General features: G+C 40.0%; 2 protein-coding genes across 4 annotated transcripts; one reads left to right on the top strand and one right to left on the bottom strand.

Annotated features, from left to right (window-relative positions):
* The first annotated feature begins 3,396 nt into the window (after positions 1 to 3,396).
* Positions 3,397 to 24,540, top strand: NIM1K (NIM1 serine/threonine protein kinase). The gene is made up of 3 exons (XM_036750448.1): positions 3,397 to 3,697; positions 19,413 to 19,681; positions 23,627 to 24,540. Exons 1-3 carry the CDS (start codon positions 3,409 to 3,411, stop codon positions 24,374 to 24,376), a joined length of 1,308 nt encoding a protein of 435 aa, XP_036606343.1. The 5' UTR covers positions 3,397 to 3,408; the 3' UTR covers positions 24,377 to 24,540.
* A 4,595-nt stretch (positions 24,541 to 29,135) lies between these two features.
* Positions 29,136 to 57,599, bottom strand: HMGCS1 (3-hydroxy-3-methylglutaryl-CoA synthase 1). 3 transcript variants are annotated; one of them, XM_036759610.1, is made up of 11 exons: positions 57,418 to 57,599; positions 47,676 to 47,736; positions 38,141 to 38,598; positions 37,673 to 37,798; positions 36,964 to 37,128; positions 36,253 to 36,418; positions 34,516 to 34,686; positions 33,481 to 33,587; positions 32,250 to 32,375; positions 31,905 to 32,068; positions 29,136 to 30,940 (listed from the first exon to the last, which is right to left on the bottom strand). In XM_036759610.1, the coding sequence occupies exons 3-11, from the start codon at positions 38,586 to 38,588 to the stop codon at positions 30,851 to 30,853; spliced, it is 1,563 nt and encodes a 520-aa protein (XP_036615505.1). In that variant the 5' UTR covers positions 38,589 to 38,598; positions 47,676 to 47,736; positions 57,418 to 57,599; the 3' UTR covers positions 29,136 to 30,850. The 3 variants fall into 3 exon arrangements, with proteins under 3 accessions (XP_036615505.1, XP_036615514.1, XP_036615522.1); XM_036759619.1 differs by lacking the exon at positions 57,418 to 57,599 and adding an exon at positions 55,531 to 55,651; XM_036759627.1 differs by lacking the exon at positions 47,676 to 47,736 and having other exon boundaries at positions 57,418 to 57,485.
* Positions 57,600 to 72,089: the final 14,490 nt, after the last annotated feature.

Raw genomic sequence — 72,089 nt, forward strand, 5'->3', positions numbered from 1 at the left:
AATTGATAGGCACCCCCTCAGTTTCCAATTTTTTGTCATCACAATAAGACCTGCTATAAATATTTTTGTACATATGTGTCCTTTTCCTCTTTCTTTGATCTCTTTGGGGCATAGCCCTGTTGGTGGTATTGCTGGGTGAAAGGATATGGACAGTTTAAAAGATTTTTGGGCATAGTTCCAAATTGCTATCTGGAAAGGCTGGACCAGTTCACGGTTCACCAGCTGTGCGTTAATGTACATTTTCCCACAGCCTTTCTAGCATTTATCATTTTCCTTCATTGTCAACTTTGCTAATCTGATGGGTACGAGGTGCTACCTCAGAGTTATTTTAATTGGCATTTCTCTAATAGTGATTTAGTGCATTTTTCCATACGGCTATTGATAGCTTGGATTTCTTCCTTTGAAAACTGCTTATTCAGATTCTTTGATCATTTATCAATTGAAGAATGGTTCTTATTCTTATAAATTTGAATCAATTCCCTATATAATTTAGAAATGAGACCTTTATTAGAGAAATGATGCAAATTTTGTTTCCCAAATTCCTTCTTCTCTTTTAATTTTAGCTGAGTTGTTTTTGCTTGTAACAAACATTTTTTATTTCATATAATCAGAATTGTCCATTTTACCTCCTGCAAGCCTCTCTATTTCTTGTTTGGTCTTTAATTCTTCCCTTCTCTATATTTCTGGCAGGTATTTTCTTCCACATTCATCTAATTTGATTATGATGTCATCCTTTACATCTAAATGTCTTGGTATATGATGTAAGATTTCAGTCTATACCTAGCTTCTGCCACAGTGGTTTGATTTATTTTAAAATTGAGTGTTTGCACTGAGTTTAAGTAGTAATATATTTGAGCTGGAGAGGCAGCCTAGTACAGTGGGAAGATTATTGGATCTGGAATTGGAAGATGTAAATTATATAGCCTCCACTCTATATTACCCAAATAGCCTTAGGCAAGTCACCCACTCTGGGCCCTTGTTTCTTCATCTGTACCATAAGGGGCTAGGTGATTTCTCAGGTCTCTTCCATCCATCTAAGTTCTATGGTCTGTTGAGCCAAGAAGCCCTGAGATTGTCCTAATAAGCTTAATAAATGTTTGTTCAAACGAACTGACAAAGAATTCAGTTGCAAATACTTATTTGGCACGTACTGCTATAAACTGTGGTATCGAATGTTACTAAGTCATTATCATAGTACAGGAACAGCTAGGTGGCACAGTGGATAGAGAGTTGGGCTTAGAATCAGGAAGACAGACTCATCTTCTTGAGTTCAAATCCAGCCTCAGACACTTACTAGCTATGTGATCCTAGGCAAGTCACTTAGCCCTGTTTGCCTCAGTTTCCTCATTCATAAAATGAGCTAGAGAAAAAAAAATGGCAAACCACTCTATCTTTGCCAAGAAAACTCCAGATGGGATCACAAAGAGTCGAACACTACTGAACAAGAACAACAATCAATGTATCTAACTGAATTGATTAGAGTGTGTTGCTAATAAAGGCCGGGTCTCCATCTGCTATTGCCAAACTCTGCTAGCTCTCTTTCCTGACTGGGAGACTTAGTCCTTATCTCTGATTGGGCAGGAATGTGCGACTTGAATCTGCATTGGTATAGATGGCAGCTCCACAGATTCTTCTCTGTGGGTGGAAGACAGCAACATCTCTCACAATATTTAGGAGCGTTTTACGTGGCATATTTGTTATCCGAGAACTGGGTTTCCTAGAACTTCTAATATGAATAAAAGATAAGACATTGTATATACCACAGTAAAAGGGTGTCATTCTCAGGCAGACATCTTGGAAATTGCTGATATTTCATGGTTTGAGTAAACAGAAAATGAAACATGTCCCCAGTCATTGGATATAGGCTAGATGGTTGGTTTGGTGTCATTTTATCAGAAGTTCATTTTGCCTTTGCTGGATCCCAAGCTAACACTTCCAAGAGATAGTCTACGGCCTATTCATCCAAGCTTTCCTTCAGGATTCGAATCAGGCTCCTTCATTCCTACTGGGAAACTTTGGTTTAGAATCCTAGCAAGGAGTATTGCAACTCCTAAGAGTAGTTGAGACCGCTAAGAACAGAAAAGTGACTTTTTTGTATGCTATTCAGCCAATACAGAGGCCTCCTGAGTTGGGACTGCTTAGACCAATTTCATTCTTACCTTGGATCTGCTCGTGTGTTGTTTAAACCGGAGGTGTCAAACACACAGCCCATATTGCAGTTCCCAAGACTCCTTGAACGTGGTCTGAACCATATTAAAAATGTAATTGCGAAATAGTTAGCAAAATAAATAAAAATACAATAAAATATAGATAATGTTAATATGTGGTTTACAAAGTCAATATGAACCTGCAGGGATCCTTATGTATGATTTAGTGGCCCCCCATTTCTAATTACAGGGTACCCTAAAAGAGAAGACAATATACATTTCCCCCTAAACTTTAAGAAGTGGGATTTGTACTTGACTAGAACATAACGATTACAAATTGTTATATGAATGAGTGTGTGTGTGTGAGAGCCCTTCTTCCTTGAACAGACACATAATATATATTAAATATGCAATAAAATATAATTCGATAATGATATAAACAAGCTAATGACTTCCTTCATTTCTGCTCTTAGGATGAACAGGCATCTGCCAAATTTTTGAGAAGGCTCAAGGTTTAGAAGAAGGATCATATAAATAAAGGCATGTTAAAATGACATTGTAGTGCTTGAACCCTTCTCTGCTCTCCCATGTGACTAAAGCAAGACCTATTTGCAAGCTTCCTCTTTCACTGGAGCCCAGATTATAGGCTCTGGAATGAATGGGCAGTTATTCAACTGACGATAATTAGTAATGGAGAGAGCCAAAGAGATATCCAAGGAACCAGGGCTTCAAGGCTCAGAAGGAGCCTTTTATATGCTGGAATGAAAATTTCACTGAGGCTGGAAGATGAATCAGAGGAAATAGCATTTTGGGGTCCTTGATCTGCAGCCTGATAAGAAGATGCTCTGGTTTACTCAGTGGGATCTAAAAGTGGCCAGAGTCTGAGCAGAGCTGTCCCTATGTGGGCAGCTGGTTGTGGTCCTGGACCCCACAGTCGATGTTAACTTATACATCATACCTATAGGAAAATGTTTGGAACTTCCCACACGAAATGAGCAGCCTTCTGTTTTACCACATACGCTATGCCATGATAGCTTTGGCAGTCTTCAGAGTGAAACTGAGAAATTGAAACTGCTCATATTGAATGACCATCTTCCGGGCTGAGCAGCAGCTCTGAGCCCAAAGTCAAGTTATTTTCTGGGTAGAACATTGCTGGAGCAGCTGAGCTACAACTGGCTTCACCTTGCCCAGCCCACCGAACTCTAAACGCTGGCTGACACCCCTTGGGTACCGCAATGGAGACGTGAGCCTCCCATGGACGATGACCACGGTGTATGTGAATGGAGGCCTGGGGAACCCCCGCTATGCCAGATGGAATCGCCGGGAGAGCATTGAGGACTGTGGCCAGATTGAACGCTACCAGGGAGATGTGGAAGGGCAGCAGCACAGGCTGACACCATTTGAGAAGCTCATGCGGGACATGTCGAAGGATGAGAAGGTGGTGAGAGAAATCACACTCGGGAAAAGGATTGGGTTTTACCGTGTCCGAGGGGAGATTGGGAGTGGAAACTTCTCCCAGGTGAAGCTTGGAATTCACTCCCTAACCAAAGGTAGGGTTTGACTTCTCAGGGTGAAACCCTCATGGCATTTAGGAACCAAACACATTCATAGTAACATAGTAATTTTGGATCTTTTCAAAATGACTAGTTGGAGTTTGTATATTGCTGTCTCAAAGCAACTGATTTCTGAAGTACGTATCAATCAATGCCTTATATTTAATACAACACAATACAGTATATTTAATACGATAGAATATAATGTAATGCCTTGTACTAGCAATGGCACGAAAGAGCCTTGGACAGTTAGATAATCCAGAAATGGTTTATATTTGAAAATTTGCTATGGACCATGAGCTTGGGTTTTTTTTTCCCTTACTGTAGATTAAACTTATAAAGCTGATTTTGCTCATGATGCTACCCATTCATTCATTAAATCCATCGAATACTATTTATTTGGTATCTGCTACTACCAAGGATTCTATTATATATTGTGGGAATACAGAGGCAATCAAGAAAAAGGCCCAGTTCATGTCCTCAAGCAACTCACAGTATGTTGAAGTGGACAAAACATAGATTTTTTTTTAATTCTGCAAAATCAGGTTGTGCAGAGGGCACTGAACTCAAGTCAAAAGACCTTTGTTGGCCCATTGATCTTAAAGTCACAGATTCCTTTTAGATTTGTAAAGTGCCGATCCAAGGCACTTTGCTCATTTCCATCACAGTGATGAAGTGGGAGAAGCATTTTGTAACTAGTTAAATGCCTTGGAAATGTGAACCTCGCTAAAGGCGTGGTACAAAGTGCTATGGTCACTCAGAAGAGGAAGGGGTCAAAATCAGGGAAACTCATAGAAAATATAATTTGAATGGTCTCTTAGTGGATGGGTAAAATCTGGAAAGGTGGAGATGGAGAGAAAGGGCATTTTAGGTGGAGGAAAGTGCAGCAGCAAGAAAATGTGGGGTTACCAGTAGTCCATTTCCTCTGGAGTTCAGAGTAAATGAAGGCAAGTACTATGAGATGAGGTCAAACTCTATTTTGATGCCACATCATAGGAAGCTTTGAATTAATCCACCAACAAACATTTATTAAGCACTTATTTATTCTGGATGCTGGGGATACTATGACAAAAATAACCTTCCTTGTTCTCAAGGAGTTTTTGAGGCCCTTACATTGTAATAAGGGAAACAATATATCCATAGATAGCAGTACACTAAATAGGTACAAGGTGATGGGGGAGGGGACACTCATAACTGGGGGATCAGGAAAGGCCTAATGTAGAAGGTGGTTCTTAAGCTCAGTCTTTAAGGAGACCAGGGATTCTAAGAGATGAAAGTGGAAAGGAAATATTTTCCAGCATGGGATATGTGTGCCTAGAACCAAGAGATGTCAGAGTAATCAGAGCCTAGAGAGGAGAGAATATTGTAGTAGTCATTAGCAATATCTGTTTGGTATTTAAAACTCTTTTTAACTTGACCCCTTCCTACCTTTCTGGTGTTCTTACACCTTATTCTCTTCTATACTCTCTATAGTTTAGCTAAACTGGCCAACTTTCATTTCCTTGTCCCTCTCTGTGCCATTGGGAGATTGTCTGTCCTCTGTGCCTGAAATGCCCTGAGCTGCCACCTCCTCTTGGTTTTCCCGGTTTACTTGAAGACCCAGGCCAAGCGCCATCTTCTACAAAAGGCCTGTCCCACCACCAACACCGCCAATCACTTACTGCCTTCCCCTCTCAGAATACCTTCCATTTACTCTGTATAAAGCTCATTTATATGTAGTTATTTGTCATGTTGTCTCTCTCTTCAGACTGTGAATTCCTTGAGAGCAGAGACTGTTGTTTGCCTTTCTTTTTATCCCTAGCACTTAGCTCATTGCCTGATACATGGTGCTTAACAAATGCTTGCAGACTGACTAAATGATTGATATAGTGGATATTGTAACCTCCTTAGAGTCAAGAGGACCCCGCCCCAACCACATGCTGGTTCTGTGACCCTGCGCAGGCTAATGAACCTCTCAGTGTAACTCTAAGACCCTAAGTTATGAAGCAGTTGCTGGTCTGTATTGGTTGAGGGACTTAGTACTGGAAGAGACTTTCTATGTTATCTAGTCTAATCCTCCTCATTTTAAAACTAAGAAATATGAGACCAAGGAAAGCTAATTGACTTCCTCAGGCTCACATGGATGGTAAGTAGAGGAGGGAGAATTTGAACTCAGATTCTTTGACTCCTGAACCAGTGGTTTTTTCCCACTGCTCCATCCTGACTCCGATTGTAACCTTTATATCAGAAATTGTCATGACATAAAAGACTTTCTTCTTTCCTTTCTTCCTCCCTCACTCCTTCCCTCCCTCCATCTTTCCCTTCCTCCCTTCCTTCCTTTCTTCCTTCCTTCCTTCCTTCCTTCCTTCCTTCCTTCCTTCCTTCCTTCCCTTCCCTTCCTTCCTTCTTTTCTTTCTTCTTCTTCTTGAAAGGAATCAATGTTAAGTGACTTACCCAGGGTCAGACAAGTAGTCTGAGGACAAATTTGAACTCAGGTCCTCATGACTCTAGAATTGGTGCTCTATCTACTGTGCCACCTAGCTGCCCTTACCATAAAAAGACTTGAGTACACTTTGGGAGACTTTTTTTTCATTTTTTCTTTTTTTTTGGCTCATGACTACTTCCCAGAAAACTTGAGAAAATGTATGACAATTCTCTCTCTGACCCCACTCCCTAGGTATAGAGCCTAACTTAGCATTTGAAAGTATGTGCTGCCATTATTACAGAACATTGTATTAAAAATAGAAAAAAGAACCACTTGAGTGAGCAACTATTAGTCCCCAAAATGTATAGAACGCCTATCACTAATAGTCCCAACTATGAATATCCCTTTGGCTTTCACCCTAAAATATGGTATCCAGACCTGAAATCAACATCCCAGCTGTAGTTTACCCAGGGCAGAGCACAGGTAGACTGTTTTGTTCTTCTTCCTGTATACTCTATTTCTTTATGTCTTTGAAAAACAATCCAAGATCACATTAGTTTTTGGCTGCTGTGTCATTTGTTGACCCATTTTTTTCCACGAAAACCACTATTTAACTGCACTTCATCCATCTTGCTTTTGTGAAGTTGACTTTTCTGACCCCAAGTATAGGATTTTACATTTATCATTATTAAATTTAATTTTATGAGACTTGGCCTATCATTCTAGCCTATCAAGCTCTCTTTGGATGTTAACTTTGTCTTCAAGGGGTATATAGAACATATAGAGATGGTATTAGCTATTCCTCCAAGCTTTGTGTCTTCCGTAAATCTGACAAGCAAGACATCTATGCTTTCGGCCAAGTCTTTAATAGAAACATTAAACAGTACAAAGCCAAAGACTGATTCCTGAGGTACCCCATGGAGACCTACCTCCAACCTGACATAAGGCCATTCATGACTGCACTTTGGGTCTGGTCTTTTAACTGGTACCACATCCCTCTAATTGTACTATCCTCTAGCCCACATCTTTGCAATGTGTTTGTGGTGATAACATCACATGCTTTCCTAAGAACTAGATAAATGACTTCTGATCTACCAATCTAGTTGTTTGTGGTCCAGTAGTTTTTTAGTTGTGTTTGATTCTTGGTGTTTCTTGGCAAAGATACTGGGGTGGTTTGCCATTTCCTTCTCCAGCTCATTTTACAGATGAGGAAACTGAGGCAAACAGGGTTAAGTGACTTGCCCACTCATCTATTAATGCTTTCTAAAAAGGAAATGAGATTAGTCTTTCATGACCATTTCTTGAAGAAATCATGGCGGCCCTTAGTGATCACTACTCCCTCTTCTAATTGCTTACAAATATGCACTTTTTATGTTCAAGAATTTTGCCAAGAATTGGAGTCAAGCTCACTATTCACAGCTTGTAGTTTTCACCTGTTAACAAATTGGAGGAAATGGCATTGTTTTTGACAAGTGGTCAGTAAGGCAAAGTTTGTTTTTGATAACTTCACCTTTGTTAATTTATGATGAAAGCAAACACAGAGACACTATTAAACACTCTGTGATGAAGCAAGGAACTTACTATCTCTGCCTTCATTTTTGCTTCTTTTGCCACTACCTGAAGATTTGGGGTTTATTCCTAGATCTACAGCATTGTACGGCAGCTAAGTAGGGTGGTGGATAGAGTGCTGGACCTGGAGTCAAGAAGACCTGAGTTCAAATCTGGTGTCAGACTCTGTGATTCTGAGCAAGTCACAACCTCTGTTGGTTTGTTTCCTCTCCTTTAAAATGGGAGTAGCATCTATCTCCCAGGGTTGTTGTAAGGATCAAATGAGATAATATTTACAAAGTACTTTGTAAACCTTAAAGCCCTATATAAATGCCAGCTGGCTATTATTATTAGCTATTATTGACAACTTTAGTTGGATAACCTCAGGTATTGGCAACCAAGACCACGGAGGATATGAATTCTCCCCCAAGGATGCTCTGCTTTTTAGGAAAACTCATGCATCATGAAAAGGGTGACAAAAGGTGAAGGGAAGAGAAAGAGGAGTGGAGAGGAATTTCCCTTATTTCTGGGGAAAAGAGAATTGTTGCCAAGGGATTGGAAATGGGTTGTAGGAGGTAGGAGGCAGGGTAAATATAACAGGGAATATGTTTGTGGAAAGAAGAGCCGAAGAGAAGGGAACAGAATGAGAAGAATGGTCTCCAAAGCTCTAAACTCTACCTTTGTTAGGCTAAAGAGGGTCTACTTCAACTGTTTACAAACTTTGTATGCCTTTTCTTTTTCTCTGCTGCCATATCCCAAGGGGATTGGCAAGAAAAGAGATGGAAACTCACAGGAAAGCTGACTATACCAGTCCTTGCACCAGCAGCACCCGGGGGCCAAGCTGGACGAAAATCATGCCTAGACCTCCTGAGGTCACTCAGGAACTCCCAGCTTCCAGTGGAAATGCAGATGACCGTAGCTGATTTCCATATTAAAAGGGGTATATTTCCTTGGCCCTCAGTGGAGACACCTGACAGTTTTGGAGCCTCTTCAAAGAGAGGCTTCTGAATATTTATGTATGCTCCATCTAGTGTCTGCAAATATGAATAAATGAGGCCACTAAGGATACAGGTCCTTGCCATGTTGTGGCTCTCTCTATCTTCTTCCTTTCATGTCCCAGATCCTCCCCGATGTTCCTCTCCCATTGCTTAGACCTCTTGTATGCCCTTTTATCTCCTGCAGTTCAATTCACCTCAACAGAATTTATTCTGTAACTATTATGTTCAAGGTGCACTTTCCCCTCACTTCCCATATTGAGGTGACAGCCTCACTTGAAACTCCTGTAATGTTAGGAAGCAGACACCAGGGAAGAGAGGGCAAGGCCTCCTAGGGAAACGGTTCCCTGCCAATGGACACCTAAAAATCTAATTGATTGGAAACAGCACACAGGATAAAGAGTGTGAGAGGGAGGGCAGAAACATTGATTTACTTTGCTGTGAACTTTTTAGCTGGAAAGGTGTGTGTGTGTGTGTGTGTGTGTGTGTGTGTGTGTACATGCACATGCCCTTGGACTAAAGGGGCTGTGTACTAAGAAGTTACTGGAATATTGGATGAAAATAGCCAGTTCAGTTTATTCTGAAGGACTTCACAGAAATTATGCTTCTTGATCAGACCTTTGAAGGTCCTAGTTTAATTCAAGATAACGATAAAAACAGCTGACATTTATATAGCACTTACTATGTGCCAAACACTGTGCTAAGCACGTCACAATTATTATCTCATGTGATCCTCACAATAACCCTGGAAGGTAGGCCCCGTTATTATTCCTGTTTTTACAGATGAGGAAACTGAGGCCAAATGAAGTTAAGTGACTTACCCAGGGGCACACAGCATGTGTCTGAGGTCAAATTTGAACTCAGGTCTTCTTGACTCCAGGTCTACTGAGCCACCTCTATCCACTGTCGCTGACAAGACAAAGGATTGACACGTGCAGGTGATTCTAGGTATCCAAGGGGATGATGAGTCTGGTTTGCCTGACAGGAGTGAAATGTATAACCCAGATATAGTGCAATATGAGCCAATAGTCAAGCAGGGAGAAGTCAGTTGGTGGAAGGTCCATGATTAGAAGCTTGAACTTTGACTTATGGGATGAAGGGGATCTGTTATTTGATTTAGAGGAACACATAGCTCATCAATGTCCTACTAATTCATCTTACAAATCATATAACTGATTTCAGGAAGTCCTTGAGGCAATCTAGAGTGAAAGAATCTGGATTCATGGCCAACCTCTGAGGCTTAACTACCGGTGCAATCTTGGGCAAACAACTTCATCTCCCGGGGCTGCGGTTTCCTCATCTGTACAGTGGTGAAGAAGGTCTCTGCAGTCCCTTCCAGCTCTAGCTGCTATGGTGAAGCTAGACCACTGTCACCTACCCTGAGGTGACCTCTTAAGGGCCTCTGGAACACAGAGTATATTGACTGAATCTCAAACTTGCTCATAACATCCTGGCTTCCTAGACCTGGGTTTGCTCTGCCCAGATATATCTTCCTCCCTCCCTCTTCTCTAATTGTGGATTGCCCCAGTTGGCTACAACTCAAGGCTTATTTGTCAAATTCTACTTGGCTTGGCCTCTGACCAGGGCCTGAAAGTACCTCATATTTGAAATAATAATAATAATAATAAATAGCTAATGCTTATATAGCACTTACTATGTGCCAGGCACTGTGCTAAGCACTTTACAATTATCATCTCATTTGATCCTCACAACAACCCTGGGAGGTATCATTACCCCCATTTTACAGATGAGGAAACTGAGGCAAACAGGTTAAGTGATTTGCCCAGGGTCACACAGCTAGGAAGTGTCTGAGGCTGGATCTGAACTCAGGTCTTCCACTTCTAGGCTCAGTGCTTTACCTACTGTGGAATTGTGTTCCCTGGATTATCAAAATAGCCTCTTAATTAGCTTCCCTGTCATTGGTCTTTCCCTTTTCCAATCCGTCTCCACTCAGCTGAAGAATTGACATTCCTAAAGCACAGTTCTGGACATGTCATCCCCTGCTCAGAAACTTCAATAGGTCCCTTTATTGCTTCTAGGATAAAATAGAAACTCTTTCATTTGGCATTTAAAACCCTTCACGATCTGGCTCCAGTCCACTTTTCTAAGTCTGTTGTACATTATTTCTGAATTGTTAATTAATTCATGAAAATATGAAGTGGGGGAGGCATGTTGGATTCTTTGGGTCTTCGGTGGGAAAGACCATGATGGCATCGAGAAATGAGGCTGTAATGGCACTTTAATAAGGCACGGGGGTGCAGGGATGAACAGGCAGAGAAAGGACAGATTCAAGGGGAGAAAGGGGCAAAGAAGCAGATGGCATGAGGACAGAGCTAGGCTGGTGAAGGGAGGAAGGCAGCATGAGGAAGAAGATGGATGTGGGGAGAGGCACAGATGATCACTCGTGTACCTGCGGATCAGAGTTGGAAACACAGGGTAGCAATGTGGATGGAAGAGTACGGGGTGCTGGGGAGAGGAGGTAGGACCTTGAGGTCTCATTTTTATAGGATTTTATGGGGGACAGACCAACTCTTATCTGTGCCACCTTGGGGTTAGTTCATTAACATATCCAGATCATCTTAAAGCTGTCAGTAAAACTTAGAAGTTAACACATCTGGGGCATCTCAAAGTTACCAGCGCTGTGGTGTTCTGCTGGTCTTACTGCAGATGCCTGGAGCTTATCCTTTTCCCCTTCTTTTCCCCTCAGCTCCCCCATTCCTCCTTCCTCCCCCTTTCTCCCCCCTTTCCCCTTCTCCCTTCCTATGGATTTCTTTGGCTCCCATGAGCGCTTCTCTGTCCCTTTTCCTAGATAGTATATAAGCTCCTTGAGATTGTTTCTTTTTTTGTATTTTTACACCTAGTGCCCATCACATAGTAGGTCTTAATAAATGCTAATTGAGTGATCAGTATACTATCTTCCCCCCCCCCCGCCCCCGCACCAGCCCCACCAATCTCCTAGTGGCACCAATGTACTGCTTCCTGTTCTGGATCACTCTCTCTCCAGTTAGCCGAGAGTCAATACCAATGAGGAAGCAGGTTAGGGCACCTGGTCCACCACTTCACTTCCTCCTCTCTCACCTCTCCTCATAGGAGACTTGGAAGAGCCTCCAGCTTCCTAAGCCTTCAAGACCATATTCAGGCTCAGGACCCAATATGCAATGTCCCCAAGGAGTACACGTTGATTTAAGTCAGTCGGTCACACAAAAATGTTTGCTGAGCACCCACGGGTGGGGAACACTTTTCAGCATCCTGAGGAGAAGCAACAGAAATTGGTCTCTGCTCTCCAGGATTTTACTCAGCAAGTCAGATAGCACTGAAGCTGACCGAATCATAATTGCTGGCCTTTTGCAGTATCTTTATTTCAGTTTGGTGCCCAGAAAGACTGTTAGAAGCTATACATTTTTTTCCATATATTTCAATGTTGGTAAATGCATACTTATTAGGCAGTCTTTTGATCAATCCTATTTAATTTTAAATTTGACCTATGAGAAACAGAGGTGATTGAAATCTGAGGTTAAATTGTGTTTATACTTCCTATCTCTAGCTTCCTTCCCTGGCTCTCTTCTCCCTTAGCTGGTCCCTCTCTGACCATTCCTTGTGGACAAACAAAAAGCCTTTCTCTGCTGTTACTTCCAGGCTAGAGGATTTGCCTTCTTTTCTCCCTCCTGCAAACAATGAGATCCCCTAACATATTCACTCTATCTGAACAGATGATGTGGGATGCACCTCAGCTCATTTGTCTTTTAGAGAGGATTCAAAGTGACTCTCTTCACAGAATGTTAGACCTGAAAGGAACCTTAGAGATCTAAACTCCCACTTTACAGAGGAGGAAATTGAGGCTTAGAAATGGGGAATGATTTGTCTCGCGTCACATTCCATATGATACATATTGTATCCTTCCAAAGGACTCCAAACCCTTTAGAGATTTTTATTACACTTAGATTTCTTGCATTCTACTTGTCGCTGAAAAAATGGGAAATAATATTTCCCTGGTGATGGTCTTTCTCAAAGGAAAACCAGCCTGAATACAAAGTAATATAACCAATACATGTAACTCTTTAGGGTTTGCAAGTACTTTGCACGGATTACCTCATAGAAGCCTCACAGCAGCTTTGATAGGTATTATTATTTAGGTGATAGCTTCAGGCATTATTATATTTAGATATTATATATTATTTAGGTATTCCCACTTTACAGGGAAAACAGGACACTACCGCATTTCCCCATGTGTAAGACGCACCTTAATTTTGGGGCCCGAAATTTGAAAAAAATGTATTACATAAAGTTACTGAACTCAAGTTTTATTCATCTGCTCATAGCTTTCAGGCATCTTTTGGGCAAGTCTGGTGCATGTACGCATGCTTAGTCCTTTCCATTTCATGAACCGGAAGCACCAATTGTGTCTTCTTTTGAAATCAGTAACTTCTTTTTCATCAGCAATTCTTCTTGCCTCTTGCTGAACCATCTTTGTGGACACAGGAATTGCCCTTTGCTCTTCAATTCATATCTTCAGTTCCCTCTCTAAATCAGGCCATTTTGCTGACTTGCCTCTCATGGCCTTCTCCTGCTGTGGTGTTTTCAGTAGCGCTTCTTCTTCCTGTAGCCAGTCTCAGATTGTTTTCTCAGTTGGAGGAGGACCAAACTTACGTTCAGCAGCACAATTTCCATTCACTTTTGCACTTTTAACTTGAATTCAGCAGTGTATGAAAATCTTTTCTGAGCCATTTCTGGGCAGAATCTGGCAAAATGTAACCTAATATACGGGCCACAAATGCGAAACAACGAGCGCAAAGACAAGCATGAAAAAGCAGGAAATGCAAGTAAAAAAAATCTACAACAATGAGCACAAAAACAAGCGCAAAAAAGCGGGAAATGAAAGTAAAAAAATCTACAACCACTGTATAAGATGCATCCACTTTCTAGACCCCAAATTTTTCGGGAAAAGGTGCATCTTATACATGGGGAAATATGGTATTCTTGATCCTAAAGGCAGTAGGGATCCATCCACCAAGGCTTCTTGAGAAGGGGAGCAATGTGGTTAGATCTATGCTTTAGAAATATCAAAGAACTGGAAATTTCAGGGATGCCCATCAATTGGGGAATGGCTGAACAAGCTGTGGTATATGATTGTGGTGGAATACCACTGTGCTATAAGAAAGCTTGATCACTTAGAAAAACATGGGTAGACGTGAAATCATGAAAAGTGAAATGAGCAGAACCAAAAGAATGTTGTATACAGTAACAGCTATATTATTTTAAGAACAACTTTGAGTAACTAAGCCATTGTCACTATTATAAATACCTAAATTAACTACAGAGGACATATGAAAAAAGATATTATCTGTATCCAGAGAAAGAACTGATAAATAGATGTAAAGAATGGTTTTACATATGTATACATATATTCCTGTCTAATGGTAGCCATCTCTAGGATGGGGGAGGGAAGAAAAAAGGGGAAAAAAGAAAATTACATGATAACTTTAGTACATAAAAGATTTGCAGTTTCATGTACAACCATCTTTTTTTCTATTCTACTGTGTTATAGAAATGCTTGTTTTATTTCTTAAGTTCAGAATAAAATAAATAAAATTTTTGAAAAAGAAATATCACTTTGGCAGCTGTGTGGAAGACAGATTAGACTACGGAGAAAGGAGGAAGCTGTTGAAATAGTGCAGGCAAGAAGTGATGAGGACCCGAAATAACTAAGGTGATGACCGTGTGAGAGCAAAGGGAAGGGTAGGCTATGAGATGCTGTGGAGATAGGAACAACAAGGTTAGGCAACTTATTGGATATGTAGGGTTAGGGACAATGAGATTTTGAAACAAGGTAAAAGGAAGAACAACAGTGTCTTAATGGACATAGGAAAGTTCAGAAGAGGGGTAAGTTTTTTGAGGGGGAAATTAGTTCTGCTTTGGACATGTTGAGTTGAGATGTCTATAGGACATTCACTTTGAAATGTCCAATAGAGAGTTGGAAATGTGGGACTGGAGCTCAGGAGTTTGATTGGAGCTGGTTATGTAGATTGAAATTGTACTGATAGTAGCATTGAGTATTGAACTTCTCCGAAACTGAAACTTTCTGAGTCCTAAGCCTTCCTGAAGCCTGAGCCCTAAGGCAGGGAGTGGGATCAAGCTAATAGGCAGGATAGTTTCCAAGCCAGTACAAGGGGAAGATTCCAGCACCAACAAGATGGACAGCAGCTGTTTGGGGGAGCACCCCATAACATCAAGGTGTGACTTTGGGGAGAAGCTCCTTTCTAGATCTCTTAAGTCTGATTCTGTGAGAAGAGACATCAAAGTCAGGGGAAGGCTCAGGACTTCGTAGCAGATTGATAAAGGAATGGCTATTCATGTGTGTAGATCATTCTTAAATTGACAATAACTGAAGGATTGCCCAGATGAATAGCAATGTCCAACTAAGCCTTGGAAATCATTAACCATTGCTTAATGTTCCATGTAGATAACCATTGTTTCATGGATTCACTGTTGTCCCTGAAAGAGCCAGCAATCACTTTCCCTCCCTCCCTCCCTCCCTTCCTCCACCCTTCATTAGTAGCTGCTTTTTGGCTACAGCTCACCCACGTCAGCCCACACAGCAAATCCTAGAGTGACTCCAGAAGTTCAGGGCAGCCCCATTGACTTGGGAATGGCTAAACAAATTGTGGTGCACGGATGAATTGAAATATTGCTGAATATGAAGAATTCAGAAAGGCATGGGAAGACTCCCATGAAGTGAATCAGAGTGAAATAAATGGAACCAAGGCAATAATATACACGACTACAACAATGTAAATAGAAAAAAAACAAAAATGAAAATAAAAAAGGCAACTGAAAATTGTTATCATATCTATAATGACCAAGTTTATTCCCAAGGAGGAGATGAGAAAATGCATTTCTCTTCTTTGCCTGTGTGATCAGACTTGGTGGATGTGTTGGCTAGTTTTGCTCAATTAATTTTTCTTTCTCTCTTTTCTTCTTCTTTACAAGGGATAGCTTCCTGGGTTTGGAGGGTGGGGATTATGTTCAGAAATAAACTTGATGCTAAAAAAAGAGACATTATCTGTCTATCCATCTATCTACCTGTTTTTTTAAAAAAAGTTTCAGCTTGTTCTTGTGTGTCCTAGAGGCAGTGCAGACCCAGAATTCCAGAGGAGTGAGAAGTACAGCTGGTTGGGGAGCAGATCAGTCTCAGGGCCCATCTGAGCCCATCTGGGGTTTATAACTGACTCACCTCCTGGGGCATCTTCTATACTAGGCATTATCCTGGACTCAAAGCAGATCGTTAAAGTTAACTTTGACCTTTCAATTCCCTTCCAATCCTAACCAAATAGCCAGGGTGGCCCTGGATCCATTCTGGTGTCTGGCATGCACTCTGGGAGCCTTGTTCAACATGGAAGCCAGGAAAAGACTCAAGAATTGGTTGTTTCATAAAAATAAACAAAAAATACACACCACAAAACCCTACTATACAAACATTCCTTGTGAAGAATGATTCATGTTGGACAAGTCTGGTCTGTAGGCGTCAGCTTGGTTGTTGGTTAATGATGGTTAAGATCACAGGACCAATCTTCACATGAGCCAGTCAGCTTAGCTCTAGTTCATGGCCTTGGGGGCTAGGGTCTCTTAGAGAACTGAGACATGAATTGTGGAAAAATAGTCATAGATGAATACCTACTACTGAGAAAACAGCTTCAAGCTGATGCTCCACCTTTCTGTGCAGAATTGGGGAGTGGAGAGAGAAGGGGGAGGAGAGGGGAGGTGAGAAGGAGAGAGAGACAGAGACAGAGAGGGGGGGGGAGGAGAAGGGAGGTGAGAGAGAGAGAGAGAGAGAGAGAGAGAGAGAGAGAGAGAGAGAGAGACAGGGAGAAGAGGGAGAGAGAGTGTGGTGAGGGAGAGAGGGAGGGAGGAGAGGGGAGGTGAGAGAGAGAGGGAGAGAGAGGGAGAGGAGGGAGAGAGGAAGTGAGAGAGAGAGAGGAGGGGGGGAGGGAGAGAGGGAGAGAGAGAGAGAGAATTTATAAAGTTTGTTCCAGATTTAGATGAATAGCTGCTTTCCAGACCACCTAGTGGCAGCTCAGAACATTGTGACTTTCCTTTCCTTATCTTTGTTTTTTCTTTTCAAAAGATATAAATCAGTCATGCTTTTTTTGCTAAGTAGAAAGTCCTCAGATGCCCTGCCTCCTGGGGCTCAAACCGGAATTCTGCTAGAGGACATCCTTCCTAGCCCACCCTCTCCTTTCCTATTCCGAATTTAACTAACCTCCTCTTTAGTCTCAGGCAGATTAAAGATTTCTATACTATCTAGGGGTGATTTTATTTTCCCTTTCCTTGTGTAAAACCAGAAGCTTCTCTAGTTTAAGTAAAGGAAGAAGCCTTTGAAAGAACTTGAGAATTTGGGACTTAAAGAGAAAAGAATGTAAAAATTTCTTGAATATTTTAAGTCAGCTTTTGATTCTTCAGCATGTGATTATCAGCATGGTAATTATCCAAGGCCCTGGCTTCTCTCCTTTTACTTTTTATACCCAGGTGGCATTTTATTAGTCATTGGTATCTGAGTTAGCTGAACCTCAAATGTTTAATTATTGTTATGTTATTTGCTAAAGCAGAGACAGCTAAGTAGCACAGCGGATAGAGCACGAGGCCTGTACTCAGGAAGCTCTGAGTTCAAATTCAGGGACCCCGACAAGTTACAACTTCTGTCTGTCTTGGTTTCCTCACCTGTAACAAAGGGAATGTAATAGCAACTCCTTTACAATGAATCTCAACTGAGATAATATCTGTACTGTGCTTGGCACATAGGTGCGTAATAAATGCTTATTCCCTTCCTTCGAGGTCTTTAGGACAAGTTTTAATGAAATAGGTTAAGTGCACGAATAATTAGCAGCAGCGATTTGTATGTAAATAATCATAACACCAAAGTTCTTAAAATGCGGTCTCCTAAGTAGGCTAAATGCCTCCATGATATCCTTAGCACAATTTGCCTGCCAACTTATTTCCTTTTTTAAATGTTTTAAATCACTGTCACAATATATTAGTTCATCATCATCATATTCTGCATTATTATTAATATTATTAACATTATGTAATCTTTTAAAATAGAAAACCTCTGAAACTTTTCATATAACCCTATTGCAGAAAAGTTATTCAGTTTATCATTACGGCCACTTATTTTTACTTAAAAACATATTAGTAAAATATTGTGAAAGATACAGAACAACTTATGATTTGGGGAATTTCTAAGATTGTGATTTTTTATTCTTGAATCCCAGAGATTGATATCTAGGAATAATAAACCAAGTCCTGTTAAAAAAATGTTTCACCTTCACATTCCATCAGAGGAATAGAATAGATATTGTAGATGACCTTTGACCCTTCAACTCATTTTTTTTTTAAAGCAAAGACATAAATATTATCTGGTACAGGTAAGCCTACTTTTACCTTAATTTTGAAAACTTTGAGGGGATCACTATGGAGCTATTCGAGTCAGAGAACAGGAATTAAGGAGACAGTAAAGAAGACAGAGGAAAAGCTGGATTTATGTTCAGGTGTTGCTTCTCAGGCTGGCTTCTTCTAAAATTCTTCCCTCTCCTTCACAAGAAGGTCCTCAAAGACTCCTCTATTTCCAGAGATTTATAGAATCTACGTGCTGCAAATGCCTAGGGGTCCTGTACTTTACCAGCCATTACATTTGAAATACATAAATACATATAAATTTATAGTAACTGATTATTTTTGTTAGAGTGTAAGCTACCAATAGGAGTTTTAAGAGTAATTTACAAAAGGGATTGTTATAGGAAAAGTAGAATTTAGGAACTCCCTGCCATCAATTAGGAAAGGGGAGACATTTGGAACTTCAGCCTGAGCCAATTTACTTGTTCTTCATAAATAAAATCCCAGTTAATGTGGAACCAGGGGATCTGAATTAATGAAGCTTTACTGTGTACAGAGTTGAAGAAGAATGGAGTAATCACAGGAGCTAGCATTTCTATAGCATTTGAAGGTTTGCAAACTACTTTACAACTCTTATCTCATTTAATCCTTACAACAACCCTGGGAGGTTGGTGATGTTATCATCTCCATTTTACAGATGGGGAAACCAAAGCTGAGAGATATTAAGTGATTGGCCCAAGGTGACACAGCTAGTAAGTGTGTGTGTGTGGGGGGGGGGGGGTAGAATTTGAACTCAGATCTTTCTGACTCCAGGCCCAGCACTCTCCCCACTGCACCACCCAGCACTGGAAAGAGCCTTAGACCAGGGCAGTTAGGACCTGGAATCAGATTCTGGCTTTTTAATTTACTACCAGTATGACTTGGGCACGTAGATGGCACAGCAGATAGAGCACCAGGCCTGGAGTCAGGAAGACTTGAGTTCAAATCCTGCCTTAAACACACACTAATTGTGTGACCCTGGGCAAGTCACTTAACCCTGCTTGCCTCAATTTCCTTATTTGTAAAATGAGCTAGAGGAGGAAATGGCAAAGCACTCCAGTATTTCAGCCCCCAAATCCCCAAATGGGATCACAAAGTCAGACACAACTGAACAGCAGCAATAACAACCTGTATGACTTTGGGAGTATCATCTGAGCCCCAGTTTCCTTCATCTGCAAATGAAGAGAAGTTCAAATGATCTTAAGGCCTTTATTAACTCTAAAGTTTTTGCTCCTAAACCTTCCTGAGACAGAATTTTACACAGCTACTTGTAACTCAGTGAGATTGGCCAGGAATTACTGAAGCTCTCATTAATCTTGTGTCCCTTTTTCATTTTCAGAAAAGGTAGCTATTAAGATCCTGGACAAGACCAAGTTAGACCAGAAAACCCAAAGGCTGCTGTCGCGTGAGATCTCCAGCATGGAAAAACTGCACCACCCCAACATCATCCGCCTTTATGAAGTCGTAGAGACCCTGTCTAAGCTCCACCTGGTGATGGAATACGCCGGAGGGGGAGAGCTCTTTGGGAAGATCAGCACTGAGGGGAAGCTCTCAGAAACCGAAAGCAAGCTCATTTTCTCCCAGATTGTGTCAGCGGTGAAGCACATGGTGAGCTCGATGTTATCGAGTATCCACGGTACCAGTCTGGCTAGAGTTGTTTGATCGATGGGCAGTCATTGCTCACCCAGTCTGTAGGTTCCGGGTCTAGAGCAAAGAATTGGACACGAGTGAAAAAAGACTGAATGACAATAACCACTAACTCCAAAACTGGTGCTCTTCCCACTGGACTATGCTGCTGATGTGATATGCCAGATTTTATAATCTTCAAACTCTACTCCTCTCTCATCTCTCCTTATTCCTTCGTTGCTGTTCAGTCGTTTTTCTGTTGTGTCCAATTCTTCCTGACCTCATCTGGGGTTTTCTTGGCAAAGATATTGGGGTAGTTTGCCATTTCCTCCTCCAGCTCATTTTTCAAATGAGGACACCGAGGCAAACAGGGCTAAGTGACTTTCCCAGGGTCACACGGCCAGTAAGGTCTAAGGCCACATTTGAACTCAGGAAGATGAGTCTTCCTGACTCCAGGCCCAGCACTCTATCCGCTGCACCACCCAGCTGCCCTAGGAAAGTGCTATTTGGGGCATTTGTTAAATGCCGCTTTCCTGATAACTCACTGTCTAGCCTTCTTGTGGAAGTTAGCAAGAGGATTTAGGATTATGGGCCCAGTTTTTCAGGCAGTTTTGTAAACAGGAATCCCCCAGAGAGAATAGAATCTGTCCATGCATTGTCTCACCAAGTCTATTACTTGTATTCTACGCTCAGGCTGTTCTCATTTTCCCTCTGGTGCCTAGAACATCCTTCTTTTCCTTCTTCTCCACCAGCCAAAATCTGACCCTTCCATCAGGATCTCTCTCAAGCCCCTCTCCTCCATGGAACTTGTCCAAACTCTTCCAGCCAACGTTAAATGTTCCTTACTCTGAATTCCTTCTACCGTGATGTCCAGCGCTCTATCATTTAGTGGATCTAAACTTTCATTGTACGGTTCTATACTCTCTTGTTTTGGCTTCTAGTTTATACATGTGTGTAAATTCTGTCTCCAAAACCGTAACATAAATTTCAGGTCCATCTTTGCTCTTTCGTGTGGGGCATTCAGTAAGCACTTAATGCCTTTTGCTTTTCCTTATTCTTTCATGGCTCTCTTATCCCAAACACGTTCACCATTTTCTTACCTAAACCACGTTTACTGGTCTAACCAGCCAGCAAAAAGTGTGTGATGTAGCACAAAGAATAATGGATTTGGGGTCAGAGAATCTGGGCCTGAATCCTAGTCTTACTACTTACTAGCCATGTGATTTTGGTCAAGTCACTTTCTTCTCTGTAAAATGGGGACAAAGCAGGTAGACCAGTGATTTTTAAACTTTCTTCTGGGCCTAAAGCCTATATGATGGTTGCTTGGTGCTTACCTCAGATCAGCCAGCGAAAGGTTTGGGAGTGAACACTGGTTATCTTTCCTCCATAGACAGAGGGAAGAGGTTATGCTAAAGGGTCAGTAACCTCTTTAGCCCATATTGCCATCAGTGGGCTAAGCAGTTACTGGTAGGCCTTTTTATTGGGAATGGAAATTTGGCATCAGATAGATAAAAAGGAAACCATAAGGAAGATGTGTGTGTGTGTGTGGTGGGGGGAGGTCTGGGGGGCAGGATTGGTAAAGTTATCACTTAGTAGCAGTGGTTGCCTACCCTTGCTAGGGAATGAATCAGCCCCACCAAGGGCGTCATGGCTGTGCTATCTGGCTCATTATGTCAACAAGGCAGAAACCTTTCCATGTACTGGTTTGAATAAAGCACCATCCCCTCACTGGGACACCCGCAGAAAGAAGAGGAAAAACGGAGTGGAAGCAGCAGGCACAAGAGTGATAGAGGTTAGGGGACAGCTGGGGAAGGGCCCATTGTAGAACACTGGAAAGTTGTACTCCCTACTCTTGTCTTTACACCACTCTCTAAAGAGGAAGGGCAAAGAAAAAGAACATTGAACTACTTTCCAACAGTCCCTGTGGACAAAACAAATAATGGCCATAGGTCACATTTGGTACCTTTAAAGTATGGGTGGTCCTTGCAGGTTCTCTAAGGCAGAGGTGTCAAACACACTGGCCCATTCAGCTCTGCATCACTCCACAGTGCAACCCAACCAGATTAAAATATAATTGGAAAATATTTAACAAAATAAAGAAAAACAGAATGTGATATTAATTAATATGCAGTTTTCTGAGTCATTATGCAGCCTGCAGGGATCCTTATATATATTTCAGTGGCCCCTGATTCTATGTGAGTTTGACACCTTTGACCTAAGGTACAGATATGAAGTCAGGGGGCTTTGGAATTCGAGCTAGAAAGGATTTCTGGATATCATTTAGATCAGAAATTCTTCATCTTTTTTTGTGTGTGTTTAGCTTTGGAAGTCTGCAAAGCCTTCTCAGAATGATGTTTTTAAATGCATAAAACAAAAGACACCAGGATTACAAGAGGATTACAAAGGAAATCAATTATGTTTAAATACAATTTTAAATATAATTTTCAAAATATTGGAAAAAAGTCGGCAGATTTCAGGTTAAGAACCAAACAGCAGGGGCAGCTAGGTGGCGCAGCGAATAGAGCACCAGACCTGGAGTCAGGAGGACCTGAGTTCAAATGCAGCCTCAGACACTTGACACTTTATTAGCTGTGTGACCTTGGGCAAATCACTTAACCCCAATTGCCTTGCCTTCCCCCCTCCAAAAAAAAAACCCAAAAAACCAAACATCCTCAGCTTGTCAGATGAAGAAACTGAGACCCAAAGAATTAAGAAACTTATCTGATCAATGAATAAATAGGAAAGGTGGGATTGATTATACTCAGGTCATTTAACTCCCCAAACAGTACTGTTTGCACTACACCATACTGACTGTTCTAAGGCTGTAAGCAAAGGGCAAGGATGGGATGTATGCCAGGGAATTGTTAAGCTGTGGCCAGCTTCTTCCAGAAGCTGGATTCTACAGTTTTGGTTGAGGTCAAGGAGGGCTTAAAGGAATGATGAGTGGAGGAGATTGTATTCTTCCTTGGTCCTGGCTCTAACCCTGATTCACACTCCATTGTCAATCCACTTCTTCTTGTAGTCTCATGACAAAGGTTAGGTAGCTAAAAGTGCAGCCAAAGGGCTTTCTTGTACTTCTGGTTATTTTTTTTTTTTGTAGTGGCTTAAGCAGAAAGGGCTATCAAGCTTATGGACTGTCATGCTCAGCAGAAGCAGTGAATGGCCTAAAATTTTGTCTTTTAAATTCAATTTTATTTTCAGCTTCATTCTCTCCCCTCTCTTGAAAAACCAAGAAAAACAAAACCTGTTACAAATACATATAGTCAAGGAAAACAAATTCTCACATCAGCCTTGTTCAAAACAAAACAAAAGTACCTAGTGTGCCCTCTGAGCCTATCACCTCTCTGTCTAGAGGTAGGCAGCATCGTGAGTCCTATGGAATTGTGGTTGGTCATTGTGTTGACCAGGTCGGTTTTAAAGTGTTTAAATAGGAGGTGCATTTTCCCCCTTCCAACCAATTCCTCATCAATGTGTGTCAGAATGTAGTTACCTCTCCCTCCTTGGAAGTATTCAAGGCAAGGCTTTATTATAGTCTAGTTCAAGCAGACAGGGATGTTATAATGGGGATTCCTTTCTCGTATAGGTTAAATCAGATGACCTTTGAGGTTCCATCCAATTCTTAAATACTGACATTCTGATTCTGTGTAACAAAAAAAATAAACTTTCCTTGAATAGCACAGCGCCTGGCACATAGTAGGAGTTTAGTAAATGTTTATTGATTGACTGATTATCCTAAGAAACCCATTATGTTAAAGGCTTAAGATAGTCAAGTTGTCTGATGTTTAAATGAATTGCCATAATTATGCAAATGATTATCCAGGTGTCTAAATAGAATTGTTGAATATTTAGCACAGATTTTTACCTTTTTTTAGGTAAAAGTATTTTTACCAGTTTTTTAAATTGCCATTGTCCTTTCTTGCTTCACAGCATGAAAATCAAATTATTCACAGAGATCTGAAGGCAGAAAATGTGTTTTATACAAGCAATACCTGTGTGAAGGTGGGTGATTTTGGATTCAGCACAGTAAGCAAAAAAGGTGAAACCCTAAACACTTTCTGTGGGTCTCCTCCGTATGCTGCCCCAGAGCTCTTCAGGGATGAAAATTATGTGGGCACTTACGTGGACATCTGGGCCTTGGGGGTCCTCTTATACTTTATGGTGACTGGCACCATGCCATTTCGAGCAGAGACAGTGGCCAAACTGAAGAAGTGTATTCTCGATGGGACGTACAGCATACCCCCTCATGTCTCCAACCCCTGTCAGAGGCTGATCCGTGGGGTTCTGCAGCCAATACCCACAGAGAGGTATGGCATTGACTACATCATGAACAATGAATGGATGCAAGGGCTGCTACACCCCACTCCCTTGGAACCCTTCCAACTAGATCCCAAGTATTTGTCAGAAAAAAGCACACTTAAGGAAGAAGAGAATGAGGTCAAAAACACCTTAGAAAATCTGGGTATTACTGAAGAGCATATTAGAAATAACCAAGGGAGAGATTCTCGCAGCTCAATCACGGGGGTCTACCGTATCATTTTGCACAGAGTCCAAAGAAGAAGGGCTTTAGAGAGTGTCCCAATAGTGACCCTGCCAGACCCCAAGGAAGGAGACTCAAAGAAAGCATCCCGTGTCTATCGGGGCATACGACACACATCCAAATTTTGTTCAATTTTATAAATTGCATTAGACTGCCAATGAATTTAAACATTGTTTTTGGATTTGTTTTTAAATTTTTCCACAAGCAACTTGGGTTATGAAAATTTTCTAATTTTAAATAAACACAAGTGGTAATTTTATAATCTATTTTTCTTTCAAACCTACAAGGCAATAAACAATAAATTTTCTGGCTTGCTTGGTTTGGGGGTATCTTAAGAATCCGGTATATGTTATGTGTCAAGTATTTATTACTCAATTTACTTAAGTAGTAGAAATGATTAACCAGAATCACATTCCTAACTTCTCTTCGGGAATACTGCCCCCAAGAAAAAGTTCCTGCTGTGTTATCTAAAATAGGCAACACAGGTCAAAACCCAGCAGAATGTCATATTGTTCATGTAAGACAATTAGCCAAGCCCTGGTTGGTACTTCAGGCAACAGCAGTCATCAGTTTCCATCACTAATGCTGTTAGTTTTCATAGCTGAAATGTAATTGGCTAGAACATGTTACAATTTAGCCTTTCCTAGCTCTGCCTGGTCTTGTCTATGGCCTTCAGTATTTCTTTGCTTACTGTGTTATGTGGTTTAGCGTGAAAGTGAATTACCCAATTCATTTTTTCTCAACATTGGCTGCAATATCTAAGATGGCCTATTTAGAAAGTTCCAGCTGTGTAAACAAAGATTTCTTGGCTGGGGCAAAAGCATATAATTTAAACGACATTATCTCTTTCAACAGTTCCTTTGCTTAAATTCCAGGCAGTTCTGAGTAGGGGGCTCTCTATTCTCCAAACTAATTTTCTTCTCAATACTCAAACCTAGAAAGCTGGTACTCCTCTTCATCCTGTATTTCTTTTCACATAGTGTCCCTTCCCTACATCCCTTAAAACACTGTGGTACTGCTCCACTCTTTCCCTCTCCTTCCTCCCCCAAGCTCAAATTTATCCCCTCTTCTCTGACTGGAACTCTCCCACACTTGAACCAAGATGCAGGGTTCAGGTGAAGTGTGCTAATTCATGGTTCCTACTTTGAGACTGTCTCTGTTAGTAGTGGTTTTGCATGTTTAAAAAACTTTTCTAAATCAAATCTGAAAAGTTCATTCCCTAACTCCAACATCTGCCTAAATAGTGAAGAGATCTACCTCCCTTTCTAACCAAACATGCCTTAAGTTTGCCCTATGAAGCTGAACCACATAAGTGATCTGGGTCGTAAATAGTGAACGTGTTGAACAAACCAAGGTTACAGCAGGTCTGTTCCCTGGCAGGCAGGGAGGAAAGGGGGAAGAAGAGTGGAGGGCAGGGAGAGAAACCTGAGAGAATTCACCATCCCATCAAGTTTGCGGAATTTTCATTGTGCAAAAATCTCAACAGAATACCAGTCACCTCAAAAACAGAGCCCAAATGTCCAATTAAATGAGATTCTAACATAATATTGAGTCAAATGCATCTCTCTCATTTTCCTACCCCCATTTTGACTCCAAGAGATTCAGTCTGTTACAAACAGTAGAACACTGTTTGTGTCACTTCAGCTTTGGTCTTTTCAGGGAAGAGACCTGAAGATTAAAAGCTGTTGGGTGTGGAAAGTTCAGTCATGCTGTGATTGTTGGAAGCATTCAAGTTTAATGCTACCCTAAAATCTTTTTTTTCTCCTAATGGATTTACTTTTCAGCTTAGAAAAATAAGGAGGAAACAAAAGGCCCAAAGAAATAAAGGATTTTTAGAGGGAATCACTTGTTCTAGCTCAACTTGCATTTCAGGAAGGCAAAGACCACCAAACTCAAATATGCACCTATTTTTAAAGAGATTAATAGATTATAAAAAAAATCAGCTAAATTAAGGTGCTGGATCTTTTAACTCAGTAGGTAGAAAATCTCCTTCCCTGGACTTGCACTTTCATTGGACTCAACCTTCCTTCCCCCTCTCCAGGTCCTTTCCTCCTCTGCTTTCCCCTTTAATTGTAGTCTAGAACCCCGCTTTAGCTGGTACTCCTCTTCATCCTACATTTCTTCTTGCATAGTGTCCCTTCCCCACTTCCCTTAAAACACTGTGATACTGCTTCCTCCTTCTCCCCTCTTTCCCTTTCCTTCCTCCCCCAAGCTCAGGTTTATCCCCTCTTCTCTGCAACCTCTCCTCTAAGACACCTTCTGTCTATAACCACCTTGTCCTGATTCTTGGCATTTATAGAATTGGTTTTTTTTTCCTCTCAAGATCTTACTTTCTCCTACTCTATGCATCCTTCTCTCCAGTCACTTAAGGGGAGATTTTCAAAGCCAATTTAACAGTGCTCTCAGTCTTAGATCCCTCCAGTCGCCTCCAGAGTTTGCTAAATTGATCATTCCCTGTCCTCCAAAGGCTTCCTCTAGACTGGCTCCTTCTTCCCCACAGGGCAAAGTCTGTCCTTTCCTTAAACATAAAATTCCTTGACTTTGCCAATCCTTCAAGCTGTTATTTCTTCCTTTTCATTGCCAAACTCCTAGCCACCACTTCATCCCAGCTCACTGCTTGAGATTTGGCTTGACCCTTCTATATGACTAATTACTCTATCCAGAGGTTACCTATAATTCCTTAATTACTTAATGTGAAGACAGCTTTTGACATTTAACAACCACCTCTATCCATGGTTATTCTTTTCCCGGCAGTGCCCGGCACACTGTAGGTGCTTAGTAAATGGTTAATGATTAGCTCTTTTCTGGTTCTCCTCTTGACTGTATGACTCTCCTCTCCTGCATTTCCTTTGCTGAATCACCATCCATTTTCCATCCCTTTGATGTGGAAGTGAACACATTAATGTGCCATCATCTTCAACTCCTCTCTAACCATATGGCCACCACTCTAGTTCACTCTATCCTATATCATCTTCCTAATTTGTCTCCCTATTTTCCAATCTCTCTTCTCCCTCCATATATCCTCCCCAAATATTCTTCCCAATACAAGGACCCAACCACTGAACACCTCTCCTTTGTAAATCTCAGCTACTTGACTTGCACCTTTAAAATAAAAACACAATGTCCTTTGCTGGTAGTTAGGGTCCTCCACACCCTAGTTTCAATCTACCCTTTCAATTCCAATTCATATTGTTCCATTTAGATTTAGAACAATTCATATTGTTCCATTTAGATTTAGATTTAGATATTGTTCCAGATTAGATTTATGGCTGTTCCCCAAACTTGAACTTCTACCTATCCCCTCAGGGTCTTTTCCATATACTCTCCTCCTCTTCCTTTTTCTCTTTCAGTTTCTTACTTTCCTTCTTCAAAGCTTTCAATGATTCCATCCTTTCCTTCTTTGTACTTTTTCCCTTCTCAGACTACTTTGTGTAGTTCTACTTATTTTTGCACAGCTTGTATTTTCTAGCAGACTATATAAGCTGGGGGGTTGGGGTGTTTCATTTTTTTGCATCGAGCACCTTAAACAAATCCCTACTACTCCACGTAGTTTGTTGTGGAGTCGTTTTTCAGCTGTATCCCACTCTTCATAACCCCATTTTGTGGCTTCCTTGGCAAAGATACTGGAGTGGTTTGCCATTTTACAATGAGGAACTGAAGCAAACAAGGTTAAGTGACTTGCCCAGGGTTACACAGCTACTAAGTATCTGAGGCCAGATTTGAACTCAGACGATGGGTCTTCGTGATTCCAAATCCAGTGCTGTATCCACTATGCCAACCTAGACACCCCAACCATGTGCAACTGAACTACAACTTCAATCTATCATCAAGATTTCTGGGTAAAACCAACAAATTCTTCATGCTACTTTCCCCTCAAAAACTAGAAACATTTTGTTAATTACATTATCATAGCAACTTCCACAATGATGGTAGTGAAAAAAAGATTTGTTTTCTTTTATTAAAAAATTACTTAGTACTGTGAGTTGGGCTGTACTTCTTATAAACATCAACATAGAACCAAAGAAACTCACAAAAAGCTTTTGTGGTTGTCACTTTCGGTATAGAAAAATCAACCTAAATCCAACTTCTAGAAGCACTTCACAGTGAGGAAGTTAAATGAAATCTCATGCCCCCAAATAAGGACTAAAGCAGGATACAGAGGGTGATTTGGTTGATGATGGGTGTAAGATTTCAAAGACTAAGTTTGGTCTTGTGCCTTAAAATGACTTCTCTTTCCATGGGCCTTCTCTGAAAAGCCATTTGCTATCTGTACTTGTCACCAAGTAAGCTCTGTTGCCCAATGGCCACTTGTTTTATATACAAGTCACAAGTAGCAAACCTGACATGAAAGGTTTCAAATAAAAGTTTCAAAATGAGCTTTTAAAAATTTCTTTCTGAGGTCAGCCTAGTTGTCCTTTAAATAGGTATCAAATTTATTCTGAAGAGTAAGCCAAAACAAGCCCAAATATGGTAAATGCAACAGAATTAACCTTTAAGGAATCAAGTATGATTTTAATGCTGGAAGAAGCACGAGGAAACTGGAACTCAGAGAGATCAAGAGATTTGTTGAGTTTGAGTATCTGAGTTAAAGAAATTAAAATGATTGCTACAAGACCAAAAATTAACAAGTTACCAATTCAAATCGGCAGCCACAAAATAGTTATTTAGAAATGTAGCTAGCTACTACATTTACCTAAATTATCTGATGTTTATTGCTATTTACCCACTTCACTAACCAGTTTCTTATATTTTTAAAGAAGTTTTTCATTGCTTTAAATAAAATGAAGTCTGGATAATAATAAGTATGATTAACACGTGACCAGGTGTGAATTCTCATTTATCAAAAACAAAAGGATGCTCCTTAGCATATTATTTCTTGATAGAATAAAAAGACCTTCATATGTTTGAAATTTCTCTTAAAACTTTATTTCAAAGTTATTCACCTCATCCTTAATGAAGTGTAGAGAGTTAATATTCTGTGCCAGTGGTTTAATAGGTCTGTCCATTGCCGGCAATGAACTTTCATTCACCCAATTCTCTTGGCACCCAGAAGTTAAATTATTCTTTCCAGAACATTTCTAACTCCCAACACTTGCAAAAGCACTGCATGCACCATTTCCCCATCAATCTTTAAATCAGAACTTACATCATTAATCTACATCAGCAGGTATTAAAATGAAGTTATTTCAACTTGCTTTTGACTGTACAAATCAAAAAAGAAAAACTACTAGTTAATATTAGACAAGAATAATTTACAAACACATTACGCATTACCTTGTAATCTGAAACATTACATTTCATGTCGTTTGTGCAAGTTTGTGATAACTGAAACTTCACAGAATTTAATAAAATAAGGTATTAAAAATTAGTTCTGTACATTAGTTCCAACTACCTCTGTATTTCTGTAACCTAATAAGGCTCATGTTGTAGTTCAGCACCAAGCGGGCCTACATAACTGTCCAATAAGTCTTTTTGTTCATTCTGACATATTGTTTGTTCTATGACATTTTTCCTTTGTGGGATACATAGTTTTCTAAGTGAAAGTCTGAAAGAAAGCTTCACAAATCAGATTGCATGACAGTGACAGAGAATTCTGAATTCTCTTTTTTCAAGGGCTAGGAAAACACTTGGGTCACATCAACAATTTTACTTTTGACAAAAAAATCATGGATTTAGATTGTCAGTTTCTGAAGTTGTCTGTAATACTGAAAAGTAACTCGAGTAATGTTTAAAATTGGTACCTTCTCCCCTTTTATTCAAGTTAACAATGAAGGTCATGCTTGTAGAAGGTACTTTTCTAGCAAACTGCATGCCCCAAGTTAAAATACAGTACAAAGAACTGTAACAGCATAAGCCTCCTTATGGATCTCAAGCACTATTCAAAACTGATGACCAAAGCTGGCACAGAGACAAGAACTGCTTCTACCAAAGGGTGCTACATGTCACAAGCGTCCTCTCCAGAAGGAGCTTGTTCAAGACCACTATTCTTTAGTTCACAAAGGCCATTATCCTGATTTCTGGTCACTTACTGGGGCTTCAAATAGATCAATAGTATTACTTCCTTAAAACTTCCATTTTCTACCTCAGTGAAATACTTATAAAATTTAGAAAAGGGACACTTCTGGTTTACCCATTTTCATAGGGCTTATGTAAACCACATTTAAAAAAATCCCTCAAGTTTTATTTCAAAAACCAAAGGCGCTTTTAGCAGTCTTGCTTAATGCTGTCTAAAAATATTTATATATTAAAAAATTGAAGGTTGTCTAGTGACATCTCCATTTTCATCTGCACTCGATTCACATGACCACATCAAAAGCTGAACTTCATGCTTACTAACAGTTGAAGAGGTATGAAGGTTTACAGAGCCCTTAACATCATTCGAAATACATTCATGCTATTTTAGTGTTATGTAATCACAACAGGAAGCATGTCAGCAAAATGAACTAAACAAAGACTTTCAGAAGTACACAATAGTTTCCAGGTTCCAAGTAAGACACATCAAAATTTAGGCAATATGTAATCCCTTTAAGTTTTTCCCAGATGTCCCATTCTCCCCTTCCCCACACTCCCCCACCCCCTCCCCACACTGGAGTCTTCCACCTCACAGAGGTAACTCAGTGCTCTCCATTACTAATGGTAGCTGCTTCAGGTTCTGCTGTTGTTGCAGGGAGCCTTGGCACTTTCTTAGCAGGGCTAGGAATATGCTTTTAAAAAGAAAAAAGAAAAATCAGCTTTTGCAAACACATCTGAATGCAAGATAACCTAGCAAATGCTTTACCTTTCAGATACTAATTTTGCAGGTTTTTATGCTAATAAACCAAACACGTATACCTATACTTTATTTGTGTTCCAAGACCAACTCTTTCTCTCTTTTTTAAAACAACAAAAGCTACCAAGTCTTATGATTCTGAAATGGTTTCTCAGTACTTCAAATGTTTCATCCTGGATATTTGCAGTATTTTTTCTATAACAATAGGAGTTCTGGATTGTGGCTATAACATTTCTGGGAATTTTCTTTTTCAGGTTTCTTTCAGGAAGAGATTGTGGGTGCTATCTCCACTTTGCCCTGTCATTTTAATAGAACGGGGTATTTTTCATTTACAATTTCTTGAAATAACAGTATACAGGCTTAAAAAAAAGAGCAAGAAACAAAGCACTCTAAAGTTTAAAGGATCAGAACCAGGACTTACTTAGAAATAGAGATCATGGGTTTAATCTCATAGAGAAAATCCCTAAGTGCTCACTTAGATAGACCTCAGATTCTGTCTTCTCCTTATTCCCAGATAGTTTAGATTTGAGAAGAGAAGTAATTTTGGAGGTCATACAACAGAGAAGGTAAATCCTAGCCGGGGTGGGGAACCTGCAGCCTCGAGGCCACGTGTGGCCCTCTAGGTCCTCAAGTGCAGGCCTTTGACCGAATCCAAACTTCACAGAACAAATCTCCTTAATAAAAGGATTTGTTCTGTAAAACCTGGACTCAGTCAAAGGGCCACACTTGAGGACGTACAGGACCCCATGTGGCCTTGAGGCCGCAGGTTCCCCACCCCGGCCTAGGTTCTAGAGAGGTGGAAAGACAAATATCCCTTATGAGCCCCTTAACTTTTTTCCCCTTCCCTTATGACCATCCCAAAGGTATTCATGCCTTAGGGTAGTGGCAATAACCCTTACCTCAGCTGCTATGCTCGAATGTACAAGCCCAGCTCCTGCATCCAGAGTGCCATCATTTGGAGAGGGACGACGAGCATAAGTCCTTCGGTGCTTTTCATCCACTCTAACTAAGTACCAAGTTCCTTCAAAAAGAGCATCCACTGAACCTTGGGGAATGTAGTTAACTACCAAAGGGGACACAAAATTAAGAAATATTAATAAAAACCATTTTACTAGGTGATTCTCAATCTTAAATAGTACTATCATGTAGCAGCTCTCTGCTACTTCTTATCAATTAGCTGATTTTCAGATAAATTAGAAAAGCGCATTCTGCCAAGCTGTTTTTTGTTCTGTAAAAATCCTTACCCAAATGATGAGTTTCTTCTCGGAGCTTCATATTTTCAGCAAAGACATCTGGTGCAACACAGGTCCTTGAGTCAAGTCTTGTTTTCAGATCACATAAACTCATTGTTATTTTATCCAGGGCAGATCCTGCAACAAAAAATTATTACCATTAATAAATCACTCAACAAGAATTACTCCCTGGCCTACTTTTAAGTTTTGGTCTAAATTTTCCCCTTACTACCCCACACATTCCTAAAGTGCCTCTGTGGCAAATGAATGTATTCAAATTAGTTGTACATACATGGATACCTACACATGTTAAATCATCTGCATAAGTCAGGTAACACATTCTCAAAGTCAAACAAAATATTTTTGGAGGTTATTCACACCATGAGAGCCTACCATTAATGCAGAGCTAAGAGATTATTATAGTTAAGGATGCTCATTCAGCAGCCCTGCTTGGGAACACTGGGCCTTCCCCCAGGATAAGCTGATCACATGACATCTCATCACCATGCTGACTCGGTTTTTGATACTCAATATCTTTCAGCTGCCTCTCCCAGATTAGAGGGCTTGAACTGACTTGAAAAGACAGCAGAGATACAGTTGGCCACTATCATATCACTCTCTAGAAAGCTAAGGAAAAATGAATCAAACTATTTCTCAAAGGCAGTTAAATGCTGGAAGGCATATAAGCAGCTAGGTAGGAACTAGTACACCAAAGGTGTCAAACATGCAACCTGTGGCATGGCCATATCGCAGCCAGCAAGAGTCAGACCTGAACTGGATGAAAAAGTAATTAGGAAATATTTAACCAAATATACGTGTGTGTACATATATATGTGTGTGTGTATATGTATGTGTGTGTGTATGTATATATGTATATGTGTGTGTGCGTGTGTGTATGTACACACAACAAAACAGATGTTAATTTGTGGTCTTCTAAGCCAAGATACAACCTGCAGAAATCCTTATGTTGCACACAGTATTTGTACTGTATAATAAAAATTTGTAAAGAAAAAGATCAAGACAAAAATAGAAAAAAGGGTATGTAGGGGTGGCACATGATTCCAATAGTACCCTCTTGCCTAGACTAGATAAAAACTCTGCTGTTGTCCTACTTTATCCTCACATGCGCCATCTTAATGCCATCCACTGCTTCAGCAAACAATTTAAGTGGACAAGTGTTTTTCCAAACTAAGTGAACCTTATACATAGCAGGAGAAATTTTTTAAATGAATTGAACACTTACCAGGAGTAGCATCTTGTGTAACTTTAAGAGAGTATAATGTAGCAGCAAAACCAGACCCGTAGGAAAAGACTCCAATCCTTTGCCCTGCCAACTGCTGAGGTGTGTATCTATATAGATGAAAGAAAACTGTTAGCAAAATCACACAATTGTCCTCAAACCCAGATAAACGGGAGTAAAAACTATGGGGCAAAATTTTCATATCCATTATGGATTGAAATTAATGTTGTAATATCAGGGCAAACAAGTTGGAAATGAAGTTTTCTAATTCTGGCTCCTAAAAATCTAAATACTCATTGCCACAAAGCTAAGTAAGACTAAGTAAATTACACTTTAAAAATCAGTTGTGTCATTGTCTGGCAAGCTACTACACTCAATAAAGGCCAAGAATGAATGAGTCAGAAAAGCAGGTATGGGGTGTTGCCTGTATATGATCACAAGTGTTTCAGAATGTATCATAGTTTAAGACTATGCAGAATTCAATCTTTTGTTGTGCCAAAATTAAAGCAGCACAGACAGCTAGCTGAGTTTGTATTTCAGGCTCTTCTTACTCTGATAGCCTGTTTTCCAGATGTCACCCACACCAATCTTTTATGCCTTCTAATTGACTACCATTTGATTAGAGGAATTTTTTTTTCCCAAATGAAAAAATTCACCCAGTTCAACTTCGAAAATTAGGTAAGGAATTATCATTCTGAATCAATTCGAACTAAATTCCCTTTAAGCTCCTAAGGACAAGATTAGGCTTATATGTACTGATAATTTCTTTTATTCCATGACATACAACCTCGTTATTCTATATCCAACATGGTCACTTTAGTTCACTGCTTCTATGCCCAAGAGTTTACAAGGACTCTAACTAAGCTGTTCAGTAGATATATCCAGATTTCAGACAATAAAATGTCTAAAGACAGGAATGGAAAATATATGTAGCTTTTCTGAGGACAACAAAGAAGCAAGGGCATATGGCCTTTTAACATAACTGGTCATCCTGGATTTAGGCATGAGTGCAATTTTTAAACTAGAATTTATGCTTACTGTGCTAGGACAGAGGCAAGGCAGCCATAAACTGAAGGTGTATACATGTTTCCATTCTGATTGGATACAAGCAAAGATGCTTTGGTTTTCTGGTTAAAGAGATCAGCACTGGCCTTCATAAATGCCTTTTCCACATCTCTATCAAAGTAGGTATCTTCAAGTTTAACATCCCTATAAAAAAAGCAAAGTTTAGAAACAAATAGTTATATTAAAATACAAATTCTCAGAAAAATATTTTAGAAAATGGGTCTGACTAAAACTCAATAAACTTAGCTTTTCTCCTTTTAACTCAGTCAACAAAGCATTTATTGGAAATGTGTGCTATGTTCTAGCAATGTAGCAGATGCTATGGAGTTTAGGGTTTAGTCAGGGAGATAAGACATATGAAACAATTAGAGAATAAATGATTAACTGTGTGGTACCAGCTACAAATATAATTGGAATTCAGCAGCAACAACAAAAAACCAGCATGATCTGGAAAACTCAGAAATGCTCACGTTGGAAAGTGAGATATGAGATGTGCCTCAAACCATGGGTAGAACCTAGGGGGAGTGAAGAAAGCATTCCAAGTGGAAAGGATATTTTGAACAAAAGGCAAAGTGTACAATAAGGAATAGTTAAGAATTGAAATTGGGTGGAAAGCTAGACCATGGAAGGCTTTAAGGTCAGGTGGAAGAGGTTAGTCCTGATGTAGCAGCAAAAGAGAGAGTCACTTTGGGTTTCTTATCAAGAAAAGAAATAATGGAAACTGTAAAGGAGATCATTCTGGCATCAGTGCACAAGATGAAGAGAAGGGGATGGGGGACACATCTGGAAGACTATTGTAGTTGACAGTTGGAATGGAGCAGAAGGGGCGTATTTGCCAACAAGTTACATGAGAACAGATCACAATCTCTGTATCTCAGTTTCTTCATCAAAGGGAACAGGTCTCAGCGATTCTCTATCTTCTCTAAGTTCTATCATCCTATGATTTCCTCTTATATGGGGGACTACCAGAGATGACACAGAGTTCTAAAAGAGTAGGTTGGAAGGACAGTAATACTGCTGACAAATGGGGTACTTGAGAAACCAAGTCTGTTTTTGTTTGAGAAAATGGAGGAGGTGGGAGTAAAGGACTGAAGATTGTTTTGGGATGTGATGAAATCTGAGATGATCTCAGAATATCCAAATCAAGATGTCTTTTAGACAACTGGAAACACAGGACTCAAGTCCAGGTGAGAAGTCAAGGCTAGAAGTAGTGATTTGGGAGTCATTTACAAAAGCAACAGAAAAGCAGAAAAATAAGAAAAAAGCCTCGAGGATTAAATGAGCTCTTGACAAGAATAACTGACAAAGGAGACACAAAGAAACAACAACAAAAAAAAGATGAGAATGCTCTCCACTTCCCAAAAAGATAATGGGTATCTTGTCAAAGTCAGAGAGGATTTGAGGCCATGCCACCAGCTCTAATAAGAAGTCATTATTAGCCACTTAAGGATTTTTGAATAGTTAAAGTAAAATAGATGAAAATGGGGTTAAGAAAATATATGAAAGGAGAAGCTGAACAAGTTGTGGTATGTGAAAATAAGAGAATATTATTGTACCACAAGAAATGACAAATATGAACACAAAAATACGGTAAAATATACAAAGTGATGCAGAGATAAAAAAAGCAGAATTAGAAACCTAGTACTGGAACATATTCTGAAGCTATAAATGCTCTACTGTAAAAGAAAAAAAAGTGATAACTCGTCTTACCCAAAGGCTTCCAGGCCACTGTATGTGCCACTTTTGTCTCTGTTTTGGTCACTGAGGAAGTCACTCAGCAACAACCGAGCTAGAGACTTCTGAACCAGTTTACAGTATGGTGAATGAAAAATCATGAAGCCAAAGTCATTCAAGGTAAAATCTCTATCACTTCCTTCTGAAACAGAGAAATGGTCCAAGAAAAGTATAAAATTGAGATGTCACTAATTCTTAGATTTTGGCTAATACAGCAGGGACTTGGTCTCAGTTTTGTTTTTAGCCACACAGCAACTAGCAACACTACGAAATATTTATCTTAGGATTTAGATGCACCCAATTAGAGGTGCTCGTTAAACATCAGGCCTCTAAAAGCATATTAAGAACAAAATGCATCATGATTTCTATCATATTGCTCAATGTCCAAGAAGTGCTTTTTTCTACATACTGTAAGGAGTAGTCAACCTAATCACTGTATGTACTGCTGTTCCACTGCAATTAAACAACAAAAAACCCCATATGTCCCTCTTAAATTATTCAGTCAAATAGAAAAGGGGGAAGGAGTGTTAGTGTCTCATGCAATGCTCTATATTATCAAAGAATATCTGATTCTAGAAATCCAGATAGTATGGTATCATTTCAGATAATCATGTATTTTCTGGCCCCAAAATCATATTTATTGTTGCGCCACAACAGGTAGACAAACCCAATAAGAATGAAACATACCTTTCTGCCATTTGGCACGAATCTTATTTCGATAGACAGCATAGCAGCGATCTAATGCACTAAGGTAGCACTGTATAGATAGTTTACCATCAACTACGGGATATTCAGATAGCATATCAGGCTTATAAAAGTCATAGGCATGTTGCATGTGTGTCCCACGAAGTCCTGAGAGACAAGTAAAATGACATCTATTTCTGCTTCTCATAAAATGTTTTAATTTTTATGTTTTAAGAGACAGTCTACCAACAAGAGACTTTCTTTAATCAGCTGGACAATGCTAGCACTGCCCCGCCACCCTAGTATGTATATGAATCTTGATACAAACCCTATGTAGTGTATAACTACTCCCAAGAATTGGACCAAATATTCACTTTGTAGTATATTTATTTATTCATAAGATGAAAATCTGCCCCACTTGAAAGAAGTCAAGTCAGCAAGCATTTACTAAGCTCCTACTATGTGCCTAAGCACTGAATATCTAATTGAGAGGTAACATCAAGGAGAATTCAGACTTCATTTAGCACAGTTCTTAGTGCATAGTAAGCACTTAATAAATGCTTTCCCATTCATTTAAAGGAAATGAGATCATCATAACCATTAACATTTAGGCACAAGAGCATTATAACTTAAACATCCACTAGTATACAAATATGTCTCAGCTTCTAACCACTACAAAAGTTAAGGTCCCCGCCACCTCCAATAGACTCACCTCGCTCTAAAATTAAAGGTGCATTTGGGCCAATTAACATAGCCACAGCTCCAGCTCCACCTGTTGGTCTAGCATTTCCTGTGGCATATACAGCAATATCTCCAGCAACTACCAGAGCATAACGTCCTGTGATACAATTTTTAAAAGTTAACTTCAAAGATGATCAGTATCACAAAGCTACATGCATTTCAACCCATCTACTCTCTACCTTAAGAAAATAAAAGTTTCATAAAGAAGTCGTGAAAGAAACAAAAAATTTTACTGCCAAAACCTTTAAATTACCAATTTGTCCAAATGAATAAAGATAAACTACACAAGCCACATGAGCTAAAAGTTTGTAGTAATCACTCATAATATACTAAAACAGTAAGAGATAAAATATCTTGCAGGCAGTTTTTCTATAAAAAAGTAGCATTGCCTATTTGCCAAATACAAAGAGTTTTTCTAGCTAAGAGACACATAACATACCATCCCAGGAACTAGATTCGATCCAGTTGACAGCATTGAAGACTGCAGCAGTGCCTCCATAGCATGCATTGGTTGTATCAATTCCTTCTATATCTGTATTTCCCGATTCTTCAAATAGTTGCATTAAATTTGTCTTCACTGACTTGGACTTATCGATGATTGTCTCTGTTCCAACTTCTAGCCTTCCAATGCAATCATAGGAAAGATTGTTTCTCTCCATGAGATTCTGTACCACAGTCAAGCACAGCGAGTTGATATCCTCTCTATCTGTACAGAAACCCATTTTGGCCTGGCCCAAACCAATGGTATACTTTCCAGCATCAACACCATCATACTTTTCCAACTCTGCTTGATCGACATATTGAGAAGGAAAATAGATCTCCAGGGCAACGACTCCCACATCTTTTGGCCAGCAGGCTTCTGCATTCAAAGGGAGGGACCCAGGCATGGTGAAAGAGCTTAAAGAGGGGGAAAGAAATAACAGTCTGGCTTTAGTAACTTGTAGCCTAATTTCCAAATAAATACACAAACCTAAGAAACTAATATGTTAACCATTTTAAAAACTGTTTAATCTTAGTAATTTTCATTCAGTAGTTTATTTTAAATATTGTGAAAGAAGCAACTATTTATGTGAAAAATTCTATTATTTAGAACAAATACTATCTACGCAAGCTACTGTAAATCTGGGGAATCCTTGGAATTACATTTCTAAAGCTTGCCTAGCAGAACGTTTACTATGCCATAAAGAAATGAAGGGATCACCAAGACCTCTTACGGTAAGTCAATGATCAATTTATTCCCAATCATAAAATGAAATGTAGCTATGTTAGAGTAAGAGTTCAGTCCTATTCTAGACAGGAGTAGTCTGTTTCTATTGTTTATTGTTAACAACAACAGCACAAATTCATGCTCGATCAAAACAACTCACATTTTATGGAACTCAGAAGTCTACTGATGAGCACTGTTTTGAGGATGAGTTAATTAATTAACTGGCTCTGTTCTAAGTAAGACCCCATTGCTGGTGATGTTATAAAAATTTTCTTCACCAGAGCTAAAAATATCAATGAGAATTAAAAAAAATACATCTTATAGGATAGCTCACAAGATTCAAGTAAAAAAACAATCTCTGACATCTTTTCTACCTATGTTAACACTGCAAAACCCTCAAGTGCCTTCTGAATTTAGTTACAGGCAAAGTAACATTCAACATTATTCTAATTCTTTCAAAACTATCCATTAATGTTAAGTAACATGTCAATTCTTCATTAACCAGGACATTCAATTAACAAGAAAATTCCCCAATGGCAAACAGTAGTTTATTGTAACATAGAAATCAGCTATTTATCACTATTCTGCCAGATTTCCACTTGGTTCCAGAACTTCATGCCACACTGGTGCCACATTCTTCCAGCCACTCTAGACTTACTGGTTTTTTTATAGTACAATTTTGAGAAAGTCATTTAAGGCTTCTAGATCTCAGTTCCCTCATTTGTAAAATGAAAGGGTAGGTCCTAACACCTAGCCAGAGTAACAGGACTACATGACCTGCAGCAGCACATTGCTGGGTGCCTGCTGCCCAGGTAACAGAACGCCAGTCCAGTATGGATAGAGGTTGCTCTGGTACAGTGCTTGTCTTTTGCAAACCTATAGCATTTATTGTCTGTCCCACTATAATCTTCTATTGATTCATTTCATCCTTTGTATTGTTTAGCTCTTCCTGTGTATATGCAGTGTCTTTTCAGCTAGATGATAAGCTTCTGGAAAGCTGTGAAACCTAGTACTCTCCTACTTTGCACCTAAGCACAGTACCAGTGCAGAGGTCCTACAATGCACTCACAGTGGGACTTCACCGCTATGTGGCTAGCCAGTTCCACCATTGGGTGGCTTTAATGATACAGAAAGGGTTTTTAAAATTAGCAGATATCAATCTTCCTAATTTTCAATGTAATTCTGCCCTCTAAGCAAACACAAAACAAGATTTCTCCCTTTTCTATACTTTAGCCCAACAACTATTCATTCCCTTTTATTTCTTTGCATACCCTTTCCAAGTCAATTCCTTCTACTTTTCCTATAACATGCTGCATAAAGTCAGAAGTACCTTCACAATCATGGTACCCCTCCATGGGATGGGATGTGTTCTACTGTGAAAATGCCTTTCTAAACTCTGGTACTCAAACTTCTAGATAAGATACTCAAAATGTATATGGTGAATGCAGAGCACAGGGTATCTGGATCTTCCTTGTTTTCAACATTTACATTTTAAAAAATAGAGTTAAGGAGCCACATGACTTTCTGGTCTGGACCAGGTCAATCCTGGACCACACTCAGAATAAATGAAGATGCAGATCTACCTTGTCTCTGACTTGCAGTCTTAAGAGAGTTGCCTAAGGCACTGAGGGGTTTAGTGATTTGACCATTCCTGGTCACTCAGCAAACATGTGATAATGTACTTAAACTCAGGTCTTTAATGACTTCAGGCTGCATTGTCTCTCTAAACTATGGTTAACTAGCTAAAATAACTTTTTTAAAAAAATATAAGCCACTATCAAATTTGGTCTTCCCCCTCCTCCACCACACACATTCCTCGCTTCCTGTATGAAGTGTCTATAATACTAGCAAGCATTTATATTGTGTTTACTACGGACCAGAGACTGTAATAAGAGCTTTCCAAATATTATCTCATTTGATTCTCACAATAAAGGTCTAAGGTAGATGCTATTATTATCTTCGTTTTATAGTGGAGGAAACTGGGGCAAACAGAGGTTAAGTGACTTGCCCACAGTCATGCAGCTAGTGTCCAAGGCTGGATTTGAACTTGGGTATTCCTGAAAACAGGACCAACACTCTATTCACTGTACCATGTAGCTGCCTAGAAAAAGTGACATTTCAAAAATAACTTAATCCCACCATTTCCCTCTGCTGGTTTTGTGCCATTGCATGTGAATGTGGAAGACACATCTCTTTCTATCAGAAACCCCTATCTTCAAGCTGCTGAAAATCTAAGTGTACAGACCCTATGTATAACATAATGCTAGAGAACCACCCCCACCCACCTTTCAGACCATGATAGACACTCTTCAGTATGACTGGTAATCAGCTACAAATCTATCCAACAACATAGCCGATAACTTCATAGAAAAAGTATAAAGTTCTACAGCTTGAGGCTTTAACGAGTACTTTGCTGGCAACAACTACCTCATGCGATTTCAAACTATTTATTACAATTATTTGATGAAAATGGCAAGTGAAATGTCCTTGAGGAAACAAAATTTTAGTTGGATCTAAAGGCTCAATGAAATTACCTGCCAAACTGGGTGACAAATAGCTATTAAGTTGGGCAAATAAATCTATTCCGTTTCTCTCCTCTTGCATGCACAATGTGGTTTAAACAGGTGCCTTTTATTTTAACCAGGAAAAGGAATGTTGGTTGAGTTCAAACAAAACAAAACTCAGAAACCAACTGAGGAAGAACTAAGGATATTTAGTTCTGGCTTATGCTGTTTAAAACAAAGCAAAAACAAATGCAAATAAGCTTTTCCAATAGCAACAAAACCAAATGGGTGTAGGGTAAAACAAATGCCCAAAAGGAGGAGCAGAGGGAGAAGTTGATCATTTCTTTAGGCTTCTATTCCAGAATTAATGATTTAAGAGAATCTTTTCTGTCCTGCTCGATACTATCAGTGTACGAATGACAAGGCTTTCTATGGTAACTTCTTTGAATGAAATGTTGCTATAGTCTTTATATCCCTATCCCCAACCCCTCTGAAACTAAAGAACCAGTTTCACCAAATAAACTCTGATGCAGTGAAAATGTCATCAAGAACAGGCCCTAACCAGTTTGACCAACTTTTATATACCCTCTACTCCAAGTAAAATAGTCTATTCACTGTTGCCAACAGTTTCTCCTGCCCCTGGCACCTTTGGTTCAGTTTCTCCTACCTGGATGTTTTCCACTTTCCTCTTTACAAACCCTGTAAGATTTTCAGGTCCTGTACTCTTCCCCCAAATGCTGTCTTCTATCCCACCACGATTTCACATTCCTCTGAACTTTATAACACGTTTTGTCTCTCTTACTCATCTGGTAACTACATATTGCCTTATGGTATATCTTGTATTGGGCAGGGAAATCAATAGTACATTCTATAAAGAATTCAACTTTTCAAAGTTTTTGTGGTATTTAAAGGAATAGCATTCAGTAAGCCAGAAACCTCAGGTAACTAAAACCAAGAGTTACAGATTTTAGAAATACTGCAGTAAAACTTTGGTTATTACAGAAAATCCAAATATATTGGCATGAATTTAAGAGTTGGAAGCTACCTGGTTGGTCATTCAATCCAACCCCCTCATAAGTGACTTGTCCATGGTCACACAAGAGGCTAAGTGACAGAGTCAGGGATTTGAACTAAGGTTCTGACACCAAATCCATCATTCTATGTACCATATAAGTAGTACAGACTTTTTGCCCAGGAATTTACTTTGGGAGGAACTAGGTTCACTATGACAGTAAGGTAATCATCATTCATGGAGTTTCAAAGAACCAAGAACCTATAACTGAATATGAAGTACTATAAATCAAATGCAGAACAAATTAAGGTGTTTGGCACACCTTAAAACACCACATACATTGACAAATAGAAGTTAAGTGACTTGCCCAAGGTCACACAGACAGTAATCATCTGAGGCTGGATGTGAACTCGCGTTTTCTTGAATCTAGGCCCAGCACTCTATTCACTGTGCCATGTAGCTGCCTAGATAAAGTGGTTTTTGTATGCTTGAAATTTCATCTTGGAACTAAAATAAAGAACTTGATTGCAACATTTTTCCCAGCCAGTTTTATGCCATCACATGCAAATGTGACAGGCGCATAGCTGCCTGTTATTACCGTAAACTTATCAAGTATGGGCAAGTAATGAGACATGTTGATTCAATCATATTTTTGTTTAATAGGAAGTTACCATATATATCATACAAAATTACCAGCTGCCAAATTAAACTATATTTAAATATGCTTAAATATACTTGATGTTAAGACCATACTTAAACTTGACTTTTATCTTTGGTAATCTGGAAAGTACTTCATAATCCCAATCTCTGTTATAGTTCAGAATAAAATGGTCAAATTGACTAACAATTATTCAGTTAGAGAAGATTATTTCACGGTTATCTAGAATTCTAGATATGTGTACACCAGAGAACAGAGTATGTCTGAGAAGTTGGGTCCTACTTATCAAACAGCATCGATCCTCTTCTTGCTTACTTTCCATTATCAAAGAGGCAGGCAAGACAAATGGACTCCATGTCACAAAATGCATTCCACCCCTCCTGCCCCTAAAATTCATTCCTCTTTTCTGATATCATAAATCCACCTCTCCGCCGGTGGTCAGAAGGAGCTTTTGCCAATTTTTGAAAAGGAATAAAAGGTTTCAAGAGTCAACCCTAAGCAGTGCTTTGTACTGCCTAACAATGGAAAATCCATACATAGAAAACAAACATAGTTCATGACTGTGCAGCATATAAACCTGACTCAGGAGTAGGAAAAACTTAGAGAAACAGGTGCAGTTCCTGGCATAATGCACACTTTAATCAGGCAAATAATCTGGGCCATGAATTTTTTTAGGTTAGCTCAATATTTTTAAGAATGCCATGGAATTTCAGAGTTGGAAGGAAATTCAAAGGTCATATGGTATACAACTCATATCTTAATCATGAATCAGGAAACAAGAAGTCTTATCCAGCCTACTGCAGACCTCCAGTAATATGGAATTTACTACTTTCAAAGGATTCATTTTTCGGAAATTTATTTTTTCTTATTGTGAATGACTATATCCCAGTAACTTAGATCCATCCTACTTGCCAAAACCAAGTCTAATCATTCTTTTACATGGCAACCCCTTAAATATTTGAAGACAGAGCTCTGGTTCTCCTTTGCCTATTATAATCCACTGTATGTTAAAAAAGGGTTCATCTTGTGAGGCAGGGTCACAAGATTATTAATGAAAGCAACATAGTATGATGGAAAGAGGCTTAGATATATAATCAGCAGAACGGAGTTCTAATCCAGGTTTGTTTTTTTAAACTACGTCTGAGACTTCGGACTAAACAGCTTTATTTTTCCTAATGAGAAAGATGGATAAAGCAGAATGATTTAGGAGACCTAGGTGCCAGTCCTGTCTCTCCTATGAACACTGTAACACTGTACAAGTTACTTACTCTTTCAAGACTTCAGCTATAGGATGAGCTATTTCAAAATGAGGTCTGTTCTACCTCTGAAAGTATTCAGATGTCTCCATAGCTGTGGTAAAAAGGTCAAATGAGAAAGAAATGGCCGAAAAGATTATAAAGGAGTAATAGAGACAGTCTCTACTAACTTATGGAATCTCTATGTATGGACACAGAGGTTCCTTCCTTGGGGATATCCTCTCTTCCCTAGCTAAGGTTCTTCCTTCTGATAGCTACTGCCTGGATCAACACTTAGCAGAGTGTCTGGCACACTGTGGGAGCTTAATAAATGCTGAGCGATTTACTGGATTGATTTCCATTCCCACTCCTCTCATAGGACTGCCAACTTCATCACCCAGAGACAGTACCTGTGAGTAAAGGCTCAGAAGAGACAGAATAATGTTGTTAGGGAACTGAGATGAAACTTAATTCAGTACTTGGTGAACAAAGACTATCATCTGCATCTGTGAAGTCCAAGTGAGATGGGAGAACAAGGACCATGTGGGCAAAAGCCTTTGGACTCAGAATTATTGTTAGTAGTTGCAAAAAAATCCTTAGAAACACACTCAAGGACAGAAACAAAGAAGTCTGGAAGAGGTTGTGAGACTGCTTTTCACAGTGGGTCAAGAAACAGAGACACTTTAGTTTGAGGCAACAGAAAGGAGTGGAAAGGGAAGCAAGTAAGAAAGAAAAGGAGTGGACAGGGAGACAGCTAGAGAAACATTACTAAATGATGCCACAGCATCTTCCCCTACCCAAGAACCCCCCAGTAGTGTCTTGGAGCTATATAGATACCTGCCGAATTTTTAGTAGAGAGAAGGAAATCCCAGTTCCTATTTATGTAAATTTATTTTTTTTGGTGAGGCAAAGATATATTTTTAATCTCAGGAACCTGTAAAAGAAGAGTTCTGGACTATGACTAGAAAAAAGAATAATACTACACTATTTCAGGGTTAGAAAATATTCATTTTCATCAGCACATTGGTTGGTGGTAGCAGGGATTATCCTCAATTAATGAGGTCCCAGGGATACCTACCTACTCCCTTTTTTCTATTTTTCCCCCCAAATTTTCCAGACACTGTTGTAACCCCCTTGATACTCTCTCTTAGACACCCAGCTCTTTCAAAAGAGCACAGGGCCTTTTCTGGTACATGTGCCCCAGCTGGGAAGCACAGCTAATCTATAGGACTTGTGCCATTATAAAAGACTATCCTAAAGAATAAGAACAAGGTAAAAGCTACATGATTTTTTTAGTGTTTTCAGCAATTCTAACTATTTACAACAAAGGGCTGATCTTTTATCATGAGGTTTAACTTACTTGTCCTATAGCTGCACTGAAAAGAATTCTAAAAAACTTCCCCATATTAATCAGTGGTATGATTTCATTAGCAGTGATTTTGGCAAAGCATAAAAATTTAGTTAAATCAAAATCCACTCATTTATTGAACTTTGGTTTATAAATTCTAATATGTAATGATATTGGGAGAGGCAACCATAACAAGAAGATACTAACATCAAAGTCACCAAAGGACCATCTTTCATCATAGTATCCAGTCAGCTAACAAACTTTATTAAAAAAGGTGCATAATCACATGATCACATGCAAAGTTCCCATCATCTAGATCCAGTGAAATCTGAGCATACCACTACATTTCAAAGAATACTATAAGCACGAAGGGCTTTCCATGTAGCTTCAATTCCTCCCCACCATGCTCTCTTGAGCCCAAATGCCCAGCAGCACCTTGACAACCCATGTTTCTCTTACCCTACCCCTTTTACAGCAAGGTGAATAGACTGCAGGGTCTTTCAAATCTGGCCTCACACTTGCTGTGTGACCCTGGGCAAGTTTGCCTATAAGTTTGCCTTAGTTCTCGTCTGTAAAATGAGGTGGAGAAGGAAATGGCAAACAACAAGTGGGGTCACATGAAGAGTCACACATGACTGAAAACGACTGAATAACAACTCTTTTGAATCTGAGTTCTGGTGAGGGAGCGGTAGAATCACTGTGAATAAAGATGATCAGCAGCTCCCCTCCTCTGTCCCCAAAAGCCAAGGCATTGATGTTTCCAAATATTGTGTCTCATGTCCTTTCTCTATCATTTTAGTCTAGAATTGTCTATTGAAATGCTATTCTTACCAAGGGGGTACCTTCTCCCCTTTTCTCCAGCTGCTCTATAGCTTATTAGGAATTTTCCTTAAAATTATGAAGGCTGGTAAGTACTACTCTAGGGGCTTAATCTAACACCCACATTATACATCAAATATTATACATAAATAATCATGCAAGAAACTGATTACGAGAACTAAGTTGTATGAGGAAGCTCTTCTACAATATGTTTCAATTCAATCAGAAAGTAGTGAGAACCCATACTTGAATAACTAGTTTGATCAAATATAATACATAGTTAACTTCCTCAAAGTTTTGGACAAGTCTACATAGTCTACAAAAGGTGCTTCTATCACCTCACCTTCGAAAGCATTACCCAAAGCACAGCTGCTATTTGTATAGAATATAAAGCAGTGTTTCCTCTGATCTATGATGGAATAAAGATAAATGTATCTAAGATAACTTGACTGTTGGGACAAACAGGGCACTTTAAAAAAAATGGCAGAATTGTAGAAATCACTTGTCTCACCAGAGGTGAGGAAATCAAGACCCTGAGGTTACATGTAAAAGTCCAAGTCACCAGACTTGTGAGTGCCTAACTTCATGTTTAAAGTTCTTTCCATAATACAAAAAAAGAGAAGGCACATTGAGAAGATATTTACCAGTAACGTTACTGAACAAATAATTTAAGTGCTCACATTTTGCTACCTTTGCTTTTTTGAACCATATCCTCAATAAAATGTCCTCAACAGATGAACCTTGGTAAGAAAAAATGTCTACTCAGTTTTCCAACTCATACCTGGCTCTGCTAATTATTTAATTGTGGAGCCTTGGGCATGCCGTTTCACCTCTAGGCCTCAGTTTCCTCATCTGTAAAGTAAGGAGTTGGACTGAGTGACTGGAGACTAACACTCTTTCAACTCCAAATACCATCTCCTGAACAGAAACAGAAGACTAACAAAAACAACACAATAATAGTCATTCTAATAAATGAAACATATATTAACACATTTTTCAAAGACTAGAGGAAACACAGAAAAGAGTTTTTTGGTGGTGGAGCTCTGTGCGTGTTTCTTAAACTACATACGGAGCCTACACATAAGTCACTACTTCAGGATGAATATTTATTTTCCCTCTTTAATCAAAGCAGAGGATTTTTTTTATTACCTTAGAAGAGTATCAGGATCTAGCAAATTAGGACTGACATACCTGTTTGAGGGATAGTGGACTTCAGTCTCCAGGTCTGTCACTCTGTCTCCTTTTCCAAGCACTAGAAATTTCATAAGATTTTTAAAGTCACAAATCACCATTCACATTAAAAAAAGCCCCTCAAATTCAAAACTATTTTGGATAGAATAAATACTTTATTGTTTAACTAGAGTATATGGAATATGGTTTGATTTCAATTACTAAACAAACATGGCAAAAGGAACATACACATTTTACATTCACAATAATTTTAGACCTCAAGACAAAGAATAGATTCAGTTTTTTTGTTAAATTTATAACAGGAATAATTTGATTCAATTCTAAAACTGAGTATGACTCCGGCATGACACTGAGAAAAGAGTGATGGGACTGATAAAGGGGGAGAGAGGACAGAGGAAGAGAATAGTATTGAAAAGACTTAAAAGTGGGCACAGTAGCTGTCAAAGTATGTAGCTCAAGTATCTGAAATTGTAGTGTGTTTGCTTGGGTCTAAGAAGGCAAATCCAAGAACATTAGATAAAAGTCATAAAGAAACACATTTTGGTTTCAAACCAACAGTGAGACCTATCCAAAGTGAAACGGACTGGCTCAGGAAGTATTAGGTTCCCATTCACTGGAGGTCTTCAGGTAAAATCTTGATGAATACTAATTGGATATTCAGTAGAAAAGATGCTCAGACATGCAGGGTTGGAGGACTAGATGACCTCTGAAGTTCCTTCCAGACCTAAGATTCCAGGACTTTGTGAATATAGTAATTTTTCAATTAACAGCCACTGCTATATTTCACAACTTTTTGCTGGATGGCATTTTTTCTAGCAAAAGTATTTAAGGCAAAATAAAGTAAGTCTATTAGAACAGTCCAGACCTTTATTACCTTTATGTCTTTTTTGGGGGGATGCAGCATTGCCACCTTTATTTCCGGAGTATTTTATTTTTTCTTTTCTTTAAGCCTGACAGCATGAGATAAGAATCAGGATATATGAGACTTATCCATATGTTTTAAGTAGAAGTAAAATGGCAAGGTAATGCTTTAGACTTCTTTAGCTCAGTACTCAATAAAGTGGCCAGAATGCTCAAAATATTAAGTTCTCTCTTGGTTCCTCACAAGATTATTGCTAAATCTAACATATGAAATAGTCTACTCATTAACTCCCCCAAAAGCTTTAATTACTTATATGAAGTGTCTAACAAGTTCATAAGGAGTTTGCTATACATAGTAAAGCTAATTACCTTCTTTTGTTCATCAACTAAATTAAAAAAAACAACATATCACTTCAATGTTACAGGTTGAAATATACTGTTTCTGAAGAACTTTGAGCTGGGAGGTTGGGGAGAGAGTAATGTCCCCTCTAGCATGTATACTAGAGGTGAAGAGAATCTTCAATAGAGCGATTAACCTGGAATCACAAAGTCCAGCTCAAATCCAGCCTCAGATACTTACTAGCTGTGTGACTCTGGGCAGGTCACTTAACCCCTGCCTCAGTTTCCCCAGCTGTAAAATGGGGATAATAGAACACTGAGGATCAAATGAGATAATCTTTGTAAAGCACTTAGCACAGTGACTGGCACATAGTATGCACTTAACAAATGCTTGTTCCCTTCCTCACCATCCCCCCTCTCCCTAAGCTCTCCAACCCCTTTGCTGACTTCAGAAGATTTAAAATCTGATCTATTCATTATTTTTCAACCTTCAGAAGATCTTCGTACTATTTCAGGCATTCCATCCCTACAACAATGCAGATAGCCAGATATTCGCTAACCCATCCTTCTTATCCTGTCAACTTCTGTCTATGTCTTCCAATAAATCATCCACAGTGGGCTCACCCAATATGCGGGACAATTTCCTCTATCTCTCTTGAAAAATCCCGTCTATCCAATCTGCAAATTATAGCTAATAAACAGACTACACAGGGAGCCACGTTTCAGACAAAGAAATTCTTCATTTAAGCCTAAGAGTAAATAGCATTGTTTCTTTTTGAAGAAATTTTGCTCAGGCATCCAAATGATACTTAATTCAAGGAATTCATTTGCCCTTCATTGAACTGTCAATTCACTTCAATACTGATTATTTGTATTGATAAACAGTGTGAGAAAACAAAAGGAGGAAGATACCCAAAATGTGTGATTATGATGCCATTCAAGAAAGGGGTTAGGCCTAATTCTGAAACCTGTATAACTTTGGCAGGGAGGACTTAGGACAGGCAGTACTGGTTAGAAGGGCCTGACCCTGCAATTCTCTTCTTTCCCGCCTCTAAAGCTCATCAGCTGTGGTCCTTTAGTATGATTAATATTACTTATTAATGAGGAATGTCAGAGAGCAAAGCAGGTCAACAGTCTGTGTTTCTAAATTTTATTTTAAATAATATGATGGAGACAGACTGAAACAGAGTTTCGTATCAATTCACTACAGTGTCACTCTAAAGTTACAAAGTGTTATATAAGTGAAATAACAGGTACAGAGAAGTATGGTCAGAATAACCAGTTTAATAAATAAGGAAGCTGAGACTATATAGTACTCATAAATAAATTACGCCTTTTACATAGTCTCCTACCTAACCAACCTCTTTATGTATGTATGTATGTACTCAGACATTCTTATCAGATTTTCAGATTCCTTCCTGTCTCCTTCCTTTGGCTATATGATTGATTCAAAAAGAGGCTCTTTCAAAATATATTTACATGAAAGCCAGGAACTACAACCAATTCTCTTCTCAGTTTATTTCGATTATCTACTGAACAGTAACCTTATGGATCACTATTCAGATAATGAATTTGAAATCTCCCTTTGTGGAAGCTTGTTAAAAATTCCCCCTTTTAGTTTCTCTAGATACACTAATGCCATTAACTTTACCCATCTCTAAAAAGGATATGTGGACCCATGTAAGGCCAATTTCCTCTGCCCTCTGTCCCTTGAAGGGAGTAGACAGCATCCATTTCCTGAGAACCCTCTTCCACTCAAAGATACACTCAAACTGCTTCCTATTCAATTTGAATTCTTGATACAGATCTATAGGAGGAATCCCATGGAATCCTCTACAAAAGTGATCTAGGAAGAAGAGGATAGATATAGAAACACTCAATTCTGGAATATTAACCCAGGCTGCATTTTAAGAGTTTGTCCTCCTCGTTCAAGACTCCTATAACAATTACCTGAAATTGTCTTGTGACAGTAATGTCAGAAGGCACAGAGGACTATGCCAGTTTGGACCTCTTTCTCCAAGCTAGAAATGGTTTGGTTAGAGTATGTCCTATTAAATAAGTGTTTCTGGCAGACTAGTTTCTAAACACAGACCACTATGTTAGTATTAATGTTTTCTATGACACCTTCCCTGGGAGTGAATAAACCAGCTCTGCCACAAAGTACTGTCTATGCATGCACACACTGATCTGTTTCTCCCTGTTGAAATATAAGTGAATCTTACTGCTCATCCTACTTGGAAGACTTGGATACCCTAAACATCCCTTATTTCCTGTGGCGTCTGTAATCATCCTAATGAAAAGCAACATCTCTTTCCCAACCTGTTAACAATGGTTAACTCACATAGCATTTAGGGCTAACACACTAGAGTACACAAATGTTCCATCTGTCCTAAATTTGATGGTCTTAACCTGTAACAACTTGTTTTTATACATCTTTGTACCAGGTCTGCAAAGCAGTCAGTACCACCTTCCACACACGTTTTACATATGAGGAAGAGCCTCAAAGAGATTAAATGATTGGCTCAATATTAGAAAACTACTAAATGGCAGGGAAAGGAATCAAAACCCAATCTTCTAATTCCAAGTCCAACCATTTCCCCCACAACGTTACAATGCCTCTCTAGACAACTAAAGTGCAAATCACCTTAATTTAAGTGTTTATAATAGTTGCATCCATTTCTGAGAGGTCCTGTAGAAACATAATCAGGCAGGAAAGACCACAGTACTTGGAGGTACAGTGAAAGGAGTCAGAAGACCAAAATCCTGCCTCTGATGCTTACTGTGTTGACTTTTGAGAAGTCATCTAAAGTTAAATGTTTATAATACTAATTATGCCCTTTTCATGGATGAAGAAATGAAGGCACAAAGAAGTACTGCAACGTTTTCAAAGTCATTCTGTAAGCAGTGCGAAAATAGCAGAATTCAGAGCCCTAGAGATGGCAGTCTTTTTTACTGTTTAACCTTTCGTATTTGTAAATCTTTCACACCATGCCTACTCCAAATGCTGTCATTGAAAGCCTTTGCTTGCCAAATATTAACCTGTAGGCCTGCTTCAACATCTGTAAAATGACGGCATTACACTGTATGATTTCTAAGGTTCTCCTGGCTCTAAATCTATATGATGCTAAGACTTTGCTCCTCTTCCTATTTATGTTACTTTGGATATAAACCATTTGGCCTGCATATGCTTCCTTCTCAGTAAAATGGAGAAAATACACTTAACTTGCTCCATTCAATCAATTAAGAATATTCATGTGAAAGCAATTCATAAAGTATAAAACACTATAAAGTATTTTTGGAAGCATCCCTTTCAGCTCAAAAATTCTATGATTTAAAGTCAATTGTTCAATGGGTTAAAGAAAGGAAAAACTAACTCTGAGTCCACTGACTTTCAAAAACAGGTTCTAAATTCTTTAAAGTAAATGGCCAACTGTAAACGTTCTCTTGAGTTTTCACTAGCTAATTGCTAAAATGTTAAGGTTACTCATTAATCTCACAAAGAAAACAACTCGGATCAAAGAATACATGCTAAATTGTTTCTAGAAGGATGCTAAATGATGTAACTATATTCACTGTCAGCAACTACTATAATAACCTGTTAAATGATGCTGAAGTCACGAATATCTCACAGGGTTACAGCTGAAGGCAAACCCCTAAAATTCACCTTGATCCAAAGAACTCCAAGGTTCCACCAACCTCTATTTTTTTTAAGCAATTTTTGTTGTTGTTCAGTTGTTTTTAGTCTGACCCCATTTGGAGTTTTCTCAGCAAAGATACTGGAGTGGTTTGCCATTTCCTTCTCCAGCTCATTTTATAGATGAGGAAACTGAGACAAACAGGGTTAAGTGACTTGCCCAGGGTCACATAAGTGTCTGAGTCTGGATTTGAACCCGTGTCTTTTGGCAACCTTCAAAGAATATGCATTTCTAAATTCAGATATGTTTGAAAAGGAAGCTAAGTTGCACAGTGTCTGATAGAGCAGTGGGCCAAGAGTCAGGAAGACTTGAGTTCAAATTCAACTTCAGACCTTTACTAGCTGTGCTACCTACGGCAAGTCACTTAACCCTGTTTGACTTAGTTTCCTCATCTGTAAAATGAGGTGGAGAAGGAAGTTACAATCCACTTCAGTATCTTCTTGGGAAAACTTCAAATGGGATCACAAAGAGCCAGACTTGACTGAAATGACTAAACAACAAATGTTTGAAAAAAGAAAAAAAGGTGTATATGTGTGTGTGTGTATATATATACACACACACATACACACACTGAAAAATAACTTTTTTGGCAAGATTAGATCACAGATCAGTTGGAATCTGTCTCCCCTAAAGATACTTGTCCTTAACTTATAATCTTATCTAGAATGTGGCCAAGGCACGATCTGGACAGATGGATGTCTTCTTCTGGCCTCCAAGGACAGTCCCTCTCTACCTAGTAGGTCAAACTATCTCACGAAAAATAAAGTATGCAAAAATAAGTACATAAAATTGTAGTGACTTAAAAAAAAACCCATCACTCCTCTCTATATCCTTGTCACTTTACTATCAACTTAACCACAGAATCTTATATTCAAGTTTCATTTAAGCCAGATCTGGGAAAGGAGGGTGCCACTGAAGTTAGCCTGGGCCAAAGCACAACACTGCTTCATCTCCAGCTCTGTTATAGGACCAGACAAATATTCTCTTAGAATTGGACTGACCTCTAAGGGGCAGAGTTACAAGGGGCTTTAAGAGAACTTTCAAAGGGAACCTTCCCGCTAGCAGATTTAACCTTAACCTCCTTGACCCCACCCCCTCATGTTTTAAATATTCAAAGTAAGAATTCACAAACTGATTCTCATTGAAATATACATTTTGATATGATTTCCTACATTCCTACAGACACATCCACTTTCTTCCTAAATGTGATTAGGGAATACCTAACATTTCATCAAAACAAAACAAACCCTTTTCTCCATTCGTATGGATGCCACACGGGTCAGCTCTTGCCTTGACCACTGCAGTAATGTAACTTCATGATTGATCGCCTTGCCCCAAGGCTCCCATCTCAACAATCTAACCACCATTTACAGATAGATGCCTAACTGATATTCCAAAAGCACAGTTCTGACCACATGGTCAGTAGTCTCCGTTGCCTTTAGAAGCAAATACAGACTCTTCTGTTTGGCATTTAAAGCCCTTTATAACCTGGCTTCAGTTTATCTTTCCAGACTCCTATACATCACTCCCCTTCCTGCACTCCACTATAGTCCAGCCAAACTGAACTTTTCCTGAGATTCCTCACACAATAGGTTCCATCTCCCATTTCGGTGCTTTTTCATATAGGTGGTCCACCATGCCTGGAACACACTCCCTCCTCATCTCTGCCCTTTAGCATCTTTAGTTTTGGTCAGATTTCAGCTCAAATTTTACATCTTACATGCTCCCTGAGGGGCCAGTGCCTCCCCTGTCCCCATTACCTTTTATATGTTTGTTTATATGTGTATATATAAAATATATGTTGTCTCCTCTACAGAATGCTAGATATTTCACTTTTCTCTTTGGACAAGCTCCTAGGCTTAGGCCTGGTACACACTAGGTGCGTAATAAATACTTGATTAAAGGTGTTTTTTTTTTAACCCTATCTGAAAGAAGAGATTTGTCAAATATACACAGGCATCAATATTCTATTACCATAGAATTTTCATCTTAATTTGCTATGAACTCTGCCACTGTTTAGGCACAATAAATGTTAGTTCTTATAAAAACCAGTACTCAGAACGTATCAGCACTAGAGCAGGTTGGCATACTGTAGGAGGGAGGGGCTAAAGAAGATGCAAGCAGAAAAACAAGGAATAATACCTAATTATAAATATCTCTCACCCCCCAAAATGGACCCAAAACCCTAAGATTTCAAATTACTTGTTCCCTAAGTTTCTTTTCTCTGAGAGATTAAAATAATACCATTACCACCTTTCAAGTTAAGGCATCACCAAATTTCAATGGATCACTCATGTAAGTTTCTTAAAAATCACTTATTTGTACACAAGGTTACTATGTGATGTACTCAGAGAAGCCACAACTAATTTCAGCAAAGTAAAGAAGCCAAGAAGGAATGCTGAATAAAGCCATAAAAGAGTACAAATGCTGAATAAACCTGTAAAAGAGTAGAAAGGTAGCTTAAAGAAGCTAGTGAACCTACAGGTACTAGGGGTCAGGGAGGGTTAAAATGAGAGTGGAAGGTTTAGCTTAGACTAAGGCCCTTCCAACTTAACATTTCATGTCTTTATCTCGAGGATATTTTACTTTCAAACAAACTTGTACCAGTGCCAGTCAACACAGTTTTTTTTTGAGGTGTTAAGGAACTTGCCTTTAAGGGTCACACAGCTAATAAGTGTCTGACACCAAATTTGAATTCAGGTCCTCCTGACTCCAGGCTCAGAATTCCAATCACTTTGCCACCTAGATGCCCCGGTACAGATTTTTACTATGCGTCAGTCAACTTACTAAATAAACCCTGGGATACAAAAAAAAAAAAAGATACTTTCCCTATCATCAAGGAACCAATATTTTAATGAAAAGACAATTTGCAAATAATTATGTATATACAAGGTTTACACAAAGTAAGTAAAATATAATCTCTAATGGAAAGGGATGAGAGAAAAACCAGGAAACTTTACCTATATGGCAGAAGGTGGGATTTAAGCTGAGTCTTCAAGGGAATTAGAAAGCAGAAGTGATGAGGTAAAGCATTCCAAGCAAGAGGGTCAGCCCCAAAGACTGGAATTTGAAGCAAGTCCCTGTAACTGGATAGTAGAGTTTGTAGAGGGAAATCAAATAAAAAAAGACTGAAAAAGTAATAGGAAGCCACGCTGTAAAAGCCTGTAATTCCAAGACCTCCGCCTCCCAAAAAGGAGGTTTTATATTTGATCCTGAAGATAAAAGGTACCCACTGGAGTTTGCTGAGGGGATGGAGGAAGGTGTACAGCAATGACACGGTCAGACCTACCTCGTGGAAAATCTTCTAGGCAACTGACTGGAGAATGGACTAGATGGGGAGAGTGCTAGAGCTAGAGGCAGGGAAATCACTTAGAATGCTATTAAGTAGTCTAGTTGAGAGGTAACCTCTCCTAGGGTGTCGGCTTTGTTAAGGGTTTAGGAGAAATTGTGAAGGTAGTAGAAATGACAAGATTTGATAACAAATGGGATTGTGAAGGACGGGAGGATAACATGGAGGTTTTGAGCCTCGGTGATGGAAGGATGTTGGTGCCCTCAACAAAAAAAGGAAAAGGGCAAGGAGAGAATTGCGAGGGAAAATGTAGAGTTCTATTATGGAGGTGTTTTGAGTGTCTACATCTCTCCTTACCGGGATCCCCACTTTTCTACTACAATAGGAAGACACTCCTTGCCATGCAATAGCCCTTCAACTCCACCCAATCTCCCTCCACAAGGAGAGGAAAAAGACACCCATCCCCTACCTTTCTCATCTAACGGGAGCCTGGTAAACGTTTGCTGAATGCAACTGAATCCATCCCCCCATCCTCCCTGGCTTTCACCTCCAACCCATCTTCATATGCCTTTTGTCTCCTCCATTAGAATAAAAGCTCTTACGCAAGCGGACGGTTTCATTCTTTGTACTTGCTACCTCCCTCTCTCCCTCACCCTCGACCCGTGCGTGCACCCCACCCGGCCCGGCGACTTAGCACAGCACCCGGCATACAGTAGGTACTTAAAGAACATTTGCTGGCTTACTGACTGATCCCTCTAACTCTAGTTCCCCCAGCAACTTAACTCAGTGTCTGGTAGTTAAGAGGTTCTTAACAATGATTCAGATGGATAACTCCATCTCTCCAGGTAAGTCTAGTTTCCCCGGGCCCGCATAGTGGACGCTTAATGATTACTTGCTGATTGATTTCCTCCACCTCTCCATCTAAGTCTAGACCACCCCCCCCTGCCCAGCTACTTAGCCAATGCGTGGCACATAGTAGTTACTAAATAATGACTTACTGATTGATCACTCCATCTCCCCATCTAAGTGTAGCCGCCCCCCCCCCCCCCGCCCTGGGGCGCTCTCAGTGCCCGACACAAAGTAGGCGCTTGATAGATAGTGGCTGATCGAGTTCTCCATCTCTCCAGCTCTCCGCGACTTAGCCCAGTGCCTGGCACACAGGAGGAGCTCAATACTTGCAGGACCCCTTCCGCGCGATCCCTCTCCAATCTTCCCCTGGCGCTCCATCCATCCTCCCTTGCTGACTTCTCGTTTTCCCCTAAACCTCTTCCACACGGTCGCCTTCGAGTCTGGACCCTGGGCTGTCTACACTCGGATGCAGGTGGGAGGCTCCCGGGGACACCGGCCGGGCCACGCCCCGCCCCTCTACTCCGCTGGCCAGCCTGACCCCGGCGCCCCTGCCAGCCCTTGCCCGAGCCCGGACCGCAGCTCCCCGGGGCCTAGTCAAGGGCACTGACAACCCGCTCCCTCCGCCCCACCAGCAGCACGGCCAGGCTGGACGGCCCCCGGCCCCTCCCTGGCCCTCGGCTGCTTCTCTGACCCTGCACGGGGCACTCACCCAGGAGCGACCGGACACTCAGAGCTGACAGGAGTAGTCGCCAAGACAGAAGTGTGCGGGGGCTTCCCCCTCCGCCACCACCTTTATAGCTCGCCGGCTTGTCCCAACTCCCCCATAACTAAGAATCGGTAGGAAGGCGGAGCGGCGGCTCCAGCCGCCAATCGCAGCCCGTGCAGCCCTCTGGAGGCTCCCGCCTCCCCTGTCCCTTCTCGCCAATCAGGGGGGGCGGGAGGGGGTGTGGTCTCACTCGGGCTTCCCCCTACAGCGGGTCCAGGCGGGGGTAGGATAGGGCAGCGGAGGAAGTGGGGTGAGGGAGTGACGTCGTGTGGCCCGAGAGCAGGCCTGCCAATGGTAACGCGGCGAGAGGCTGCGAGAGCCAACGGGAGCGGAGAGAGAGGGCCTTCCGGCCAATGGGAGGGCGGCGCGAGGCTTTGGAGGCCAATGGCGACTATGCGTCCCACCGCTGGGGCGAGATAGTGAGGGGTGGAGGGGGCGGGTCCTGTCCCCGCCTGGGAGTCAGGCAGGTTGCCTAGCAACCGGAGAGGGCTTCACCCTGTTGATTGATGAAACCTTGGTTGATTTGAATGAAGCCTGGAGATTATATGGCGCCCAGAGCTGGGGAAGAAAGGCCTTACTTAGCACCTGCCGCCACAGACCTCTTCTACCTATTATTGTTACCATAATTGAGGCTTCTCTCCTTGGAGGGCTTCTCACCACTGCACATAAAAGGAGATAAGTGGCAGTCTTTGGGTGCTGTGATTCAATGATGAGGGAACTTTCAGAGCCACTTTGTTGAAGCAGAGCTCCTCGTGGAGAGCATTCGATAGCCTCCAAGATTCCCAAACCAGGGGATGCTACATGCAACTTATCCGTAGGGAAAAACCACAGGGACCTGCACAAGTGAGGTGAAGCTGGAAAAACACCCCAAACCAACAGTGGGTTCAATCCAGCTACGACTCAGCCTTGAATCCAGACAGGAGGGCTGATTTTTTTTGGGCAAAACAACCAGGATGGGTGTGTGTGTGTGTGTGTGTGTGTGTGTGTGTGTGTGTGTGTGTGTTTTACTAGCTTTTTACGAGCTTCTAGGAAGTGGGACCAGTTCTCAAGAGATTTTCTAAATGGACCTGTGAAATGATCTAGTGCTATTCCAACCACTTAAATTTAAAGAAGAGAGAGATCCAGTAAGATGGATTGATTTTATCTAATGCAACGATTATGTAACATAGTGCTTTTCTATACTTATACCAGGGCTCCCTTTCTAGGCCATAAAAAGCTCCATGAGAGTAGGGACCATACATAAACTATTCCCCCAGCACCTAGAACTGTTCTCTCAGGTATAAGCATTTAATACATTTGTTGGTTAATATTTTCCAAGTTCCACGGCTCTCTCAGGACTAAAACTTAAGTTTAGTCTACAGTCTGAGATATGTTGTATCATATCCACAAAAGGATCTATTAGCAAGACTTTTTTTTCTAAAAAAATATGTTTTCACTGATGCACTTGCAAGTTGGTAGATCATTCTAAGGCTCATGACATTCTATTATAACCTCAGTTATTCATTTTTTAAAAGGCTCTATATCCCTTATTTGTGGCTAGCAAACTACCACCTCTTCCTTCCCTAACGCCTGCCTAGACAAAAAACTTTCTTCCCCTGCTACCGTTCTCCAGTCTGTATCTGCCTCATGCCCACTCCTCCCATGTCCTGAGTCCTGCTCTGTCCTTTCTTTCTGTTGTATCCTCCTGGACTAATTCTGGTTCCTCACCCTGACCTTCAGGAACTCTACCATTCCTTCCCCTTCCAGTCCATAACCTTTACTAGGATCTCCTTTTCTTCCCTTTCCACTCTTGACCCAATGGTTAACCAGTTCATATCTGCCCTCTGCTTTCTAATCCATTGCCCACTTGTCCTACCTACACCCTAGCCCTAGGTTACTAGTAGTCTCTCACCATCATGACTTTTCCAAGCCTACTCTTACATGATATTGAACTCTGCTGGAGCAAGTCATACAACTATGTGAGATACATTAGGAATTTATATTATCTAACCTCACCTGGGCTTTCACTGCTATTTATCATTCCTTTTATTTTTTCCTTATTGACTCTAACTCAAGCCCATTAGTCACAATTCTAAACCTCTTTTGTCCTCAAGCTTCTTACATCACCTCTTTCCACTTTCCTTAGCAGAGCACTTTGTTACTCCCTCACTGAGAAAAAAAAGACATTATTATCTACTCATCAGGATGAGAGTGGAACACAATCATGAGGATTGGGTCTAATGAGGAGACAAAATGCAACCAACTATGTATGTAAAAACATGATTAATTGTGTTATTATCATGATTAATTAGCAGTAGTCTCAGAGGGGAGGCACTAAGATTAAGGAAGACTGGGAAAAGCTTCTTGCAGAAGGTAAAATTTTAGCTAGTCCTTGAAGGTAGCCAGGGCAGCTAGGAGGAAGAGATGAGGAGGGAGAGCATCCCAGACCTGAGTGACCAGTGAAAACATGGTCTGGAGGCTGGAGATAGAGTCTCATGTTTGGAGAACAGCAACAAGGCCAGCGTCCCTGAATCAAAGTACATGGGAAGGAGTAAGGTGTAAGAATCCTGGAAAGGTAGAAAGGACCCAGGTTATGAAGGAATTTAAAACCAAACACGATTTTAGATTTGATTCTGGAGTCACTGGAGTTTATTTGACAGATGATTGAGGATGGAGTGGAGTGAGTAGGGAGAGACTTGAGGCAGAGAGACCAACCTGCAGTAGTTCAGGTGTGGAATGATTAGGGCCTGCACTGGGATGGTCAGGGGAGAGATGAGGGTGTTTATGAAAGATGTTACGAAGGTAGAAATGACCGAACTTACGACTGATCGGATGAAAGGGGTGAGAGAGAGTGAAGGGTTGAGGGTAATGCCTAGGTTGTAAGCCTTAGTGACTGGGAGGATGATGTATTCTTGACAGTGAAAGAGAAGTTAAGAAAAGGGGAAGGTTTGGAAGCTAAAGATGAGTTGGATATGTTGAGTTTAAGACATCTACAGGATGTCTAGTAGGCAATTAGAGATGGCAAATGGAGACTGGAGGTCAAGAGAGAGTTTAGGGCCAGACAAACAGATCTGAGAGTCATATGAATAGAGATGAAATTGAAACTACAGAAGCTTTTGAGCTCACCTAGTAAAATAGTATGAAGGCAAGAGAGAAGAGGGCCCAAGATAGAACGTTGGGAGCACTCCCATGGTTAGAGGATGTGACCTGGGTGAAAATCCAGGAAAGGAGATAGAGAAGGAATGACCAGACTGCTAAGAGAACTAGGAGAGAGCAATGTCATGAAAACCTCAACAGAAGAGAACATTAAGAAGAGGAAGATGATCAACATTGTCAAAAGCCGTAGAGAGGTCAAGGATGAGAATTACAAAAAGGCCATTAAATTTGGCAAGTAAGAGATCATTAGTAACTTTGAAGAGGGCAGTTTTGGTTAGAATCATGATTGTAAATAATGAGGTTGGAATCCAGATTGTGAAAAGTTAAGACGAAAATATGAAGAAAGGAAGTGGAGGGACGTAGTGTAGGTGACCTTCTCAAGGAGGTTAGCCACAAAAGGGAAGATTTGCAGCAGAGAACCTCTCTTCCTAGTTTACCAAGAAAATAAAGGTCATCTATTATGATCTTTCCTTTCTATAAGAACCACTAACCATCATCTCCTATCCCCTCTTCTGCTCCAGTTTCTGACCAAAGGATGGCCCTTCTTCTTGCCAAAGCCACTCTACTTCTATCTTTAACTCTTCTAGTCTCATCTAGGAGCATGACGAATCCTTACCTTAGACTTCAGTTTCTATCTACTGGCTCTTTCCATGCTGCCTAAAACATATTTTGGTCTTACTCCATCCTTCTAAAACCTTCCATTGATCTTACCATACAATTCTCAAAATATCATCCTATAATCTTCCTGTCTCACTACCAGACCTATAGAAAAAGCCATTTGCACTGGATGTCTCCACTTTCTCTCTCGACCCCTGGTAGTCTCCTGATCCTACCATGCCACCAAAATTGTTTCTCCAAGGTTACCAGTGTTCACTTAATTGCTAATTCTGATAGCCTTTTCTTAGTCTTTATCTTGCTTGACCTTTCTGTAGCTCTTTATGCTACTGATCATTCCCTCATCCTGAATATTCTCTAGGTGACACAGTGGATACAGAATAAAGCGTGCAGTCAGGAAGACCTGGGTTCAAATCTGGCCTCAGATATTTACTAGCTGTGTGACCCAGGACAAGTCATTTAAGCCTATTGCCTCAGTTTCCTCAATTGTGAAATGGAGAGAACAACCACCTATCTTATAGAGCTGTTGTAAGGATCAAATGAGATAATATTTGTAAAGCACTCAGAATAGTGCCTGGCACATAGTAGGTACTATGTTAATGCTTATTCTCTTCCCATTCTCACTTGTTTTTTTTCCTTGATACTGCATTCCTTTGGCTCTTCTCCTACCCTTCTGACCATTTCTTCATAGTTTCCTTTGCTGGATCAACCTTTGTGTGAGTATTCCACAGGCTCTTATCCTGTCTCTCTTCTCTTTTGTCTCTATATCTTCTCTTAGTGATTTCATTAATTCCTTTGGGTTCAATTATCTTCTCTATGCAAGTGTGGAATTATGAGAAATCCATTGTGCCTATCACCTCCAGTTGTCAAGAATGGTTGAAAGAGGTAATGGGATACTTAAAATCTCCCTTGCTAAATTCTCCGAGGAGCTAGGTATCCCCTGGCTCAAAGCCCTTCTTTTGGCCCTGCTAAGCCTTAGGTCTAGACCAGGCCTGCACAACCAGTGGCCCACCACAGGATGTCAGGTGGCCTGCAAAAAAATGTAGAGGATGTTTTCCTCTACATTTTTTTGCAGGCCACCTGACATCCTTTGGCATACCCCATGGGCCACTTATGGCCAGCAGGCTGCAAGCTGTGCAGGCCTGTTCAGTCCCAATAAGATAGTAACAGGATGCCCAATGCTACTATACTCATGGGTGGGAAGCATAGCAGACAAAGGCTCCCTTCTACAATACTGTATTGGGTTGGCTCAGAAGATATCAGAGACTCACCAACTTGTTGCACAATCCTATTCTTTAGAAATTCCAACTGAGACTCAGCCCCTGATCCAACCCAGTGACTGGATCTACTGGAATTGCTATCTCCAAAAACACTCCTTGGAGCCATGGTAGAAAGGCTCCTTTAGAGTCCTGTACACTATCTCCACTGCAGCCTAACTCTGGGAAGTGCAGGCCTGGGTCCACCTGTCACATCTCAAAAGGGCAGTACTGCCCACCTGGATTGTGGAACCTGGAGGTGACCAAATCCTAACCTGAAGCAACCAACATCTGAGGTGGACAGCTATTTTCAAGACCCCAGGACGAGAAGAAGACAACAACTGATGTAGGACACTGACCCAAGAAACCCAATGTGGCCTGAGGTTTGCAATTAACCACTCTGTGAACTAAGACTTTTTTTTTCTTGCTACTATAACAGTCTCTGGCCTCTCATTTTCCAAAATGTTTGTCTTATTCCTAGTCCCTGATTGGTGGGCATGTCATTCAAGGTCCCAAACCCTTGAATCTTCAGCCCTAGCCACCTCATTAAAAGCCTGGATCATGATCCCAGTGGGAGGATTCTATTTTACTGGCCTTCCTAGATAGCATGTTCCAAAAACCCCTGTTCCTTCTCAGACTGAGAATCCACCCAGGCCCGATCTACTTCATGGAGCAGCAGCTTATGTGAAGGGAACAGCTAGTATAAGGAAAGGAGTGTATTAATGAAGAATTAATGGACTTAGTAGCAGGTTTTAGGGTCCCTAGCATGTCAGACCCTTACCTACAGGGTCCATTACACTCAGGACTCTCTCTAGAAACACAGGCTGTATTCAGGGTGTAAGTGGCAACATGGGCCCTCACCATGGCTCATTAAATCCCATGCAATGTAATCTTACCTTTGTTCTGAACTCCACAAGGGTTGCTTTCCTAAATGCCTCACTTGATTCCTCTGGTCAGCTCCTGCAGCCACAGATTTCCCTGAACAGGACAGAGGCATCTCATAACATTGCAAAAGCTCCCTGTAGCAGCGGAGTATGGAGACCTGTGCTGCCATATCAGGCATCAGACCTCTGACCTTACAAAGGCAACTCTAAAGACATCTATTCAATTTCTAGGTTAGTGTGGGAATCCCAGAAAGGCCTCTTATTCCTGGAGGCTCTGAGTTCTATGAGTTTCACTCATTCTGCCTGGGATTCACCCTTTGATACCTGTACCTTTGCCATTGAATTACTCCCATCCACAAAACTGTTCTTATGCAGCTCTACACTGTATCATAGCCTCCTTCCCTCCTGGGAAGTCCTCTGTGCTTTTGTGTACACTATGTCCGATTTCTCCATATTCCCAGGGAACTACTCTGCTGAAGTTCCTCTCCAGTTAAGGTTGTCCCTCCATCATCTGTAAAGGCTTGCTTTTCTGCCCATTGCTGCCCTGTTGGCATCTTTTGGATCCCTGACTGGTACCTCAGCCACCTTTGGCACACTCTACCTGTCTGTTGAGAACCTCTCAGTAGAACTAGCCATGGGCCTGGAGTGCACAGGGAAGCTCATCACCAGCCTCCAAATGCAGGTTGGTTCACTTGCCCTCATGGTATTCAGGTGCTGGACAACCTAATGGCTGAGAGAGGGGAAGCCTGTGCCATCATAGGGGAGGGATGTTGTTTCTCTGTCAAGCAATCCTCTCAAACGGAGGAAGATCGCAGTGCTCTAAACAAGCAAACAGAACATTTTTTTTAATTTTTATTTTTAATTTATTTATTTATTTTTGGTTTACCACACACGGTTCTACATAGTTTTGAGTTCCAGATTTTCTCCCCTCCCTCCTCCCTCCCTCCGCAAGACGGCATGGAATCTCATATAACTATCATGTATAACTTCACATTGAATTAATTTATGCACTAGTCAAGTTGTGGAGAAGAATTATGACCAATGGAATGAATCATGAGAAAGAAGAAACAGAACCGAAAAAAAAAAAAACAACCCAGAAACAAAAACAAAAGAGAAGCAGAAAAGGCGAGCATGTAGTGCGACTCGATCTGTATTCAAACTTCACAGTTCTTTCTCTGGATGCACATAGCATTCTCCATCGTGAGTCCCCTGGAGTTGTCCTTGCACCTTACGTTGCTGAGAAGAGCGAAGTATGTCAGGGTTGGTCCTCACAGAATCCATATATCTGTGGCTGTGCACAACGTTCTCCTGGCTCTGCTCCGCTCACTCAGCATTATGTCGTGTAGGTTTTTCCAGGTTGTTACGAAGTCTGCATCATCCCCATTTCTTATGGCACAATAGTATTCCATCACCTTCATATACCATAGCTTGTTCAGCCATTCCCCAATTGATGGGCATCCCTTTGATTTCCAATTCTTGGCTACCACAAAAAGAGCCGCTATAGATATCCTTGTACATATGGGTCCTTTTCCCGCTTGTGTGATTTCTTTGGGATACAACCCTAGAAGTGGTATTTCTGGGTCAAAGGGTATGAACATTTCTATAGCCCTTTGGGCATAGTTCCAAACTGCTCTCCAAAATGGCTGGATCAGCTCACAACTCCACCAGCAATGCAACAATGTTCCAATTTCCCTACATCCTTTCCAGCATTTATCATTTTCCTGTTTTGATATTTTAGCCAATCTGACAGGACAGATGTGGTATCTAAGAGTTGTTTTGATTTGCATTTCTCTAATCAGTAGTGATCCAGAGCATTTTTTCATATGCCTATAGATAGCTTTAATTTTTTCCTCTGAAAACTGCCTGTTCATATCCTTTGACCATTTCTCAATTGGGGAATGGCTTGTATTCCTATATATTTGGCTCAGTTCCCTGTATATTTTAGAAATGAGGCCTTTATCAGAGATACTAATTGCAAAGATTTTCTCCCAATTTTCTGCTTCCCTCCTGATTCTTGTTGCATTGGCTTTTTTTGTACAAAAACATTTCAATTTGACATAATCAAAATTATCCATTTTGCATTTTGTAATGCTCTCTATCTCTTGTTGGGTCATGAATTCTTTACTTTTCCGTAAATCTGATAAGTAAACTATTCCTTGCTTTCCCAAATTACTTATAGTATCAGCTTTTACTCCTAAATCATGAACCCATTTTGACTTTATTTTGGTATATGGTGTAAGACATTGGTCTATGCCCAGTTTTTGCCAACATTTTCCAATTTTCCCAACAGTTTTTGTGAAATAGTGAATTATTAGCCCAGAAGCTGACCTCTTTGGGTTTATCAAAGAGTAGATTGCTAAACTTGTTGATATCTCCTACTTGTGTACCTATCCTATTCCACTGATCTACACCCCTGTTTCTTAACCAGTACCAGGCAGTTTTGATGACTGCTGCTGTGTAGTACAGTTTAATATCTGGTGTGGCTAAACCACCTTCTCTAGCATGTCTTTTCATTAATACCCTAGATACTCTAGACCTCTTGTTTTTCCAGATGAATTTTGTTATTATTTTGTCCAGCTCAGTAAAATAATTTTTTTGGTAGTTCGATTGGTATGGCACTGAATAGATAGATTAATTTAGGTAATATTGTCATTTTTATTATATGAGCTCGGCCTAACCATGAGCAACAGATATTTTTCCATTTATTTAGATCTGATTTTATTTGCGTGAAAAGTGTTTCATAGTTATGTTCACATAGGCCCTGGGTTTGTCTTGGCAAATAGACTCCCAAATATTTTATAGTGCCTTCAGTAACTTTGAATGGAATTTCTCTTTCTATCTCTTGCTGTTGGGCTTTGTCAGTAATGTATAGGAATGCTGAGGATTTGTGTGGGTTTATTTTATATCCTGCAACTTTGCTAAAATTGTTTATTATTTCAAGTAGTTTTTTACTTGATTCTCTAGGATTCTCTAGATAGATCATCATATCATCTGCAAAAAGTGATAATTTAGTTTCTTCTTTTCCTATTCTAATTCCTTCAATTTCTTTTTCTTCTAGTACCAAATTGAATAATAGGGGTGATAATGGACATCCTTGTTTCACCCCTGATCTTACTGGGAATGCATCTAGTTTATCCCCATTACAAATAATGCTTGTCGATGGTTTTAGGTAGATGCTATTTATAATTTTGAGGAAGGTTCCACTTATTCCTATGCTTTCTAGTGTTTTTAATAGGAATGGGTGTTGTACTTTGTCAAAGGCTTTTTCTGCATCTATTGAGATGGTGATATGGTCAATTATGGTAATAGTTTTCCTAATATTGAACCAGCCTTGCATTCCTGGAATAAATCCTACCTGGTCATAGTGTATTATTCTCATGATGAGTTGCTGCAATCTTTTTGCTAATATTTTATTTAAAATTTTTGCATCAATATTCATTAGAGAAATTGGTCTATAATTTTCTTTCTCTGTTTTGACTCTACCTGGTTTGGGTATTAGTACCATATTTGTGTCATAAAAAGAATTTGGTAGGACTCCTTCTTCACCTATTTTCCCAAATAGTCTACAAAGTATTGGAATTAGTTGTTCTTTAAATGTTTGATAGAATTCACGTGGCCCTGGAGATTTTTTCCTACGGAGTTCATTGATGGCATGCTCAATTTCTTTTTCTGATATGGAGTTATTAAGAAATTTCACTTCCTTTTCTGTTAGCCTGGGCAGTTTATGTTTTTGTAGATATTCATCCATATCTCTAAGGTTGTCAAATTTATGGGCATACAGTTGGGCAAAATAATTCCTAATTATTGTTTTGATTTCCTCTTCATTAGAGGTGACCTCACCCTTTTCATTTTTGATACTGGTAATTTGATTTTCTTCTTTCTTTTTTTTAATCAAATTGGCCAAAGGTTTATCAATTTTATTGGTTTTTTCATAAAACCAGCTCTTTGTTTTATTTATTAATTCAATGGTTTTCTTGGTTTCAATTTTATTAATCTCTCCTTTGATTTTCAATATTTCTAATTTGGTATTTAATTGGGGGTTTTCAATTTGCTCTTTTTCTAGCTTTTTCAGCTGTATGCCCAGATCATTGATCTCCTTTTTCCCTATTTTATTCATGTAGGCATTTAGGGATATAAAACTTCCCCTAAGAACTGCTTTTGCTGCATCCCATAAGTTTTGGTATGTTGCTTCATTATTGCCATTCTCTTGAATGAAGTTATTAATTGTTTCTCTGATTTGTTCTTTGGCCCACTCATTCTTTAGAATTAAATTATTTAGTTTCCAATTAGTTTTTAGCTTATTTTTCCATGGTTCTTTATTAAAAATGATTCTTATTGCATCATGATCTGAAAAGGATGCTTCGACTACTTCTGCTTTTCTGCACTGGATTGTGAGGTTTTTATGCCCTAGTACATGGTCAATTTTTGAGTATGTGCCATGTACTTTTGAGAAGAAAGTATATTCCTTTTTATCCCCATTCAGTTTTCTCCAGAGGTCTATCATATGTGCCTTTTCTAAAATTCTGTTTACCTCCTTAACTTTTTTTTTTATTTATTTTGAGGTTAGATTTATCAAGTTCAGAAAGGGGGAGGTTGAGGTCTCCCAATATTATAGTTTTGCTGTCTATTTCTTCCTGTAACTCCCTTAACCTCTCCTCTAAGAATTTGTATGCCTTACCACTTGGTGCATATATGTTAAGCAATGATATTGCTTCATTGTTTATGGTGCCTTTTAGCAGGATATAATGTCCTTCCTTATCTCTTTTAATTAAATCTATCTTTACTTTTGCTTTGTCTGAGATTAGGATTGCTACACCTGCTTTTTTTACTTTAGCTGAGGCACAATATATTTTACTCCAGCCTTTTACCTTTACCCTATGTGTATCCCCCTGTTTCAAATGCGTTTCTTGTAAACAGCATATTGTAGGATTATGGTTTTTAATCCTTTCTGCTATCTGCTTCTGTTTTGTGAGAATGTTCATCCCCTGCACGTTCAGGGTTATGATTTCTATCTGTGTCTTTTTCTCCATCCTAATTCCCCCTGTTTATGCTTTTATTTCTCCCTTTCCCCTTCTCCTCCTCAACAAAGTTTTGCTTTTGACCGCCGCTTTCCTCAATTAACCCTCCCTCTTTATTCCCCTCCCCTATCTTACCGTTACCTACTTGCTACTTCTCCTCTCCCTTCTGACCACCCCCCTCCCTTTTCCCCCCTTCACCTCCTACTTCCCATAGGACAAGTTAGATTTCTAAACTTATCAGAGTATGTTATTCCCTATTTGAACTAGATCAGATGACAGTAAAGCTCAAATACTGCTCTTCTCCCTCCCTTCTTTCCCTCTACTATAATATGTTTTTGTGCCACTTCCTTTGGTGTAATTTACCCTTTTCTACTACCTCCTTACCACTTCCCTCATAGCCCTCCCTTTATATCTCTTACTTATATTTTATATCTTTACATCAATTAATTTATACAGGCATTCACAACCTATGTATATCCCTTTCAATTGTCATAATAGCTGTACCATTCTCAAGAATGACTTATATATGTATATATATATATATATATATGTATATATATATATGTATAAACATACATAAGATGATATAATCCCACATAAAGATGTAAACAACCTGCCCTTATTGGTTAATAAGGTTTGTGGGGTTTTTCCTCCTGGTTACCTTTTTATGTCTCTCTTGAGTTTTGTATTTGGAGATCAAATTTTCCATTGAGTTCTGGCCTTTTCATCAGGAAGGTCTGGAATTCCCTTATTTCATTGAATGTCCATCGCCTTGCCTAGAAAATTATGCTTAGTTTTGCTGGGTAGTTGATCCTTGGTTGTAGTCCCAGCTCCTTTGCCCTTCGGAATATCATATTCCAATTTCTCCTGTCTTTTAATGTGGAAGCTGAGAGATCCTGCGTGATCCTGACTGTAGTTCCACGATATTTGAATTGCTTCTTTTTGGCTGCTTGCAGTATTTTCTCCTTGAGTTTATAGCTCTGAAATTTGGCTATAATATTTCTTGGTGTTTTCAGTTTGGGATCTCTTTCAGGGAGTGATCGGTGAATTCTTTCAATGGCTATTTTGCCCTCTGGTTCTAGGACCTCTGGGCAGTTTTCTTTGATAATTTCTTCGAAGATACTGTCAAGGCTCTTTTTTTCATCGTGGATTTCCGGTAGACCAATAACTCTTAAATTGTCTCTCCTGGATCTATTTTCCAGGTCAGTTGTTTTGCCAATCAGATATTTCACAATTTTTTCTATTTTTTCATTCTTTATGTTTTGTTTTATTACTTCTTGGTGCCTCATAGATTCACTAGCTTCCACTTGCTCAAGTCTAATTTTTAATGAGTTAGTGTTTACATTTTGCTTTTGAGTCTCCTTTTCCAGTTGGTTGATTTTGCCTCTCAGGGTGTCCTTTTCTCTCTCTAGATTCTGAATCTCCGTAGCCATTTCGCCAGTCTTATTCTTTAGGGACTTGATTTCATCAGTGGATTTTTTTTCCATTTTTTCCATATTTTCTTTTAACTCCCTAATTTGGTTTTTAAAATCCTCCTTTAGTCTTCCAGCAGGGCTTTTTGGGCTGGAGACCAGTTCATATTATCTTTTGAGGTATCTGATGTATCTACAGTATCGTTACTTCCTCTTCCATATTGGTATTTTGATCCTTCCTGTTTCCATAAAAAGAATCTATTGTCCTCAGTTTTTTTGTGTTCTTCTTCATGCTGGTTTGCCTTTTGCTGGCTTTACAATGAATTTCTACCTTTGGGCCTCAGGGCTTTCTGTCCCAGCTCTCTTATTCTGGGGGTTGTGAGTCCAGAATTATAATCTTCAGTTTCCTGAGGTGTGGGGGAGGGGTCTGGCTCCCTGGCATCTCACTCCCTGTGGGTGCTCTCCAGCACTTACTTTTCAGCAATGGTCTCAGCTATTTGTTGTTTGAGCTGATGTCTGGCACTTCCCCTGGGGGAGCAAGGTTATGTCTGGGCTCCTGGTGTTGACCCCTGCCGACTCTGCCCCTATGGGACTAATGAACTTCTACTATTTGACCACTGAAGCCCCACTACTTTCTGCTCAGTTCCAGCGTTCTTTTTTTCCCCCCGAGGAATTCTCTGGGTGGGGAGGGGAGGGATTAGAGCTGTTTACTTAGACATTGAGCTTCCCAGAAGTTCAAGAAGCCACGTTTAATATGTTTGGGCTGCAAACTTCTGGAGATGGTGTTTCATGGGTGGCGTTGCACAGCCTCTCGTCGCTTCCACAGACTGCCGTCCTGTGTTGGGAGGCCTGGGGATCTCCGCCGGTTTCGGGTGCCCAGCTTTCTCACAGCCCGTCTCCCATGTGGATTTCCCAGCCAGTCGCTTCCGCCTTGGTCTGGAGCGGTTCCACATCGAGCACTCTCCGAGCCTACAGGTTCGTGCCTCCGGCCTTTCAGACTCTCCCGGCTCAGAAATTTGCCCCACGCAGACTGCTCGCGGTTTCTGACTCTCTCAAATCTGCTCAAATTCACTTTTTTATAGGAATCTGACAGACCTTGTGAGAGAGCTCCGGTAAGACGCTGCCTTCATGCGGCCATCTTGGCTCCACCCCGCAAACAGAACATTTAAGGAATATTTTAAGAACATTGTAAAGCATGTTTCCCTACCACCTTCCTTTGATCTATGACTTGTAACTTACTTATTCTTATGTAAAATCAAAATCATGTTTCAAATGAATGATTCCTCATTGGCTTTCCAGGGTCTTGACCTTCTTGGCAGAAAGGAGGGAATGTAGAATTATGATTTTCATATTAATCTATGTGCTATGTGTAATGAATACACTTATAATTTAGAATTCTCAAGACCTTCCTTTTCTAGCTTGTGAGTTAAAAGCTCACAATGAAGCTTAAGATGATCAATCAAACTTTGACAATACTCACAATCACTGGGATCCTTGTGCCTGTGTACCTGAAGTGAAACAAATCAAAGATTGCAGAGCCTGTTCCTGTCACAGAACTCTGGTCTTGTGACCCACCAAGTCACCACCCCCAAAGACTGGACTCCAGAATTATTGTGTTGTGTTCTATTTGTGGGAAACTGTGGGAAGCCACTCTGGATGTGGGAACAATTGTCTTCAATCCACTTTCCCCCCTTCCCTTCCCATTGTGATTTATGTATATAATCTCTGTCTTCACTTCAGCAAGGTGGAATTCTGATTAGGAAAATTCCTGATTTGCAAATCTGTTCCTCCTAATGAAACTAATTAATTTAACAGCTACCTGATTACTGGTACTTTGCCTCTGAACTGCTGTGTCATTTTCAAGTTTTAGTCTTTTTCCTAAACACCAGTCCTGTATCACCAACTATCTATTAGACATTTCCAACTTCATGTCCTTTCAAAACTCAACATCTCTAAAACAGCTCATTACCTAAAACCCATCTCTCTTCGAAGGAATCACCATTAGTCCAGTCTCCAAAATTCACAGTATCAGTGTTATCCTCAATTCCTCACTCTTTCTCACCCCATATACCCAATTTGTTTAAAAATATTGCTATTTCTATCTCCATAACATCTCTTACATCCTTCACTTTTCTCTACTCACATACTCAGGTCATCATCTTCTCTTACCTGAAAAATATTTTTTTTTGCAGGGGGGAAGGCAGGGCAATTGGGGTTAAGTGACTTGCCCAAGGTCACACAGCTAGTAAATGTATCAAGTGTCTGAGGCCCGATTTGAACTCAGGTACTCCTGAC

The sequence above is a fragment of the Trichosurus vulpecula genome, chromosome 1, assembly GCF_011100635.1.
Source record: "Trichosurus vulpecula isolate mTriVul1 chromosome 1, mTriVul1.pri, whole genome shotgun sequence".
Taxonomy (NCBI): Eukaryota; Metazoa; Chordata; class Mammalia; order Diprotodontia; family Phalangeridae; genus Trichosurus; species Trichosurus vulpecula.

Bases quoted from the DNA above. Each gene is read 5' to 3' on its own strand.
- NIM1K (XM_036750448.1), top strand. From the start codon at position 3,409: ATGACCACGGTGTATGTGAATGGAGGCCTGGGGAACCCCCGCTATGCC. The intron at 3,698-19,412 runs GTAGGGTTTGAC...TTTCATTTTCAG, and splicing joins AATTCACTCCCTAACCAAAG to AAAAGGTAGCTATTAAGATC. The intron at 19,682-23,626 runs GTGAGCTCGATG...CTTGCTTCACAG, and splicing joins TGTCAGCGGTGAAGCACATG to CATGAAAATCAAATTATTCA.
- HMGCS1 (XM_036759610.1), bottom strand. From the start codon at position 38,588: ATGCCTGGGTCCCTCCCTTTGAATGCAGAAGCCTGCTGGCCAAAAGAT. The intron at 36,419-36,963 runs GTATGTTTCATT...TCTCTGTTTCAG, and splicing joins TCGTGCCAAATGGCAGAAAG to AAGGAAGTGATAGAGATTTT. The intron at 32,376-33,480 runs GTAAGTGTTCAA...TTTTTGTTGCAG, and splicing joins TACACAAGATGCTACTCCTG to GATCTGCCCTGGATAAAATA.